The sequence below is a fragment of the Tetrao urogallus genome (genome assembly GCF_951394365.1).
Source record: "Tetrao urogallus genome assembly, chromosome: 3".
NCBI lineage: Eukaryota > Metazoa > Chordata > Aves > Galliformes > Phasianidae > Tetrao > Tetrao urogallus.
Window position 1 is genome coordinate 17,113,937 of NC_136815.1, and position 72,089 is coordinate 17,186,025.

Genomic DNA, 72,089 nt, shown 5'->3' on the forward strand with positions numbered 1-72,089 from the left:
GCTGCTGGGACTTGAAAATTATATGCAGGCAGGTTTGGAAGGGGTCCAATGTAGACCACACCGGACTCGGTAACATCTGGTGCATAGGGCTTCCATTTTTTAAAAGTGTGTCTTGACAGCTGTAAAATAGCAACGACATACATCTCTGAGTGAGGGCTGTATGTAAAGCTGGCAGCAAGCTGATTGCATGATATTTGGGAAGGCACCGCTCTGGTCTCAGAGCTGGGCACAGTCATCCTGGAATATATGCAAAGACATTCCAGTCGTGCTGTAAAGAATTTATTTTACATTGAGTGAATGAGAAATACTTGTAAAACCTTCATCTTTGACTAGTGTTCCTCCTGCCTCTCTTTCATGTTTAACAAATTGGGAAAAATGCCCTACAAAAAAACAGAATAGTTCTAAGACTCCAGGCCAGCACTGGGAAGTTACTGACAGACGATACAGCAATGACCTCAGAAACTGGCATGAGGGTATGAAGTGCTGATATGCATCAATCTAATCACTGCTGAATTTGAACACTTCTTTTTTTTTTTCCTGTAAGTTTTCAAATAAGATTTTTATAATGTGTATGCAGCTTCTGCTATAAATCGGCTCTGTACTTTTCTCCACAGCCGTGTTTAAACACAAAATTGCTTTCTTCTGTGGATCCATACCACCACCTTCCCATCTCTCCTCCGGAGCACAGAGCAAAGCAGGGTGCAGAGCAGTGCACGGAGGGTGGGTGGCAGCCTCCTGCTGTCCCCTCAGAAAGGTCAGCTGCCAAACATGGAAGGAAGGCAGCAAAAGGCTAAGTTTACCCTCATCCATTTCTGGACAGATCCAGTGCCACAATTACTCATTTACTTGTTTTCTCCCCTCACCAGATGTTAGTTACAGCTGCCTGTTGCAAGCTGCCTTAAATAGAAATGCCTTGTGACAGATATCACAACATACAGCCATGGAGATCCTTAAGGATGCAGTCCTCCGCTTCACTGTGATGGAATGATGGAGGCATCTCAGCTGGCAAAAGGAGCATCCCTGAGAAGGCTTCTGTATTTGGAACGAGGTTGGAAGAAAATGAAGAAGTGCTCAATGTATTTGAGCACTAGTCAGAACTGGACATACAGAAATTTTCAAATTTTCATTAAAATCAAGCAACAAAACAAAATCCCACAACAAATGATGTGTTTATGATTTAAAAAAAAAAAAAAAGCCAGTAAGAATAATTTTTAACTTCAAATTTCTGGTGAGGAAAAGATTTTGTGAGGAAAAAGATTTTGGCAAGAAAAGGTTATAAACAAAATAAACAAATAAAATTGAATCAATCATTAAAACCACAGCTTTGCCTTAAAAAGAAGCTATTCATTTGGACCATTTCAAGTTTATGCATGGTCAGTTTTACCATTCTTCAAGGACATCAGTCACTCTTGAGGACCACTACATTGTGGTATCGCAGTAGTATAGGATGGCCTCAGACTTCCACACTAACTTCCACTCAGCAGGAACTCACATGGAAACCTCAGAGCACAGTTGCTGTGTGGCAGGTTGTGGTTTTGCCACGATGAAATTCAACCCAAACTTTCCTTTTCTGTACCTGGCCATTCTGAAATCACTGAAAAACCATTAGAGGTCTCTAAGGGGGAGTTCTCACCTTGCTGAGCTTCAGTATTTCAGCCACTTCATGGCCATGATGCAGTGAGTGAGCAAAGCACAGGGAGGTGCAGGTATGGCACTTCACGATCAGTCATACCCTACAACTTATACAGATACCCCAGGACAAAGTACCTGCAAACAACACCTATTTCAGAAATACATATATCTACATATATATGTACTCAACAGTACGTGAAACCATTAAGATAGCACACAATAGTTTTCCTGAAAATAGAAAAAAAATAAGCTAAACCACTTTCCTTCTAAAGTTTGAAACAGTTCCTAGGTTGCGAACATCACTGATTTTTATCCCGCATTTACATTTTTGCTTTTAAATTTTAAAATTTTGGTTTTAAATCCAGACCTATCGCAAACCATGGCTCAGTTTTCACAGTGCGTCAACTCCACGTTAAAACTCAGTCACTGAGTGCAGTATGGCAGATTGGTTATACCAGCAGTGCTTTATATTAAGAAAGAGCTTAAGAAGGGTTAAGGAACTCTTTACAATAGAAATGCTCACTGAAAAAGTTGAGCAGGGAGAAAATTCACAGAATCACAGAACCATAGAATATCCCAAGTTGGAATGGACTCATAAAAATAATCAAATCCAACTCCAGGCTCCACACAGGACCACCCAAAAATCTGAGAAGACGTCTGAGATCATTGTCCAAACACCAACTGAAGACTAGCAGCTCAGTTCTATGTCCACTGCCCCAGGGAGACTGTTCCATGTCTGACCACTCTCTGATGAAGAACCATTTCCTGATATTCAATGGAATCACAGAATCGCTCAGGTTGGAAAAGACCTTAAAGATTATTGAGTCCAACCACAGACTTGGAAACCAGTCTGGCACTTTGTATCTCTTGTCTATCCAAGAGTTGGAAAAAGTGAAGAGACGGTGAGAGACTGAGAAGGTTAGGAGACCAAAGTTCTGAGTGCCACAGGGTTGCTTTGGGTTTTGTTTGAAAAACTCTGCCTTGCTTTCTTGACATAATTTGCTTTATGAAACCATTACAGCCATGGTAGGGTGGGGAGATACCAACGATTCAGCCACACAGCAGTGTGTAGTACACACTGAGTAGCACATTACTTAAAATGATGCTCCTGCATCGCTACCTTGCACTGCACGCTATCTCAGGATAATCTAGATTTGGTCTCAGATCAAAATCTTCTTCAAGCTCCGACAGCCATGCAGACTGCCTCTGAGTTACCACCTGCACAGCTCCATAGTGTCACTGCCTGCTGTGGTTTAACCCAGTAGGTAGCTCAGCACCACTCAGTTGTTTGCTCACTCCACGCTTTCCCAGTGGGATGGGGGAAAGAATTGGAAAAAAAACAAAGTAGAACACTGAGATAAAACTATTTTCAAAGAGAAAAGGAAAAGGATAACAGTTATGACTATATGTATGCGTATTACATATATACATATGTATGAGAATATAACAAGTAATGCACCAGCAATTGCTCACCACCCCATGACCGATGCCCAGTTAGCACTGGACAGTGGAAGAGAATGAGATGCACTCCTATTCCCTTCAAAACTCCTTCTACATGATGTCATACGATATGTAATATCCCTTTGGCCATTTTAAGTCAGCTGTCCTAATTCTGTTCCCTCCCAGCTCCTTGGGTGCTTCACTACAAATGGCCTTGGCTCTGTACAACACTGCTTAGAAGCAACTATAAATATTGGTGTGTTATCAACATTGTTTTTCTCCTAGAACCAAACCATAGCATTATACTGGACACTCTGAAGAGAACAACGCCATCCCAGCTGAAACTAAGACAGAGCCTTAAGTTGTTCCTCTCTAAGCCTTCTCTGTGATAGGATCCCACTAGAGGGGAAACATCCACCCCTCCCTCTGTGGCCCTCTGTGTACACCATCTTGTAGAAGGTCAGGCTTTAAAATACTAACAGCTTATTACTTTCACTTCTTTTTCACTTCTACATGAAAATACTGTTCCAAGCAAAGTATTCACAGCTTTTCTTTCCCATCTGAAAACATTCTTCCTGATTTGAGACACAGGGAGCATGGAAAAGATCCAACTACAGCCTGAAATACAGACCAGCTCCTAAGTAATACCACAGCCAGGGACATCTTTACACTAACCTGTAATTCCAGAAAAGATTGATCAATTTTCGTAACGCCTAAATATTTAGAAGGTCAAGAAAAAGGCAAACGTGCTTTCTATAATAAAATCTGAAAGGAATAAAAATGACATAAAACCACATCACCTATATAAGCATTCACTCAGCAGCTTACAAATGCACAACTACAGTAAGGAACTGAGCTAAAGGTAAGATACAGAGAAGACCCTCCTGGTCCTGAAGGCTACTGGAGAGCAAAATGCACAACCTGTTTCCATAGGACACTTCCAAGGCATGCCCAAATCCACTCACAAACCTGAACTTCATAGAATATCCTGTGTTGGAAGGGACCCATAAGAATCATCAAGCCCTACTTCTGGCTCCACAAAGGACCACCCAAAAATCAGACCATAAATCTGAGAGCCTTGTTCAGACACTTCTTGAACGCTGGCAGCTCAGTGTTGCGACCACTGCCCTGGGGAGCCTCTTCTAGTGCCTGATCATCCTCTGGTGAAGAACTATTTCCCTATGCCCTGAACCTTCCTTGACAACCATGCTGGATGAGCACAAGCAAGCCAATGCTCAGATACAAGGCGACTCATTTCTATGAATAAATGCTAGAGAGGAAACCTGAGCTCTTGGTGGTGTGGGTCAAAGTATCCATCAGCATATACCTGACACATATGATGCAGCATTACTGACTGGCAATCTTTCAGTGCATTTAGGATCCCCTCATGTTTTGTCCCTGTGTGTTTTAGATCATACCTCTAACCAGCCTGCATAGAGTAAATGTTTGCAAGTCTTGGTATCTCTTCTGGCTACGTTCCTGCCACTGCATCTTGTTTGTTTCCCTTCTGGCCAACAAACAATATTGCAGCCACAGTTGCCCATGCAGCGATTTCAAGTCAACTTAGACAGAATGGAAATTTACACAGTAGTTTACCCAGTATAATTACACTGGATTAGGTTTAATAACCCATTTAGCTCACTCTGGTGAGCTCAGTATTGCCACAGTGACCTCCACCCATGAATGAGTCTGTGTGATCTCCTCCTTGGAGGTCTTCAAACAAAGCGGTCTGGTTTTCCTTGGCAGAGTTGGAGTGGTTGACTTCCCTGGCTACTTTCCTGGGTTGACTACTACATGAACAATCTGACCAGATAACCAGGATAATGACTTTCCTTGCTTCACCTCTCTCAACATTCATATGTGCAGTTGCTAATAAAACTATGACTAAATAGAAGCCCTCCATATGGGTTGAAAAAAGCTTCTATTCTATGCAAGCCTGACTATGATGCTTTCTCACCAATTGCATGGAAAAAAAAGCCAGCAGGTAATAGACACAGTGAGAAACCAGCAATGTCTTTGAATAACTTTTGCAGAAAGATTCTCCTTAGCCCAAATCCTGTCATTCAATTCATGCCAAAGTAATGTTTATCCTCTCCTTCCCACAAAAAAAAAAAAAAAAAAAAAAAAAAAAAAAGAAGACAAAAACCGTAGGCTTGGAGGAAAAAGATAATACAGCATTAGACATAAGACACAGAAGTATATGGTTGCAGCCGTAACTGCTCAAGTTTGACAAGTAGGTGACAAGGCTCAGCTCATTCTTAGCCTAAGAGGAATAAAGCTCTCTGTCACATTTAGGTTGAACTCTTCCAGTTTCCAGCAAATCCTCTGAGATCCCATAAGCAGGAACAGAGACATCTCCAGCCCAACATGCAGTGTATGGGCTGTACACACTCCATGTGCTCCTCTGGGCACCTCTGGGACACGTCTCACTGGTTTCACTGCTGAAGGTGGAAAAAACCTGGCATTCAAAAGCTTCTTGGTCTCAGACCTTCACAAGTTCATGGGGAATTCATCCTCAAGGCAGAAAACTCCAAGCTCAGGTCCAGGGAAGGCTATCTCACACTGAATGAGCACGGAGAGTTCTGATATACTATACCTCATCAAGTAGATGGTTTATCAGGACTTAAACCTCACTATACTCCATAAACATGTCCTTTAAAAGAGCCACTCATAAACTGGAAACAACACATCCTGCGAGGGGAAAGTGTGGCCTACAGTTAACTTATTTATTCCTATCTAACATAATACAGACGCCCTGATTTTTACAGCATTACACGTTTTGAACCTTTTCACTAAAGTGGAGGTTTCTCATTTCAGCCTAACTGCTGTTAATCTGTTCCAAATGTTAGCATTGTGAGTAAGGTCTGGTTACCATCTCTGCCCCAAGTCGATAATAGGAACAGAGCTGATCAGCATCTGGTTTAGTTCAGGGTACAACTTGCTGCCTAATACTGCAGAACTTGGATTGGAAGATTGTTGTATTTCATGAACACCACAAAAAAAATTAAACTAACAACACTCACATACAGTCATGTGTCATTATTTATTGCTCTATAGGCTTGCTAAAGATGGAATATCGCATTACTAATTTTGGCAAATTCCAGCACACATAAACAGGCCAAAACCTCTTAACGTAAATTACACCATAATAATAATAATTAAGAAAAAAAAAAAATCAGTTGTGTATTTTCCAGATTTGAAATGGAAAAGATAGTTTAAAAATAAGAGAAAATTTTAAATCAGTTTTTTTATTGTCAGACACTTTGAAGATGTGAACTGTTACGTGTCTTATTCACTGCAAGCTATTTGACGATACAGCACTATGAACATTCAGAAAACTATGGTTATGATTGAAAATGGCCTGAAATGGGTTTATAAAATCCAAATTAGTATTTTAAAGGAATACAGTCAATGCCCTAAAGTCACAACACCAAGCTCACATTTAGATCAAAATAAAAACTCCTGCTGTGTTTAATCAGAGCAGAATCTGACTCCCAATATACAGAATAAACTATCTCAAGATTATCTGTAACGCCCTAATACTCAGGAACACTTCTTCCTTCTCCTCGCTTTACCATTTTGCAGTCAATCATTTAAAGAATTCTGCATTTCAACATTTCAATGACATTTCTTTTGTTGATCTAGATGGTAGACTATCCTTCATAAACTCAATTAAGACTACAGGGTCAAGAGCTCTTGATATGTACAGAAAATAAGCCACGAATAATTAATGAAAGTTTGAAGTTAGCAAGACATGCTAATTTACCATCTATTCATAATAAAGTTCAATTTGAGCAAAAACATTAATGACCACCTGAAATATTAAGCCTTTTTGTTTTTTTTAACAAATGCCTAGAATAAATGTTTAAAACACCTGGAGTCTGTATAAACTGTACATGAATTCTGCCGAATTTACCCTGCGCTTTCCTGTCACAGTAAGTACTGCCTGTTGTGACCTGCATGACATACAGTTCTTGTTACCTGTGAGAAGTGGCTGCACACAGAAATTACTTCATTCCCAGAAATGCAACTGGTTGGTCAGCCAACTACTAATGCAATATTTATGATGTTAAGCAGGATAAAACTGATAAGCGCTGTATTAATTTCAAGGTAACACCTACAAGCAATGACTTGCACAACAGACTCCATTGATCCTATTCTACAGCTGAGAAAACTGAAGCAGAAAAACCTAGTTACCAAACTGCTTTCAGTTGAAGAGCTAAGTCAACAACTTATCTCATAAAGCAGTGGGCTTCACAAACAGTACCACCTCCCATGTATTTGTGAGATTTCTCTCAACAGATTTACTGACTTCTCTGCCACTCTGCAAGGGGGAAAATGGTTCATCAAAGATCATTTCCAGCAACCTTACCCTTTTTCTGCACTTGGCTTTCATGAGAAAGATTTTAAACTATTTGAAGGCATGAGGTGTCATAACTTCACAAGTTGAATGACTCAGGAGGAAAGACGACTTTCTAAAACAGCATTTACAGGTTTCTTTTACAGAAAGATGGGCATAATAACGAAACGTATAATCTCAAACCAGTTGAAATCATATATATATAAAAAAACAAAACCTGCTGACCCTTAACAAGTTAAGAGAAACCAACTCCATCAGTGGATAAAAGCCACAATCCAAGCTCTGAAGAGACAGCAAGGAGATTTTTTCACCTAGTCCTGGTCCTGGTACCTCTCATATTTTCACTAAGAGCTGTTTCCTCCATCACTTGACCTTTAAGACTGAGAGGGAGAAGATGATGGCCAGGACAATTAGCTGGGTGCTGCACTTATAGTGAGCTAAAAAGGGAAAAGTGTAGGGACCAGATCTGCCCAAATCCACACACAAACCCTGATCCCTAGCTATTGGAGGAACAGAAAACTGCGCACAGGAGATGCATACAGGCTGTTCAGGATAAAACAGTCCACCTTTGCCTTTTCAGACACCAGCAGAGCTCCATAAACATTTCTATCCCTGGCGGCTCCAGCTCTCCCTGCTGTATGGAGCTGCCTCAAAGCCCAGCAGACCCATTTGCATCCATACCACACAAAGTGCACTACCAAGCAAAGAAAGGGTGCAAGCACAGACAACAGATATTCTCAGTTGTTTTTTTTTTCCTCTGTATAGTTTCAGATTTGTTAGCTGAAAAAAGATGTAAAGTACACAACTGTTTTTAATGCCACAGAGCCACTGTAAATTAAAGGCATGGTAAAGTCCATGCTCTGGTCGTGAAAGATCACAATTTAATACTGGTGTCATTAGAACTCATAAAAGCCAGACGCTTTTCACAAAAAAGCATTTGTTTCACTGAAGTTTTCTCAAAGTCAAAATTTATTTTTGAAATTTTAGTGAGAGAGAAACACAACTATCAAAAACCAATCTCTCCTATTGAGTTCTTCCATTTTTCCAACCACAGTGAGACAGAGACTGACTCAGCAACATGATGGTCACTTGCCGGGAACAAGAGAAATTCAAGTACAAAGATTCTCTTAACCAGGTAGACAACTAAGCGTAAATATCCATCCTCTACAGCCTAGGGAAATGACTCAGTCATTAGGTTACTGGTAATCCTGCGTCGATTTCAACCTTGTGGGTATGGCTCTTTTTGCAGTGAAAAGGCTTCTGGTTTTTTTGTTTTTTTTGTTTTTTTTTTTTTTTTTCTGATGTCAAATAAAAACAAAAGTAAAACCTCAATTTTGTTGTAAGACAAAATTTCTGCATTCTGGCCAGTCCTTAATAATATCATTTCCCATTTAAATAGTCTTCTTTATTCAGAGAGGTCAAAGTGAGAAGATCTGCTCCCCTCCATTCCAGCCCTGTGGTAGAACAGACGAGTCAGCTCCAATACCTCCTGCAGACCATTTGGGATCTGACAGCAGACAGGCATCCTCCCAGTGTCTTCTGTCCCTTTGTTTCATTTACTCGAAATGATCAGAAATAGGTGAAGATTGCCAACATCTGGTAGCCTTCTGATATTTTCTGTTCACTGCCAAAGAATACGCCCCAAGTCCTCACCCACCACTGAAATGGAAACAAAACAACAGGGAAAACAATCACCCTGAAGTAGCTAGATATCATCTCTCAGTTCTTGGGCATGTCGGGGATGTTCACAGCATAATAACAGAAATCCTGCCCCACAAAACCACAGCAAAAGATGTTACCAGTGGGAGATAACAGGAAAGAGGCTGCAGCAAGGGAAGGAGCATGAAGAAATGACCACGTGGCTCCAGAACCTGTCACAGCACAAACTTTGTTACTTCTGTATTTCAAGCAGAATTTTACCTCATTAAAATCTATCATTCCAGTCTTCACAGCTGTCCTTGCACTAATTTGGTCCAAATGTTGTTCTTATTGTATCACTTACCTACCACATCTGCTGCTTTCTTCCTGTGATTCAACATATAGATGTATATGTCCATATACAAAAAGGTATTTTTCAATAGTTTACAAATACACAGCCAGAGACTCTTAGAAAACTACCATTAGGCTTCCATTTAAAAGTTTGGCAAATGAAAGATTAGGAGAAAAAAGAAAAGCTGGTGCCTAAATTTAAGAATCAAATCCATGTCTAAGCACTTAAGCACTTAAATATGTGGTCCGATTCTCAAAAAATGGAATAAAAAATGTGCAAGCAAGGCCAAATGGAAGCTATGACTTTAAGAATTCAATCCGTTACTTTGTTGTCTAAATACTGAGAAATAGGGCGTCTAAGCTCACAAAAAAAAAAAAAAAAAAAGAAAAAAAAAAAAAGAGTTTGTACATACATTGGCTAGAGCTGATGTGAATAAATCAGATTATCTATCCCTTCTGAACCAGCAAATCATTAGATTTATTTATTTATTTTACAGTACTATTCATGTTATAAAGGCATTCAGAATGTTGTACAGCATGAGGAGGCACTGGAAGGACATGTAAAAGGTTGCCCATGTCCTAAAGGCAGATGTTAGAGCTGAGTGGCAAGCCCCACCACCCAGCTACAGATGGCCCAAGTGCTTTGCTTGGAACCCAAACAGGACCCTGATCCTGCACTAATATCAGCTGCTCATCAGTCTGTTGGACTGGCACTTGTCAAAATTCACTTTCTGTTAAATAGTTAAACAGCTGAAATGCAGCCAATCTAAACGAGCCTTCTCTGCAGAGGGCTTTTTCTCCAGCATACTTTACAAAAAGGGGCCTGAGGACAAACACATAAATCTCTCGATAGAGTTCTTCATCCAATTCCCTCACAAAATGATGGCATCATCCATCGATTTCCTCTCTTAAATTTGTTCCCAAATGACCACATCTACATCTCTGCTTTACTAAGAAGACAGTCTGCATTTGGAAAACCCTTGTTGTTCCGTGAAACTATGCTGATAATAGGTGTACTCACTTCTTTCATATGACTAATCAGGCTCAATGTTACTTGAATATGGGAGCTTCCCAAGAAGAATAAAATATCCATATTAGCAAAAGCTTCTTCCTTAGGCTGGGTGAGGCCTACACTTAACTAAATCAAAGTTTACTTAAGCGCTTATTAGAGTTTTTGGCTCCATGCAGACATCACATTTCTGGGAAGTTTTGATCAAAAAGCTTGGCCTGGCTACAATTAGAACATTGTTACAATTCACTAAATGTTCTTAAGATGTCCAAAACAGAAATTCTGTGTTCATTTTACAAATAATTCATCTCAATTTCAGTCAGCAATTCCAAGGTTTTACATTATTTTCAGATTTTTCATTCTCCCTCTGAATCTTTCAAATATATTGCCAGCTCACAATAAAGCATGCCAATAAATAATGCCCAAACAACCCATTAAATATTCAATGAAGAAAATGTAAATGAGTAAAAAGGACACAGCATATTACTGACTTCTAATAGACAGTAAAATAGATTTTTTTCATGTTTTTCATTCTTGATTCTAAGAAACAAAACATATTGCAACAGCTGTCCAGAAGAAGTGTTCTGGTTATGCTGCTGCCCACACGGCGATCTATTCACATCTACTGATTTCCAAAGTCTAAACTGAAACAATCTGTCTCAGATGGCCAATGACAGCTTTGAGTGTCATATCTGTATTTAACGGAATAAAAAACACAAACCAACTTGTCAGACACACCACTGTGTCAAGCTCAATTACCTAAATAAACACAAGTAATGGTTAATTTTACTTGCTGCTCACTTTCCTGAAATTGCTTCAGTGCTGATTTTTGCAGCCTCTTCCCTGGAGGACTACATCTGCCTGGTTTAAAGTTTCACTTCCAAACACCATGTCCAAAAGCTAAAATCTTGCTACAGAATACAACCATTTACATTTGAGGAAAAGATCCCTGGTTCTTTAGGGAAAACTGGCCTTAATCCTAAGAGGAATCTTATTTAAGCAAGTACTGACAATGGGGCAAGTAGTGCTTCTATTGCCAATGCAAATAGGTCATGACCTGCAATGATGGAAGCCCATCAATAACTTTTCCCAAGAGAACAGTCACTCTAAATGTGTCTCTCTGCACTGGCAGCCCTGAGGCGGATGCCTATGTGCTAACCAAATGGCATGACAAATCCTAACATCAACAAGGTCACACTGAAAACAGCTAAAGTAAGAGGAGTACATCAATTTTTTTTCAGGATTTCTTTTTTTTTTAAATACAGTTTTATATCTTCCACTATTTATGCCACACAAAAATGAAGCATCCTTTGTGATCTTTTACAGGAAAGAGAACTACTGGACCTACGCTGACTCATGCAAACTGAAAAGGCGCTCCTTCATCCATCTCTCTGACCTTGAACAAAGGGCTTCCCATCTGGAAATGTTTTCACCAAGTTTTCACTCCATGCTCTCTCACACACAGAAGACAGTCCAGTGACGGCAAGAACTAAACTACAGACACCACAAACAACAGATCTTGCTACACATTTGCACATGGTTCAGCACGATAAAATCCACTGACATTCTTTATCAAGCATCCATAACAAGCTAAGCAGACTGGCCTTGTTGCTTGATGTCCTTTCAGTACAAGGTAAATGGTTCTGTTCCAACCCTTAGGTGTGCACTAATAACTCAACCGAAGTTAAGAAAGTGTAAAAGCTTTTAAAATCCAGAATCTATTCAGCAAAACAATTCACCTATACCCTCACACCTCAGCACCTTCCAGTGAAACTGGTAAGGCTGCACTTCAGCATAAATCATCTGCAAGAATCCTACCAGGCAGAGGCCAAGGGGGGTAGAAGTAAAATGCTGATGAAAGTCTCTAGAAGGGCAGAATTCCTGCCGGCAGATTGATGCTGATGTGCAACCTGCCGATGGCTGGGTGAAGATTTGGGAGCTAGGGCTCTGACCACCCACCTGCAGACGATAGGCTGTACTGGTCTGGTCTTATTCAGCTCTTTTCAGCTGACAGATGCCTGCACATCAGGAATACTCACTTGTGGGACCCTAAACACAGATGAACGACATTTTCTTTCAAACTTGTCATAGAGTCCTAGTGTGGCACACTGGCTGAGCAAGTCCTTGTACTGCACTCTAGCCCTTCTGCATTCTAGGCAAGCGTTCGAAGGTTGGCATTACTTCATATTGAAGGGAGGGTTTTCTAATCACAGAACAAATTAAATTAAAATAACCTACTAAATTTATGGATAAAGGTCTTCCATTTCATATTCAGCATCTGGAAAACAACTCTTTACCAAACGTGGGTGCTTTTTTGGTGTGCTTCTGAGTTTTTTGTTTGCTTGTTCATGAAGAGGCAGGTCCATTTCTGAAAACCAGCTTCTGGATTAAATCTAACTTCCAGCTGGTGCCTATCAGGAAGATGCAGGCCTCTCTGGGTCCACAGTCATTCCAGATAAGATTAATATCAAGTACTTAATTCTCCACAAAGACCCAAGCATCTGTGATTAAATAATAGTTAGTCCTAACGTTCTGTTCAAGCAGTCAGCAATGCGAGTAATGTTATGTCTCGAAACACTGCTTAGAGTAGCATTAGTTTCCTAGAGAAAAAAAGTCCCAACATTAAACAATTGTTCTGATGCTCCCCTACTCCAACACTAACATGAGTGAGGCTGGGGGACAGTTGCTCTGCTCTGTCCACCAGCTCCAGCATAAGTGCACATTGCACAGCACTGTTTAACTGAAATTGGTATATTTTAGATTTTAATGGCGCACCGGTTTTACAGCTGAAAATATGGAAGCTCTTGAGTTACAAGCAGGATTATTACTGCAAACCTGATTACAGCTACAGTTGGTGTTCTTGGAAGATGAGGCTGCAAGTAACAAGAAGCTAACAATTTCATGCCAGTAAGTCAAGTTTAATTTGCTTTCCTTTCCCACTCCCTTCTGAAGCTGGCTGAAACACAAGTTCCACTGTAAATGCAGTGACTAGCAAACATGGATGCCATCACAAATACAAAGCTGCCAAGAGGAAGTCCTCCGTTGACCAATAACAGAGTTTCCAATAGCAACTGCAAGATACTCTGGGCTCCAAATTTCAGAGATTTAGGGATATATTCTAAATGAGTACTTTTTCAACAAGAGAATATAAACTATAACATTTAGGCAAAAAGACCAGAAAAAGTCACCAGAAGTTTGTATTACAAATGCTACACCAAAGCTTTAGCTAGCTCTTCAATGACCCTTACTTCAACAGATAAGACTTCGCCCCCCACATCAAGGCTACTATTAAAGGCACAATAAAAAGACTCAAATCGTTGCTACACACTGATAATTGCAAAGGCCTCAAGTTTTTTTCTGTTAACTGAAACAATGCACAGCCTTTTATTTTGGAGACTGCATACTTGATAACATTTTTATGCAGCATTTGTTGCTGTCAGAGCACGAAAAGGGACAATCAAGTTCATTTGTTAACTAAGTAACCCATTCTTTGAACACATTCTTTAACGCAAGACAGCGTCAGCAACAAATGACAGAATCACTGAGCTGGACTGGAAACTGAATTCTATAAAGATCACATTCTATCAGTTTCAGTTGTGTACCTTTGCTTGCCGAAAGTGCAGGGCATTTCACACCATTCTTTTCTCTGCAGACAAAGAAAGTCAGTTTTTTTCTCATTTAAATATAGAAACAAAACTGTGTTTCCATTGCTGCAACTCAACAGTTGCATGAAAGACTGCCCATGCATTTTTTCATAGGAGTAATTTATTTTTGAAGTAAATATAAATATACCATAAATACTTGCTAGTCCAATTTGTAAACTCTACTGTGGAAGAGTTATGCCAAAACATGAGCACAAATCAGAGTGCATGAGAAAGATCCTAAGCAGCAATCTAAATTAGAAGTTTTGAAGTTGTCTACTATACAGAATTTACCAACAAACCTCTGAAACATCTTTACAGAATATCTAAGTCCTGTACTTAAATTCCTTGTTATAAATTGCCTCTGAATAAAGCATTAGATACAACACCTTGTATCTTTCCAGCACCTTAGTTGCCTCCTGCGCAATAATTTGGTGCTGCCATTTTTTTTTTCAGTAGCTTGGAGTTAAAATCTCATAAACCTCAGCTGCATAATTCAAATTCCTTTTGTAAGTGACAAATATATGTGAGCTGTTCATCATTACAAATTCCACGCTGTAAAATGCTTCAATAGCATTAATCACTTCATACAAATCAGTTTGATAACTCTCAAAGTGAAGCTTTACAACATGTATCTTCTACTGCACTTCAAACTCAAAAGATCAACTTCAGTTTCTTTTTGCTACAGTGTCTACTGTAACACTTCCACACAGGTTTTTATTGAATATTCCCTTTATTTTGTAAATGTATATTTACATTTAGGAAGGGAATATAATAGGAGGCTAAATACCAACTGTACTGAATAAACTCCGGTTACTGAACTGTTCCTTAGTCTAAGTGATTCCTACAGTACAGCTTCCCATCATTTTTCACTTTAGAATGCAACCAAATTATTGGAGATGCAGGTAAAATAAAAACAAGACTACTGAGGATTTAAAACTCTAGATGGCACACTCATACAGTAAAAGAGAACAAATCTGAATGGAAATGCACACAGCTTTACGTATGAGATTGGTTTTCCACCTGAAATATACATAATTTATCTGCAAACATTAATTTACTAACCGACCCGAAAATAACCTTATAAAATTTCTACACGTTAAAACTGGGTAATTTAATAATAATACTGCACAGTAATAGCAGTTTTGTAATTCCTAAGCACTGAAACAAGTTAATGTAGGATTCTAGACACAATTTACTCTCAGGGCATAGCACTCATCCTGTCACACTATAATATTCACTCCTTATAATGTATTTCATAGATACTAAGAATGAGATCTTATGTTTCCTAAAGGCATGAATTCATGCAACCACCATTTTCAAGTTTTGAACCCACAGGGGAAGTTTTTGTTGACACTTTGTTTTTAAGCACGAGCTCAGCTTTATTACTCCAATCCCAAGGCTATAGAATGGACATTTCAGTGCACAGACTTTAACCTATATAGAGGAAGCAGTGTAAACTCAGAGATCTGATCAGTTTGGGTGCTAGGAACAATCAGGAAAATGACACTGCAATTACTTTTATTTGAATCTGTCAGGCTTACATTGCCGTTATGTAACATGACTGAAGCTGTCATAAATGATAGCTGTGCCACAGAAGGAGCACAAGACAAAATTACCAGAACTGCAAAATGCGTGGATTAAGGTGCTTGGCTAGTTATCTGAGTAAACAAACAAGCTCCTAAAAGACAAACATGACACACGTTTACAGTGCACTAGATCTTCCATGCTTATGGATGTAAAAATACTTGCATTCTCCAGTAAGAATAAGGCAGTAGAACAACCTTACAGTGCAGGAACACCTGGTTACCGGGGAGCTCATACGCCATAGCTTGCAGCAGTACTGTAGGTACTGTAAAATTAGAACAGACCAGCAGGCAGTCCCTGTATTCAGATGGTTTTTAAATTCATGATGTGGAACATGTGTACAACAAAGGACACACAGAAGGAGTTAAAAAAAAAAAAAAAGAAATAAAAGAAGCACATGTATTTACTGATTGGAGAACTAAGTGGACATGGAAACATTTGCCCAGAAAGCCACAGAGACAAATGGCCATAAGCCAGTACAGGACACCCTCTGAAGAAATGTATACAAAAAAGTTCTCTCCATTTCTACAGTAGCAGATATCAAATAATTCATAAAATCATTAATGTTTTCCCCTAATAAAGTGTATTCATGCAAAATAATCTCTTCTCGTATGGTAAATAGTTAACAAATTATACATCTGTAGCATGCTTTAACTCTTAAATATTCAAGTAAGATAACATTTTCTAACATATGTTATTAATCTCCATATATAAATTTGTAGCTTCCATTGACAAGTTCAATACATCACTGTAATTCCTTTTAGTCATTTAACAAGTTTATTTCTACAAATTATGGCTTAAAAGCAGGTACTGTACATACAAAATCTAAAGAGACTGTTGTGCAACTCATTACATTTCTTTATGTCATCTACTTTGATAAGTTACTCATTTCAGTGGGTATTCATCACATTTCAAATAGCAGCAATAAATAGGCATTTTACTTCTCAGGATTATTTTATATAGCCACATTAATCAATACAAAATTAATTTTTAACAGTACTGGAGTAACATAACCCAGAAGTTATTAAAGTTTGATCAAAGAATCTGAAAATTTAATATTGGACCGCTCTGTGCCAACTTAAGACTGAGTGATTTGCAGGGTCTCCAACATGTCTTCCACTGCCTTCAGGGAGTATTTAGTTTCTTTCTTATTACGACCTGCAAACTAAAAAAATAAAGAAATAAACATATTTTCTTCATATATAAGAAAATATTCTGTGCAAGTAAAGGTTCTAAGCATCAAGTATGACAAAAAAGCCCTAAAAATTATTAACTGTATTTACTACAAAGTCAAAAGAACATCCTCTTTAATGTTACACTAAGACCTTATCACTTTTACTAGAACGAAAGTTATTATCATCCTTCCTCTAGTAAGTAATGAAAAAATAACAGAAATCTTAATTTCAATCATTCAATCAGAATTTACGTACTGAGTACTAACAAATATTCCACTTTGAAAATTAACATTTCTCTAATGACAGAGATCTTCCTGTTGTTTTACTTGCTCTGTGAGCCTTAACATAAATTTTATTTGACTTAATTTTTGATGTCACTGAAAATAGATTAGCTTAAGTATCAGGTCTTGCTACTGTTTAAATTACAAATATGATTTATTTTCTATTTTAGTTACACCGAGACAGAGAAGGCTCTACTTATCAAAATCTACCACAGAACAATGCAATCATCCTATAATTACATTTTATGGTTCAAAGTAACTGAAGTAATGACCTCATGTTTGATTGTAACCTACTGTTACAACAGCAATTTCAGAGAGCATCTGAAATTCTGCTTTGATCTGAAGCTCTGCCTTGATAGCAAGGAAAAATACAGCTTTATAAATACTATTTTCTAGTGTTATGGCTTTAGATTCTCTAAGATATGTGCAGCCAGTTTGGGAAAGGAAGGCTAAGAAGGGAAGGAGCTGCCGATTACCCCATGCTGACTTCAAAAGGAGTATTGTAACTGTAGTGATGGCTCCCATCACTCATCAGTCACACTGAGCACAGTGGATTTATTGACTGTGTTGGTCTTCAGTCAAACAAAACTCTCAATCATTTCTAACACACCTTCATTTAAAAAGTTTTGCATTTGAGGCTGGGGTGGTAATGAAACTATAGAAGCAGTAACTGTAACTTGCAGTTAGTAAAATAATCTATTATTTGCCTAATTGTTAACATTTAAAATTGAAAATTTATTGAGTGTTTATGTTTTTTATTTCAAATTCCACTGCTGTCTTGCATAGTTTGCCCTTGATTTATAATGTGCCCCATCTCTCCTGTAATTAACTTAATTTAGCAAACTCTTCATGACCTGTTAAGAAAGATTAAGTCATCAGACCCAGGTAAAATCACACCAGCAACAAGCTGCAGGACCTGTCAACCCGCTTTTGACCCCTAGCCTACAATTTAACACTAGGACTCTGCATCAGTACTGATCTTGAAGAAACAGCTTCAGTACAGTAAATGAAAAGATATTTCACATGAAATAGGAAAATGAAGTTCAGTTATTGTGACAATAGTTCACAGTTAGGAGACAAACTAAAAACTCCATATTTGCACATTTCGTATTTTCAGAAGATGAACCGACATTCCCTGCTTTTTTCTAGCAAAATGTACCATGTTCCAGGTTGCAAAGTTTTCATAATGACCTGCAATAGTCAACTTTAAAGGAAAATCAAAGCTTTCTTTAGATGAGATAAGAAATTGAATTTAATGAATTCTCTCTTTTTCTTCAACCTAAACAAGAGCAGTCCTAAGCTGATACTTGGGGAGGTCCAAGCCTTTCATCAAAACAAGCTAATGTAAAACCAGAACACAAAATCTTCCACAGGAGAATTGCTTCTTATTCAAAGCACTTCCAAAACAAAATAAAGAAGCAGAGGAGTCTGAATATACTACGGTCTAACATCACGTTTGGTAGGACATACAGAAAGCAGGCAGAGGAAAGCTTGAAAATAAGAATTGTATTTATTTTACTTCTCTTTAGAGATGCTGAAAACAAAACTGACACAAGATATTAGCTTAAAAACACTACTTGTTTGTTTCAGGAGCGGCTGCCTTCATGATATTGACATGTACTTTAAATGGAACAAGTAAAATCAAACTCTGCATCATAACAAACGCAAGTATACTTGGACATCTAATCACTTCAAATTTACCCTGACGAACAATTATTTTGTCTATTCTGCCATTACACAGCAATTTGACTGATTGAGCCGGAATCCATTGCTTAAAATCAAGATTTAATTTTCTGTTTCCCAAATGGTTTGTAACAAAATCACCTCTCCAACCATAAATTCCATGTGGATTGCTAACATAGAAAAATTCAGCAATGTACCAAAGCAGTCTATATCTGAAAAACTACTACAAATAGGATCACATTTAAGATTTTTGTGAGCATTAATCAACCTTCCCGGCCTCTGCTGAAATGCTTTTACCAGAAGACATGTTAAACTAATTACTTAATTGAAGAGCACCAGAGGTAGCCACAGTTTGTTCCAATGTTAAAACAACAGTGGGACTCATGTTCTCAGTCACAAAATGACAGGCTTCTTCACAGGATCAGCACAAACTGAATAATCCAGAGTTTTGCAGTGATAAAGCAATGCAAAACTAAGCTCGAACTTACAACAGTTCTTCAAATAATCAGTATCTATTTTTTTTTTTCTTCTCACTCACTCAAAATTAAGCCTAGAGAATGACAGTGTTAGCAGCCAGCATTTCCAGATGCAAGTAGCAGCCCTAGCTACAAAACCTGACTACTTCACCTCCTAAGTTAGGCATAGATGAGAAGCAGTAGTCAGCATGCATGGTTACACATATAACATCAAAATACTAACCACATAAAGCACAGCTATTTGATGCTCTTCAGAAACCAGAAAGCAAACAACACAACCCCAAACCAAACAAAATTACCCCTAACTATTTTTATCACATTTTTCTGTAGAAACACTGTTTTACAGTCTGGCAAAGGTAAAAATATGGTTTTCTTTTTACACACAAATATTGATTTTAAAAATGACAATAAACTAAAGCATTCCTCGGATTTCAAACAAGAATGCACAGGGAAAGCAAAAATCAAGTGCCAAAGGAAACTACCTGTCACAAAACAAACTAAAATGAAGGGAGCAGTAAAAATATTTCAAGTAAATGGTATGAAAAACAACAACAAAAAAACCGATGGTACTACAGCCAGTGCTGAATTGAAAAAAAATAAAGCAGGTTTTCAGAATTACTATTTGTATTGCTGGTGCTTCAAGTACAAAATCCAGACTCAAAATGGGAAAAAATCTTATTGCAAGACAACTGCTTGAAAGCAATTTTAAAGTCACAAATGCATATAATTTGACTTGGCACCCATGTCAGGATTCTAAATGCATCTCATCCTCTAGACTATGACTCAAGGAAAAACTGCATTCAACAGCGTAAGAAGGTCCAACTAATAAAAGAAGTTGATGCCAAGCTCAACAGACTCTTAAGGGTCTCATTTCACTTTGCAGAGAGCTTTGGATAACGCAAGGAAAAGTGAGGAGAATTTACAGAGACAATATAAGTAACTAGCTTATAACCTGGCTAGACGATCCTCCACTACTGGAGGGAGCCTGTGAGGGCTTTCACTGGCAAATGCCACAGACGATTCATCCTGATGTCTGAAAGCTGACAACTTCCAACCATTCAACAAACTAGGGGAGCAACACATCAGAGTACTGACTCGTAGAGGAAAGTGCCACCCACCTACTACATCACCAGACACTGTTTGCTGTAGCAGTTGGTGTAAGTCCCTGCCATGAAAACTGGAGTGGCCAAGCCCTCCGAAATCATGTCAGAGCAACAAGCTCAGTAGGGCAGGGCTGAGGTAATCCTGTCCAGCTTTGGTCACTAGAGCTTCTCATGGTACTCTGAAGATGAAGGGTGTGTCCACAACAGTTACTCACCAAATTCTAGGCTGACATAGATATGATTTTCTGCATGGCTAAACTCCCTCTATAATTCCAGCTGGATATGGTGCTTGTCACTTTATGTTCCAAACAGCTAAAATGAGCAGCTAAACTATGCAATGCATCACAAAAGTATGAAGTCAAAGAACTTACGACACGTGTTTTAATGTCCTAGTTGTCTTAATGTGACCCGTGCTGCTAAGCATCAATCAAATATTCGTCACATAAATTCCAAAATAACTTCACAGAAACACTGAAAGTATGCTTTCCAGTAAAAAATTAAAAGAACAATGCAAGTATTCATATTTCCTTAGAGACTGTGATGCTAACAGAAAGCCATGTGGGGGAATAAAAAAAGATTATTTCCCTCCAAGTCAAGTAACTACAAACTATCATTTACACTTTTGTTATAATGAGGATATGGAGATGCATTTCTAGGTTTCAGTCTTGGTATGCCAGCAACCCACAGCCAACACTGACTTTATGCTCTCATTCTGATGTACCCTGAAGGAGGCCATTTCCCAGAAGAGCTAAGGGATGTCTACCCGCACTTTCAACCATAAAACTTCGTCATAACACTCCCTTAAAACATATGTTTACAACTCCCCTAATCTAAGCAGGTTGTTTTATTAAGACGTAAAGCATGGAATAATAGTTTTCACTTAAAATTCAGACATCTTTTAAAACTTGTTTTATTCGTCAATGGCAAATTTAGCGTGTATTCTACTCTTCAATTTTTTATTTGGTTTTCCCTCACAAATCCTGCAATACTTATGTTTTCCATCAATAATGTTCTTACTAGAACATCAGACATACTGAAGTCAAAAGAAGTCATTCTTATTTATGGGAAATGAGATGAAGGTTGTAATTTGTACACACCTTCTTGTCATGAACAGGTACGTGGTTGATTAATCAAGCATAAAAACTCATTTAAACAGTAAAACAGAGAAAGAAAGCTTATGCATTCAAGTAGAAAAAGCTTAATTATGTCCTCAGACACAACATATTTCCCACAAAACTGCTTCTAAAGAGATATTCCTCACAGTAAAGTACAGTCAGAAGCCATAGGCTTAATCAGGGGAAGTGAAAACTACTTTAAAATTGTAATACGTCAGGAACATGTCAGTCACAAAAGTTGCACTTTTGGCAGTGGATTGACACAACAATACTAGGAAAACTGCACTGGTCATAAAGGAAAATCCTAATTTAATTTAGTAATAGATGAAGCTTGTCAAAAAGCCACTTGGCAGCATTAACTTTGAACAGCAGCAGTAAAATAACTATTGGATTCTGAAATATTACAGACAGAAATGAACAATTACATGCAAGTAAAGTCTCCTCATTTAAACCCAACATTTTTGCTCAGAAAAAGAGTTCTGTGAAGAACTGAACCGTTTGTTATAGATGCTAAAGCTCATAAACATAAGCTTTGATTGCTAGATCATTGAGAATATCTGTAAGGAGTTAAATAGACATAATATGTTTGGGACGGAAGGACAGAAGAACCTACTAGTTAAAATGTGTTTTCATTCACAATTGGAGAGGGAAAAAAGTAAACAAAAGTAAATCTAAATGTTTATACATGACTTCTCAAATACCTGAAAAAACTCCTGATGACTTTAGTATGCTTTGAATGTGGCCTAAAAAGTCTACATTTTCACAGTTTTACAGATAAACTGTCCCTAAGGTAATTATTAGAAACATAGAATCATAGAATCACCAAGGTTGGAAAAGACCTACAAGACTATCCAGTTCAGCTGTCCACCTACCACCACTGTTCTCAATAAACCACAGAAGCACCAAGGTTGGAAAAAACCTCTAAGATCATCCAGTCAACCATTTGCCTATCACCAATATTTCCCATCATGTCCTTCAGTACAACAACTAAAATTTCTTGAACACCTGCAGGGACGGTGACTCCATCACCTCCCTGGGCAGCCTGCTGCAGCACCTGACCACCCTTTGGGAAAAGTAACATTTCCTATTGTCCAACCTGAATCAAGAGGCATTTAGCAATGCCCTCACGAATGTGCTTTAACTTTTGACTAGGCTGGATGACCTTTGAGAGCCCATTTCAATTAAACTATTCTATTCTATTTAAAGTATGATTTTAATAATAATATTCCTTAAGATTAAATTGAAAGAAACCAAAATTCTAAAATTTTAATTTGATTTCTAGTGAAGAAGTAGATAACCAAGTAATTTTTAGAATTAAGACATACTAAATTTTACTAAAATACTAACTCTAGAACTGAGTCTTGGAAGTCAGCATTACAGTATCCATTTAATTAAAAAAAGAAATGTATAAAACTTGTAAGTAATATAAATTAATAACTGTAAAGTATCAACCTTTTATTAAGTAGGGCTTCCAGGAAAACAAACAAGTAGAATGCAAGAAACTCCAACAAATTAAATCAATTTACACCTATCATATGTAACCCACTGAACAGCAGTTGATAAAAGTGCAGGAAAGAACTACAGAAAATATTAAGAGCATCAGAAAATAATTAGATACTAACCTGGTAGGCTCTATTTATTTGATTTGCTGCCCAGCTGGCGTATTTCATATTATCTTTTTTCATTTTTGCACTTGCTTTTGGATTGGAGGCAATATGGCTTGCAGACTAGCAAAAAAAAAAGTAGAAAAACAGTACAATTACGAAAAGTATGTGCATGAAAATAAATAAATAAGTAAAAACTACTAGCTGGTAGATAGCATCCAATTAAGAATTATCTAAACTATTTAAAATACTTTTTGTTCTAATTCACTAAGCCAGACTTAAGTCCGGTTATGTACCGAGTTAAGAACAGAATCTGGACATAATCAGTTAATTTCCTAAACTAAACGTTACAAACTATTTTTTCCCATTTGATGTATCAGAGAAGATATAAAATGCTCTGTTCCTGCATCCAATAGCCATTTTTCTCTGCAACATTTGGAAAAAAGAAAGTAGTTATAGTGTGCTGGTACTCTTCAGAGGTTCACCATCCTGCGGAAAAGTGCATGATTTTAAATCCCTTTCAAGAAGTTACCTTCGTGTGTTAATAATTTTGTGGAAAAATGGGCAAGAATTATAGCTTAAGAGTACTTCAGTGAAGAAAACAGACAATAAATGCATAGATCAGCTTCTTCAAGTTGCAGAAAATATCTACTCTCAGTGCATTTCTAAATTAATGCAATGCTCCAGTGATTGGTCTAAGAGTTACTCAATGTAAAACAAGCACAGAAATCAGAAAGGTCAACCCCTGTGGAGGCTACTAAGGAGGAAAGGGGTAAGAACACACACACAGATCTCATAACAAAAAAACAACAAATGTACAGATGTGTATTTATCTCCAGCAAGAGCACAGAAAATAATGCAAATTTTATTGGCTGATACTATGTGAGCAGACTTGCTGTGGAAATTTTGCTGCAATCTGGTTATCCTGTCCAGTAAGTACAAAAGAACTAGCATATGCTCTGCTTGTCAGAAAGGCATTACACTACATAGATAACAAAAGAGAGTTGGTATCTGGCGATGAAATTACACTGGGGCACAAGTGAATTCATAAACACAGGGATTTACAGACATTTAAAGAGGATGAAGATGGATTAGCCTAAGTCACCTACTAGTATTGTGCAAGTGAAGCCTCTGGGAATACTGAAGCCCAAAAGGGCTTGACATAAATGAAAATTCTTACAAATAATAAAAATGACTGATAAAATATTTAAAGAATGAGCTGATCTTTGATGAAATTGACTTGAAGGATGATTTGATAGCTTAAGATAGTTAAACTTGGAAGACGGCTATATCAATCAGTGATCAAATTATGTGAACAAAGACAAGAAGAACAAGAAGTAAAAAAAAAAAATTTGAATTTATATAGGGAAAGCATAGGAAGCCAAGACTTTGCTTCCACAGGAAAACATTTTCAAAAGCAACTGAAAATTACAGTTCAAGCTTCTTAAAAAATGCTTTGAAAATTGATTTAATGAAGTATCATTACCCCACCTGGGATTGGGAGTCAAGATACATATACTGGAATACAGAAACTAGCTTTAATATCTTTTTATCACTTTTGATCACTGGCATAATGCTGTTCATACCCTACAGTTTACACGATTAACACTGTTATTAAATACTATGTTAAACCAAAAAGAAGAAAATACAGCAAATGCCAAAGGATGACACACATGCAGTAAAGATTACAAAACGTTAACATGAGGAAAAAAATAATCAAACTCACCATGTAAAGCCCAAACAAAGCTCTCATATTTCTGTTGTTAAGTTTCAGTGCTTGTGCAAAATATTTTCTTGATAGCTCTAGGTTTTCAAGCCCCCCTTGAGTATATTTAACCTGTAAAAACAATAGGCTCCTGAAAGTTGCACATCATCCATATTTTCAGGCATCCACTCTTGATTCAAAGATACTGTGAAACTTCTTGTCAGGTTTGTTTGACATGATATTCCAGGTGAGTTCTACCAAAGGCCAAACACTGGCTTGGGAAAAAACTTGAACTCTTTTCAGTGAATTAATGTAAAAATATTTAACTGTAGGGAAAACCAACATTAATTTAAATCAGCTGCTATACAAATAGATAGTGATTATTTTGCACTTTCAATACTTACAATCTTGGGATAGTCTCTTATGAAATTACAATGGACTTTCAATCTAAATCTAAGTTCTGACAATTATGAATCTAAATCTAACTCTAAATTCCTTCAGCACAGCATTACAACAGTAGGCAACACATTGTCCTTCATTAGCTATTTACTGAAAAATAGTACACAAAGTTTAAAGATCACTCCATTATTTTTTCTATTAATTTTGACTGCTATTAGAGTCAAAACAAAAGGAGAGAACTATTAGAAGTCATGCTTCATAGTTTTTCTATGACAAGGCTATGCCAACTTTCAAGTTTTGATGCTAACTCAATTTTATCCATGCTAACAAAACAAATCAAATCCATTCCAAGTAATTAAAGCATAATTTAGGAAGAAAAAATCACACATCTGAAAAATGGTTATGACTGTCTAAAATTCTAGAGGTACGACTTCAGAGGATCCTCTCTTCACACAGTGAGTGCTCTTTCAGGCAAAATTTCCTATGTGAAGGATTCCAAAATCTAGCTCCACAGTACTAGATAATATATTATAGCTTCATAGTTATGATACATAGTCTTCCAATACTGTGGAAAATTTTAAATTCTAATGCAGTTAATTTGAAAAGTGAATAAACACTTCAACGAGAATAGCCTATTTAAAAGGAATTTTTATCTTCAGTAATTCCTGCCTCGACTCTTATTTATAGTTCAGTCACAATGAGTAACAAAACAGCTTTCTTAGTGTGGAAGCTCTTTGAGAAGTTACCATTCACTGCGCGCAGTCTTAAATCTCCTAGGGAAAAATTAAATACATTTTTATTCCATTTTCACTGCTTCAGTAACAAAAAAAACCCCAGAATATGTATTCAAACATAACTGATTTTTCAGAAATACTCACTTCAGCATACTGCTGACAATATAAGTGGTTGTGTGGATTAGTCATCATAAGCTCCTCTAAGCAGAAGGCTGCTTTTGCATAGCTGAAGAATATAATAACAGCAACATAAAAATGAAACAGTGCACAGCTTACTTCAGTTTCTTTACAGTACAATAAAAGGAGCCCTACTTGTTTTGTAACTCCCCATGACTCACAATGTAAAGAAATGTTTTAAGTGATGTTTGAAACCACAATTTTTTTACATTAAAAACAGTTTTAATACATATGGAAAGCAGAAATATTTAGCCTTTTTTACTAATAAGTGTCATTTCTTATTAACAAAAGTAGTAAGTAGAAACAGCGATTATGTAACAGAAAACACAACACAAAGTAGTTCTTATTTTTTTCCTGCAAGATTTTTCAGCTACATGGTGATTCATACACCACACTGTACATCAGAACTTGGTTACTGTCATCAGTCAGCTACCTACTCAGACTCAACCACAGAAGTGTGGTCAAAAACCCTTCAGAACAGTAGTAAAAGTCAGGCGGTCTAAATATATGTATATGAAAACAGCACTACCCCAGTCCAAATAACAGCATGTTATCATTGTAAAAGAAATTCTAGTATTCATTCTTTAAATGAAAGCCCTCCAAAATAAATTACAAAGATGATCTTATATGTTTGTTTGGGTTAACAAAAATCGTAGCTTCACAATCTTTCAGCTAACAGGGTTTCCTTAAGAATTTGCAGGATATTACAGATATGATAGAATTGATGCTCATAGCTTAAATGATGTGATGCTAAAATTCAGAGAGACCAAGTTTATAACTCCTGTGTTGGTAGATACAACAAGAAGAATATTAAAACACAGTCAAATCTTATTTCCTAGAACAAGCAAACCGTGGGGTTTTCATTGTAACAGTCAGGTATATATCTCAAAAGTTAATTTGGAAATAAAAGGATAATAATCTGACTCTGCAAAAGCAGAAGCCACACTCCTTACATCAAAACAAAACATGGAAGTAAGGATTACATACATCTTGTTAATTTAGGCATGTTTATAAACAAAAGTAACACCGTGGTGAATTCACCAGTAAGGCAGAATTTCTGATACTGCTGAACAACTGATAATCCAGTTGTTTTTTCTCAATTAGCAATTAGTTGCTTTTTTAGACAAGATTCATTTTCTTTTATCTACATCAAAATAATTATAATAATAAATGATGCTTATAAAGGAAACAGCACAGTCAATTTTTTCAATGAACTGGAGAAAGTTCAGCTTTTTTACTTTTGAATTACAGCCCAAGGCAAATACAAGCAAAACCAATTTCTTTCTCAAGTTTTATTACACAATTTTGTAATAAAGACTATAGCAAAAAAAAAAAAAAAAAGGAAAAAAAGGGAAAAAAAAAAGAAAAAACTGTAATGGGATACGTATGTTTGCCCCATTGCATCATGCACAAAGAGATTTCACTGCTTGAATGTATTTCTAAACATATACATATATTCAATATTTAATTATTCCATAAGTCAGCATTTGAAAGAGTTTAGCAGATGCTTTCTTTACGAATGGGGTAAATAGTGGACAATTTTTTCATCATAGTGAGAAAGGCTATTTCTTTCTGGAGAATGTGGTTCACTACTAGAAAGGAAGGAAGGAAACAATGTGGTATAATTCAGCTGGGCTGAAGAACTAAAGAAGTGAGGGAAAAAGATACGCCTTTGGGTGGAGGTTAGAATTAATACTGTGATATTAGAAAACTTGCACTAAGGCTTTGAGCTAATCCTCTCACACTGGGATTTCCTCCTGTCACTGCAGCAATAAAAAAAGCTAACAAAAACATTAAACATCCAATAAGCAAGTTACAACAACATCCAGCATTCTTCATTGCACTGGGTTTTGTACCCAGGCGACCAAATTCCTCCAACTTTGGATCCATGCTTTATTCATTTATTTTTTAAAGGTTACTAAAAGTTCCTGCAGAGGTAGGCTAATTGAAAATAAGAGTATTACACATAGTTTGCTGTGATCAATTGTTTTTAGAGGCAAAGAATTTAAAATCTATACCCAGTAAAAAACATCACTTGAAAGAAAAATTAGAGAAAATGTGTGCTGTGTGCTGTTTCTTGCTACACTTAAAACATTAAAAAAAAAAAAGATTTAATAAATGCCTGAAACATACAAGTAATTAATGAAATTTCTTCTGTTTTAAAATCAAATATCTTATTAATGACCTAGCAGTCTGACAAGTCTGTTAATTATTTCCTGAGAAAGTCTGTTATATTGGAAATGAGACTCCATACTTTCTACCATCAGTTCTTCAAAACAATCACTGAGGTCTCTCACTTGCACAGAGCATATTTCAATTTAACGTTTTTTATGAAGACTTTGCAAACAACTTACTCATGTTCATTGATGTAAAGTTCTGCAAGTTCATGCCAAGCTTCCTGGTCTCCAACAAATCTGTACAGAAAAGACAAGAGAGGAAAAAAGGCAGAAAGAAAAAATGTGTAGAGGGATTCTGTAAATGACCAACATGGAAGGAAAAGCGCAAATCAAATGCAAATTCCATTTTAATTAAAAAGATTTATGAGAATAGGCAAAACACAATCTGTATTCTTGTGAGACACTCACTGTTCCAGATACTCATTCAGCTCTCGGATGGCCTCAAGATTTTTCCCCTGGGCTTTTCGAATGGCAATCTTACGCTTCCTTGCTGCCTATGGGTTGACATTAATAAAGGATTAGGGTCTCATAATTCCCTGGGTTTTTGTAAAGAAAGCAATTTGACTGTGCAAATTATTATCTCAATACCAGTGGAATTCCACTGCAGAACAACTGCTAGGTTGGAGTTTATAAACATACCCTATGACATCCCACTGAGGGACTGAAAACCTTTTCTTACAATCACATTATGTATGCTGTTCTTTGGAGGCACAAACTGTATGCATTATTTCATTCAAAGAAATGACTGTCCAGATTCTGATAATTAGAAAACAGCAGGAGATGCTAATCTGCAGCCATTCCAAAGGCCCCCACCTTGTCATTCACAAGGTCCAAGACTATAGAGGAGATGTGGTGACCGAGTTTCAGAGACTCCCATAGATACATTTTGGTTGCCACTGTATAAATATGGCTTTCAGCCATTTTGAAAGATTCTCATCAAAGTGCTAAACGCCATCTTTAATTGCTATTGAATATACACCAAGTGCATGAACAAGCTTCTCATCACTTTTGGAGCACAAAGTAGGCCTTTCAATGTAATCAGAATATGAAAAAGCTGTTTTGATGGCAAACACAAACAGTACTTCAATATGTGGGCAGAATATGTACTTCATCAGAAACAATGTAAAAACGAACAATAATTATACTGTACTGAAATTTTGAACTCCATTAGACTTCTTACGAACCACCAGGAGAAAAATATATACAGCATTTTAATAGCTAATTACTATATTCCAGCCTCCAAAATACATTGGTTACACAGTCTCCTGACCTCTAGCAGTTTTAAATCAAGGTGCACTTAAGGTGTAATTCAAACCAACAGACATCTTTCCAGTAGTCTAACAGAGTCTGGAGCAAACAGCAATATACCTCCACCAGTCTGAAAGTCATCAGATCTGGAATCTGACAGAATAAGAGTTCCAAATTCCAGCTTAACCTGCCTCAAAGAGCACCATGGGCCAAATGCCGTGCTTGTAAGCCCTGCTCCCTGGGTGATCACAACTGCTGTCAGACACGAGAAGACAGATGGTCTGTTTTGCATGATGTATCTGCACGTACACACACACTTAGATGCCTTTTGTCCATGAGATAATTATATTCATGAAAAACTTGTACATTGTTCCTGTAATAGTCCCACTGTTTATTCCCCCCATAACTCTCAGCCCACTTCATTCCTTACAGAGAGGTTATTCAGTTGGGTATAGTCTTACAGAAGCCTTGACTGCACAGAAACAGATAGTTCTCACATTAGTTTCTTCATGATGAACCTTCCTAAGATTACACTCACATATACCCTGAAAGAGTTTGTGTATTTTTACAGTGTTTTAAATATGTCTGTTCTTTTAAGTAATTTCTTATTCTTAAATGGCATTTGACAGAATGTCATTTCTCTTGGAAGAACACTGCAGTGCATGCATCATTTATGTAAACTACTTGAAGTAACATAAGAAATCAGCATAACCAGAGATGTTTTTAATGCTAACTGTGAATTTATTCTTTCCTTTGAGTTTGTTCACTTCCCCAAGAGCATATACTCATTGCAAATCCAGTGAAAACAATTCAAGGAAAAAATATTTCACTCTTCAGTTTAAACACACAGCAGAGGTAGAGAAAGAATCCCTAAAAACAAGAAGAATAATTAGGATACAGGCAGCATGGTGGGTTTACCCACAGTCGCTTTGTTATCCATTGCGCCTCTGTCAAACTGCCACATGTGAAATGACATTCATCTTTCTACTTTTACTGGGAGACATTTGGCTAAAATCCAAAACTGACTCTGGAAGTTTTAACTGCTGACCACATTTATCGCCGCAGCAATAGTGTGCGCTGTTTATTTTATTAGAGAGCTTTTAAAAGAAAGATAACAGCATAATTAAACTTTCTTAAAGTTTTTTTTGTTAAGTGTAACAAGAAACAGATAACATGTTTATCAGCTGCTACTATTACTAAACCAAAAAAAAAAAAACCCACCTCAAATCCCAAAACACCAACTCGGTGACTATCCCATTTTATGAAGAGAGTTGCATGAAGCAGATCGTTACCCTCGTTACCACTGCCATGGGGGAAGTGCTGCAGCAGCATTAAAACTGCCCGCCCAGGGCTGGGATTACCCACAGCAGGAAACCCCAAAGAAGAGGGAGTGGGATAACCGCATAGAAGGCAAAGGAGCACAGCCTGAAATAATGGCTTACAAAGACAGAAGGTTTTTTCCAGGTGACAGACTAGCTACTTTAAGATGTAACTTTTGGACTGAAAATTCAGTTGCTATTTTCAAAATTTTAGGGGAAAAAGGAGCCATCAAAAGACAGATAAAAAAATAAACTGAGAACTGAAATAATAATCTGTTTAATATATAAAATCAAACGACGCATCTGACAGCTTCATTTGCAATGACAAATAGGAACACTCTACAAATGAGCCATCTTCCTATTTCATTTCTAACGTAAATCCTTCAATTGCACGGAAAGGAAGTCCTTCAAATGTGCCTGCAAACAGATTCTCTCCATGGCTGTTTTATTTCTTAACCACAGTACTCCCAAATAACATAAATCACTGTAACAACAAGATGTAATTAAGGACAAGCTACAACTATTCCTCATCAAAGATTTCAGCTGATGTTTACCTATAACAAAAATGTCATGTAATATAATCAAGCATCAAGGGTAAAGGGGTTAGACATAATGACCAAGTTCTGATGGTAACATTTCAGAATAAGACAAATTATACATACTTCTAATGGAGATTATTTGCTTCTAAACTGCACATAAAATTTCTTCAAAATAACACATTTTGTTTCATATTTGAAAAAAGTAGTGCTTACAACTTGCAATTTCAATCCCTTTATCAAAATTAAAACAGCTTCTGGGCTTGAAATCTGCAGTCTCCTCACTCTCATGCACACCTTCAGAACAGCTGGGGTAATTCAGTTTATTTACAAAGAACTCTTCTTTGAGGAAGACACACATTCAAACAGGTGCTAACATTCAAAGGAGAATCTGGGAACTGGAAGCACAGAGTGTTTTGAACTGGCTCAGAATTTTTATAAGTATTAAAAATAGCTGGGAATTAAAACACAAGGTTGTTCTTTTTTTTTTTTTTTCTTTTTTTTTTTTTTGTAATTTTTTTTTTAAGGAAATTCATATCACTTTTTAATCACAAATAAAAATGTAACAAAAACGTTCTGAACACGCAGCCAAGAGACATACATGTAAGGCAGGTGGTTCAGTAGAAGAGATCCAGATTGTTCAGATCTGTGATCCCAAGGAGTCTTAGGACTGATTGAAAGATAAAGACCTAGAAGCAAAACAGCATTGCTTCAGCTGTATTTACAGACTACTCTCCCATCATGCTTTCTAGCTCTTCTTTAAATACCATAAAACTATCAGATTTTTTTTTTAATAATATAAATAAAGAATGAAATTCAGTATGACTTCAGGAGTGCCTGCTTTAAGAAAATCAAGCATGAGAAGGCCTGCACTAAAATCAGATGTGGGCGATTTTGTATGCTGTAAACTTCTAATTCTTCTTCTGATTTATGCTCTAAGTCCCTGTGTGCCACAGTTTCCCCCTCAGTGAGCAGGGCCTCACGTCCAGGCAGCTCCCTGAGCATCTTGAGGAGAGTGGGGTAAGTAAAGGCACACAGCGTGTCATCTTCTCTACTTCCATCAATTTAAACAAGCTGCTTTACTGTGCCGAACCACCACCAATGCCAACAGTCACTTTGCCAGACAAAAACTGGTTACTTTTCAGAGAAAAAGTAGATTCTCACCCATACTATAGATTTACCTGGCAGATTTTATACATGCAATTCATTACCTGTTTTAACATCAGTAGAACTATTTTCAACAACCTGATTTGAGATTGTTTTGAAATTTACAGAGCATAGTGAGATGTAACAATTCTGTTAAAAAAGATAGAAAAATGACATTCACATCTTACTTCCCAGCTCTTTAAAAAAGTAAGATTTTTAAGAACCAGTCTGACGCAAAAACAAACTGAATCCATTTCCACCTTACCTAAAAAAAATAACAAAAAAAAAGACAAAATGTTCTGTGTTGCAACAAGATACGCAGTGACTGCATAGAACATACAATATGGTATTCGCCCGATCCATTTTCCAGGGTTTAAAACAAAATATTGGAATGGTTATTGACTGATTCTGTAAATCCAGCATTCTTAATGGAAAGACATATGACATCTTAAAGAAACACTTATACCGTAATCAGTATCATCTGGACTGAGGTACTTTACTACGTCACATTTATTAAACCACAAACCCTTCCAAGCTATTTCTTTTAAAGACAAATAACCCCCAATCTGGCAGAAGTACTAATCTCCCATTTGTCATGATTCCTTTTAATTGGCATTAAGTAGACTCAAAGTGCAGTGAAGATTTGAACATTTATCAACTTCTGCATTTGATTAGTAAACCATGCCATAAGTTGTCTTTTTTAATGATTTAACAACTTAGAAAAGGTGCATTAGTCTAAGAGTCTGACATTAAAATACTTTCCTTCAAATTGCAAAATGCAAATCAAAACAAAGGTGTAAACAATTACAATGGAGTTAAAGGAATTACACAGACATCAAAAAATACCATGTAATCTGAATACAACCACAATAACAGATATGCTGTTACCAGACTTTTTTTTTTTTTTTTTTTTTTTTTTTTTTTTTTTTTTTTTTTTTTTAAGTGAACCATGGAAGAGAGTTGCAAGTTCCATGCAGGAAAGCGATTCTGACTTGAAGCAACTATGTTATGGATAGTGTCAAAGCATAAATAGCAATACTGAACACAGTTTTTTTACAGAGTTCGAGAGGCAAATCTAAGAAACAGTAGCCCATCATGTCTGCAACCAGCACACAGCAAATTGGTGGAAGCCATAAAGGCCAAAAAGCTCAGGCCTAGAATTGGAAAACAGGAAAAATGTTATTTATTAAAGGAGAGTAAGAACAAAGTAAAGCTTCCCAGATCTACTGGAGCTCTTCAAAGTGGTCACTAATGGCTTGGATCAATAGAGATCCATTTAAAAGTGAGCTTTGATTTCAAAAAGAATTTCAACGGGATCCCTCACACAGTTGTAGAGGAAACTGCCCTGGACTAGTAAGGAAAGTTCTTTGTGTGGTACATAAGTAGCTAAAAGATATCAAAAACAGTAAAGTCAGTTCTCCTCACAGAGAATCCCAGGGTCGTATGTTCAGCATAATTTTAAGTGATCTAGCACAGACTGGCTCAAGTTGATTGATGATAATGAGTTACTCAAGTCTAAAGAATAAAAGTCAATTGCAAAGAATAACATTCACAAGAACAACTGCTAGCAGGAATAAACAGACCTTGAAATTTAATCCAAATGAAGGGATGCATGCATAAAGGGTGAAACAATACTAATTTAATGAACTCAGCAAAGCTTTCTGAATTTGGCCAGTGAGGAACAATGCTGGAGTTGCAATAAGCAGTTCTATAAAATGACAGTCCAGTGTTCTGAAGATGTCTTAAAACAAAACAGAAAATCTTCCCTTAAAAACCAAACCCTGATAACGCTGGAATTATCAGAAAAGAATACAGTGCATCACTTTTCTGTTGTAGAGTTCCACAACGCTCTTGCTTTTTAATACTAATTGCAGATGTGTGCTCTCCTTTCTCGTCTAAACAATAAATATAAGTAAAAAGGACACTTGGAGAGAAACAGGATTTCAGGATACAAAATGGTAAAAAGAACTGCTAGACAGAGTAGGACTTCTCAGTTTAGAGTAATGAAAACGGCAAAAGATCCACAAAATCATGAATAAGAATGAATCAAGTCAACAGAAAACAACTGATCACAGCAGACAAAGGTAAGAAGAAAAAAAAGAAATTTGCTCCATCAGTGAATAAATGATGAAGTTTCACTGCTAAATGATACTGTAGACACATGCACAGCAAACTTACTACAAATTTAAACAAGTTCAAAAGGCAGGTAAAAAAAATATCAATGCAAAAACTTCATGAAGAGCTATAAAATATTTAGTTAACACTTCTGGCACAGGAAAACCATAACATGAAGATTAATAGAAACTGGCAGAGCAGACTAGAGCATAATGTATGACTGCCCAGTTCCTATACACTTCTTCCAGTATCTGCTATTGGTCACTGTCAAAACAAGACAAGCTAAATGCACATTTGGCATAAATTCAGGATAGCTGTTCTTATGTCTTCAAATACTTTATTTCAAGGAACAAAATCTCCACAAAGGTTTAAAAAAAGTGCTAACACCCACAAAAGGAAAACATGGGAAAAATGCTGGAATGTACTCCCCTATCTCAGTGCACTATGATTAAACAAGAAGGAAAACAAGTTTTACAAAGGCAGATGACGCTCCAACTGTCAGAAGATGAAAACTTTTCTTCAGGATCCCTGTTCTGCACCCCCAGTTTAATCACCAGACCTCCTTGGGGAACTATCCAAAGCAGCAGCTGCAGCTCTTCATATCTCTCACTAACTCCATCCTGAGTCAGGCACAGTGCCAAACTTTCTTCTTCAACTCCCCTTAAACCTACCACCATACAAACCTAAACCTGGGACTAGTTGCATCTTTCCCAGCAGGACCATCAACGTCTGTAATGAAGCATACGCGTCACTTCACAAAATTCCCTCTATTAGCAGGTATTTCATTTGGTAAGCAATTTTCCCTTTTGAAACTTAAAAGCCTCCAGTAGACAAACAAGAACTGCAAGAACTTCAATGGAGGCCTCTTCAAAATAAATGCACTGTTACTGCAGGAACTGTAAAGAATAATCACTGATCACACTATAAATAAGTATCGATGTTCAGACAGAGCTCATTATTCTTACCTTGATCAATAAAGATAAGGAATTGGAAGAAAATAAGTTACCTGTATAGTCAAGGTGGTAGTAATACACAATGATTAAAAAAAAAAAATGCTAGGAAGCTATTTATGATATCTAATTCCTGCCTTTTTACATGATACACAAAGCTAAGATTTTACTCTCATTTTTTTTCTAGTATCTGGACTCCAATATGTTTTCAGCCATCTCAAGATAGCTTGTCTAGTAAAAGAATCTCAAAATACTACAGTGTATTAACTCATGTTATCCTATAAATATACTTGTTGATCATTCCTGGAAACAGCTGTTAGCACTCTGGGTGAAGTCATGGTGTTTCCAAGTTCTTAAGTAATTTACTGTCTTGTTCTTTAAACTCCATTTTTAATTCCTCATTCAGTGAATGTTATTTTACTAGACCATGAAGGTAACAAGATTATCCACATACCCTAAGCTAAGCAAGCATATACAGTGTCTTCTTGCATTAAAAGCTTAGTTGAAAAAGTGGCAAGAATCACTCCAATGAAGACATCAGATTTTCTGGGGATTAGAATTAAGGCAGAACTGTGTGTTTTATCTCACTTTCCCCTTTTCTTGACTAAGTGCTCTGCAATCTTATTGATGGTTGAGCTGAAGTATCAAGACAAACTACAGCTGTACTAAGATGACAGTGGAGTGGTTTAGATACCAGCACAAAACTTGGACATGTGATCTCAGTTTCATTTTCACAATTAGTCTTCTTTGCACTTCTGGACAGGTCATCTAAAGAAGGGCTCAATTCATAAAAATACTTACCTATTTTATCAAAATAGATGGATGCTCATATGCAAATACTTTCCAAAAGCAGAAACCTTTGCCAGGGTACACTAATGCAAAAATGCATTCAACGTAATTTGATACAGACATGAACACACAGTTTAAAAATTATATTATCATTTAAATTCCATTACAAAATTGAAATCAATGGCAAAATTGGAAAGTCATCTACTTTGAAACTGAGTCCTAAACAATTTTGCAGAGCTGTTTTCATCTGCTCCACGCATGTTAAATGGTAGTACTGTTTCCTTTCACGTGGATGCTGCAGACAGGCAAGAAATAGAAAACCACTCCAGATACTATTTTAATTTGTAAAATTCTTATGCAAAAAAACTCATCTCAAGACATTAGGTCTTGAATATCATGTAGAAAAATATAGATATGTCAATTTTTTGAGCAGATTTCCCATTACATTTTACAAAAACTATCAAAAATTTAATTGCTACTGTAGTGTCAGGACCAGTAATGAAAGATGCTGAAAATACTGTGAAGACCACTGTACAGATTAAAAATAGCTAGGGATTAAATGTGCCATTAAATTTCATATTACAAAGTTATATGAAATTTTATCCTTCATTATCTTAATCAATACAGCTCAATAGTACCTACTAACTGAAAATACTACTGGTCATTTTAAGAATTTGCATTTTCTGGCATTTTTAAAGTAGCATACCTGAGCCTTCAGGTATATCCTCAGGAGATACGAAGTAAAGCTGTGTTCTCTTTAGTGAAATAACAGAACTACAGAACTGTTTCCTTGGTATATGCCTTCATTATTACAGCCTAAACAGTTACTGACACAATTAGTACATAACAGGTACTACAGGCAATGAGACAACTTCCACCAGTAGGTCTCAAAGCTGTTTATTGACAGAAGAAAACAAGTGCTTCAAAGTAAAGTGTTATTTTTATTAAAAAAGAAAAAGAACGAAAAAGGAATAAAAAAAAAAAGAAAAAAAAAAGAAGGAAAAATCCCAAAGACTTAAGTGTTAATACAAATTGCTCTTTTCTGATCTCCCATTTACCCTTCAAACCACCTGTTGCACTACATCTGACATCTGTTAACTAACCACCTAACTTTCTTGTACCTGTCCCTCTCTCTTTGGCGCACAGGATTTCTGCTTTCTTCCCTTTTCACTCTTCCTTTGGGATGTTCTTTCTTTTCCCATACTCACCACCTGGGTGCAACTCAGAAAAGAAACGAACCTCCCTCCTTTCTGAGCCTTTCCCACAACACTACAGCAATGAGGAACAATAGCTAGAAGTTGCTTTTTCTCTCCGTAGCCTGGGATAGATCATGCTCAATACATGTAGAAAATGTATTTAATAAAAAATTTCATCAGTTTCTACTGATATTACAAAATGAACACATTCAAATACCTGTAATTTAGACAAATGTTGGTGTTTTTCCTCATAGAATACTAAAAGTTGCATTCTACTAAGAGTTGTTTTCCTGTTAGTATCCAAGGCTTTACTCCAAAGTACAGCAGGATGAGGTCTCCCCAATAAAATAAATTAATGGCAAAAACAAACAACCAAGTCTTTTCTCCCAATCCTTATGAAAAACAACATCCTCCTTATTTTGTTCTGAGAAACAGCGTAAGTATGCTGGTCTATAAATAACTTGGCCACTGTTTGGCATCAGTATAAAGACTTTCAATTGGATACTAAATTAAATTTTAATTAATAAAAAAAGACCTGTGATGGAAAATATTACGCAGCCTTAATGGCAGAATAATCTGCCAACTACAGCTCTAATATGCTTGTATTTCATCTGAAACGGGCAAGAAAGGAAAAGGTTGCACGGCTGATTGCATTAAAATGCACACAAGTTGTGCTTTTCACAGAAGTCACATTTCATTCAAGGATACTAACCTCCTTAGAGAAGAGAGTGACTCCTACGCCTACAAGCTTTGGAAAATGAAACATGATTTCCGAAATGACAAAACTAACTTTGCTCCATTGTTACACAAATAACCTTTTTTAATACAGAGTGAAGTTTGATGGTTGAGAGGTATTGAGAATTGAGATGGTTGAGAAATACTGAGAGATTATCATATTTTAAGAATACTACTTTGAATTGTATTTTGAGAAATGAAATCTAACAATTAGTGTTAACTTCAATTTCAAAATTTGCAACAAAACCTCATCCAAAAGCACAAGTGCCCATTACATAATTTGATTTCAAGGCTCACTTATAATGGAGAAGCCTGTCAGGAATTTAAAATAAAGGATTTTTTCTTGAAAATGCTTCTCCCATTCTTCTCACCAGTTGAAACTGTCAGTTGATGCAATGTATGATTTTTGCATGATTTGTGTGAACAAATGTCTATGTTTCACTCACAGCACTTGCCAAACTGTTTAATATATATAACCAACTCCATGTGTCCACACATCAGAAGAAATTGTATAAAGTAAGGTGACTGCCAACACAAACTGAGCAACAGCTTCTTTTTAAAAATCTCGATTATTTTCCTACAGCAGTCACATGTGTGCATGGAAATAATTAACAGATAAAAGACACAAAGAAACTTACATATGTCAATTTTTCCAAACTTCATATTTAATTTTCACTTTTCAAAGGCAAGACTGAGCCAACCTATCCAACAGTTATACAGCAAGAAACTTCTGCTCTGTATTTTAAACTGCTTGCTTCTAGTCTCAGATTTTCAGAAATCCAATAAGTGATGGAAGTATTACAAAATTTACATCTTATGTTTCTAAGTATTAATGTTTTATGGATCTTAATGATTTTCTCACACAAAAAATCTAAATTAGGCATATTACTTAAACATATTACGTTCTTCTAGAAAACCATCCCAGAAACACCCTACTCAGATGACATTAGCTATGTTGAGACAGCTGAAAAGCGAAACTGACAAAAATGCACTCTTCAAAGACCTGTGGTCTAGAGATGTCACTGTAATATGGTGCTCCATTTTTCAAAGGCTTTAGCAGAAAGCCATAAAATGTGCACCTAAGTGACCTACTCTTGTGGCTTCACTGTAGATGGTTTCCTTCTCATTTTAACATTTGTGACTTTGAAGACTGAGTGTATTTTTGGGTTGCGCATTACTAAAATCTGTGAAAATACATGGCAATAATCTACTTATCTTATGTTCAAGCTTTTTGTCATAAACATCACAGACTTATTAAGATCACCTACATTTCTCTTGCAAACAAAGTTCAAGACAAACTAGTTTAGGGAAAGTGAAAACTAGGAGTGAAGAACTGAAATAGCTCTTTTTACCTACACACCAAAAAACTGTTCAGAATCAATGCTAAATGTCAGACTTTAGTCTATCAATGTTGTCTGAGAGATCAACCTGGTATTATTTCAAGATACATTGCCCTAAAAATAATTTGTCACCATCCCTTTTTTGTTAATGGTTTACTTCATGTAAGTGCTTGCACTTTATATATACCAATTAGGCTTGCTAACCCCGTAATCCATTTCAACTCCTGAATAACAGACCACATCAAATAAGACAAGTGCAGAAAGGCAGAGGTTTAAAACGTACCACTGAGAGTTTACAAGAGACTGTCAAATGTCTACAACAGCCAAAGTATTTTACCTGCACAGAAGTCTAACCAATACTGAGATCCAGTTCCTCAAAATCAAGTAACATAGACAAACATATCCTTCAAACAAGCAATTGATAACAATCATTGTTAACTGACATCAATCTAAGTCTCATTAAGGATTACTGGAAAGGTTAACAGCTATAATCCTATGTCCTCTAAACTCAGTGTTTAAGCAAGTATTAAACCACATCATCTCTTCATCAAGAGAATCTTATTTGTTACAAAGGCAACAAGGTAACACACAGTTATAATACTAGGAAGCTAAAGGAAACAAATACAGTAATACATGACATGACAATACATGACAAATATTTTTCACAGTGAAAACCACAAAATGTCAGTTTCAAATAAACCACTGCAGTTTAGAAAAGCTTTTTAAACTTACTGTATTGGTTGCATCCTCTTGTAAAATTCTATCATATAATTGGATGGCATCATCGTACCTGTTTGAAGAAATCATTCACATTTGTTTTTGCTAAAACAGAATTCTGACTATATGACTGTTCTTGCAATAGTTAATAATAACACTCCTGTACTTTTTATACTGAATACAATTGTGCAAACAAAATTGTGCAGACAAAGTTAAATAAAATAAATGGCAATTCATTCATGGAATACTATTTCAGCAACTAATACATTTTACACAAACTTGTCATACTCCCTCTTTCTGTTCTTTTCTTCTGTACCCCATAGATCCAATCACCACAACCCAAATCTCTCTTCTTTCCCAAGAAGCAGAAATCCCAGAATTTGATAGGCCATTCAAAATGACTTTTCACTTAATTACTGCAATTTAAAACTTCTCATATATCTGTTTTGTTATGATTTTATAAATTTAAGCTGCAAACAGTAAACTACAAGGACTAGTAACACTAGAGCAACCCCTAGACTTTACCATAAGTCATGAAAGAAAACTGTTTCCCACCACCACTACATAGGTTTTATTAATTAATTCTGCTATTTCAAGTTTGCTCAAAATAAATTACTCCAGTTACTATAAACACTGTATGTCTTCTGGGAAACAGGTTTATGGTTTAGCCAGCCATGTGCAGAACCCAAACTGGACAAATTAAACGATTCAACTCAAAGTACATTGGACTACACAGCTACCAGGCTATCAGCACACAACCAAGGCATGCTTTGTCTCTTCACACATATTTTGACAAGCAGTTTTTCTGAGGTACTGCTGATTATGTTGCTGCACATCCCCTTCTCACCTCAGACACCCATTACATACTCACACTGCTTTCTGAGCACTGCCACAACATTCACAGCCCAGCTTTCCAATCCAGTTACCACAAAGTAAAGCACAAATGTGAAAAGAAGCACATAAGCAGTAACGAGTAGAAGGTGACTGCTACTGGCAAGTTGAGCAGAAATGCCATTAAACACCGTATTTACGTTTCCCATTAGCTGCTACTTTATCCTATGTATTTCACAAGGCTGAACTTAAAGCCATAACCCCCAGTTAACTAAGTCAAGTTCCAGAAGAGTATTCTCTTGATCAGCAAGTGTCTATGAGGATGTTCCTCATTATTTCCCCTTTCTGGTGAGGAATGCAGGATTTTAACAACTCTCGAAGGCACTTGGAATTTAATGAGAAGTGCACTTCTACAGAGCATGTGATCACCCCCAGACAAAGTCTCCTTAGGCTTCATTTATAGGCAGTGGAAAGAGGCAGGCCTTCCTAGGGCACAGTTCAGAACAATCACAGGTGGGCTCCTATACACAACGACCCACATCTGAAGCCCATTCTTCTCCTCCAGCTTCTAAAGAAAAGCTGTTGACAAGTAATCTTGGTTTCTGTTATACTGCACACCTCATAGTCATGTCTCAAGGATTTAAACTGACCACAATACCACAACAATTTAAAAAAACACTATTGAAAAGCTGAAGCTCAGTCCCACTGCTGAAACAACATAGTGTTTGGGGGGTCATTAACTCCTATAGAGATCTGCCTCCATGCAGTAGCACCTTCAGCGTAGACAAAAATATCTGAACAGAATTATGATATTTTGCACTTTTGGACAGGTTTTGAGAAAAGGGGGGAAAACATGCTACTAAGCTGCTAAGCTCTCAGTGTACTTCTACCCTACACCAAAAGGAGACTGCTAAGTTTAATGAAAATTTTTCAGGAATGTGTAGAGCATGAAATCTGGAACTTCTAGTTGCACTAAGACTGCTCCTGTGCTAATGAAATCCAGTTATCCTCCCTTTTTTTTTCAAGCAAAGGACTTTCACTCATGGATCATATCAAACTACATTTTCAGATTTAATTTTGCAAGGAAATGGATAAAGAACATCTGCTAAATATATTTTTAAAAAGTATTTAGGTATCCACTTCGAAATTCCAATTCCTTCATTAAAGATGGGCCAAAGGCTCGAAATCCCATTAACTCTGTATGGCATGAAATGAAGGTCACTCCTTTCGGAAAAGTTCTCAACTGTTCATTATTTTAATAATTCATATTAAATTTGGTATGTTATAAACATTTTATAGGATATTTTACAGTGTTTCCTCTTTTACTTTCTGCCATTTCTGAACTGCTTCTATGAAGAACTCCATAGTGATTCATATTAAGTTCTACTGGACTTATAAAGACTTGGAAAACAAAGAAAAAGAGCTCCATTTTGAAGCGATCAGAAGCACAGAAGTACAGTGAAGCAAAAAAAGTCTGTCAGTCATTTTCATATTCTGCTCAAGATCTGCAAGATGAAATGTATACCTCACAGACCTTGCCAAAAAAGTGCCTCATGCTTTACTGTATGATAACTTAGACTGTCAAGTAATAGATCTTTCCAATCTATGAAGTCTGACAGAACATTGCAAAAATGTAACATTGTATAGTACAAGCAAAAACACAATAAAAAATGTCTAAACATAACATGATCATGTACACCATTATTTTCTTTGTAGAAACTGGATAGCATTGCTTTGCCACGCTTTTATTATGCCCAAATTCCTTTTTAAGAAATAGTATGCATCTTTCCACATAGAAAATACTTTTTTTTTTTTTTTTTAAATCAAGGTTTTACCTTTCCATAGCTTCAAATCTCATTCCAGTTAATCGCTTAACTCTATGGCTCCCAGGAAACTGCCTCCTTAGTTCTTGAAGACAAAACTGTACAAATAAAATAAAAAATACTACAGTGAATACCAAAGTGGAGAAAAAAGAAGTCCTTGGCTGATGAATTCAACAGCCTGAAACATGACCTTTGATTAAAAGTAAACACCTATTTTTGAAATAAGCAATAAAATGTACTGATAAAGAGAAGTTCAGAAACTGAAACTTTGTCTGTCAGAAGACTAATTTTAAGAAATATTTTCCATATAGTTTTTTAGATCATTGAGGCTTCCTGGAAATAGTTATTTGCACTGAAAAGTAAACTCATTTACTATAAGTAAACTCATTTACTGAAGTCTACTTAGTTTCCTCATAATAACACAAGACAGTTAAGAAAAATAAAGACAGTAAGAACTTACGTGATACTTCCTTAATAAATGGATATCTTATAATGGAACAAATGATGTTAATTCTGTGCTCTGTGTTTATTTTTTAAATAAAACTTTGAAATCCAAAGAAAATGTTTGTCACTGGCTTGAACAGAGCCTGTTGGCAGAGGAGGTATAACTTCTAACTCCTGAAATCAATGAGACATCTAGGCTGGATAAAAGGAATTCAACATAGACAGATTTCTCCAGATGAGCAAAAAAAAAAAAAAAAGGCATGTTTGACAGAGGGACTGAGTCACAACTTCCCCAGAGCAAACTGACAAATCATATCATAGCTGTGGCTACACAGCAGTGCAAGGTTTGTAGCTGAATCATTTGATGAGAAGCAGAATAGAGGTGAATCTCTTCAGAAGACAAACAGTTGAAGCTTTGTTAAAAGCTTCACATACAATGTTCCTTTTCAAAGCATTTATTTATACAAGTGAGCTTAAAAATCTGTTCTTCAAATCTAAGTTTCTGGCTAAGGTCAATCCACATAATCTGTTCCATTTCATCACATCCACTGGTCAAAGTAAGAAATACAAACAGATAAGTAAATCAGTAAAAATTAGCAAAATTAGCACAAGCGCTGTGTCGCTAGATGAAGAGCTGCTGGTGAAGTAGAAAAACCTTCACTGCTTTTCTCCCGCACTTGTTCAAAAACTGACAAAACTTGTTTGCGGTAATACTGGATCCCACAAGCCACAGATGGACTTTCACCCAGAAAAAAAAAACAATTAACAACACAAGAAATGCTGATGAAGAATGCAGAAGTACTGTGAGACTAGAACTACTCAACACAGACCCAACTAGGTCACCATCCTGTTGAATTCAGGAGCTATGAGACCAAAATAAATTCCTTTTTTTTTGTGAGACTGCTCTGAACAACCTGCTGTAGCACTTTTCAAAACAAACCAAAAGAAGTCCCCTGCATGATAAGCTAGACTATGTATATCTTACGTATTGCTCTCATCTCAGCAGTACAGAGAGTCATTCTTATCAAATTTAACCTGTACTCCCTGTAATCATGTATTATATTTCAAATATATTTCAATCAAAGCCTTTGACACTGTCTCCCACAGTTTTCTCCTGCAGAATGGCTTTGACTAATGGCTATTCTCCTGTCCATGGCTTGGACAGGTATGCTCTTGGCTGGATAAAGAACTGGCTGGAAGGCCTGGGCCCAGAGAGTGGTGGTGAAAGGGCCAAATCCAGCTGGTGACCCGCCACAAGTGGTGTTCCCCAGGAGTTGGTGCTGGGGCCTGTCCTCTTCAATATCTTCATTGATGACATGGATGAGGGCATTGAGTGCACCCTCAGTAAGTTTGCAGATGACACCAAGTTGCCTGGAAGTGTGGATCTGCCTGGAGGTAGCGAGGACCCACAGAGGGATCTGGACAGGCTGGAGAGCTGGGCTGAAGCCAATGGGATGAGGTTCAACAAGGACAAATGCCGGGTCCTGCACTTTGGCCACAACAACCCCAGGCAACAACACAGGCTTGGGACAGAGTGGTTGGAAGACTGCGTAGAGGAAATGGACGTGGGGGTACTGACTGATGCTCGGCTGAACATGAGCCAGCACTGTGCCCAGGTGGCCAAGAAGGCCAATGGCATCCTGGCTTGCATCAGGAATGGTGTTGCCAGTAGGAGCAGGGCAGTGATTGTCCCCCTGTACTCAGCTCTGGTGAGGCACAACCTCAAGTACTGTGTCCAGTTTTGGGCCCCTCACTGCAAGAAAGACATTGAGGCCTTGGAGCGGGTTCAAAGAAGGGCAACAAAGCTGGTGAGGGGTCTGGAGCACAGGGCTTATGAGGAGCAGCTGAAGGAGCTGGGAATGTTCAGTCCAGAGAAGAGGAGGCTCAGGGGAGACCTCATTGCTCTCTATAACTTCCTGAAGGGAGGTTGTAGTGAGCTGGGGGTTGGCCTTTTCTCTCGTGTAACTGGTGATAGGACCAGAGGGAATGGCTTCAAGCTGCACCAAGGGCGATCCAGGCTGGACATTAGGAAATACTACTTCACTGAAAGAGTGGTCAGGCACTGGAATGGGCTGCCCAGGGAGGTGGTGGAGTCACCGACCCTGGAGGTGTTCAAGGAACGTTTGGATTTTGTGTTGAGGGACATGGCTTAGTGAGAGCTGTTGGTAATGGGTGGATGGTTGGACTGGGTGATCTTGTAGGTCTTTTCCAACCTTGGTGATTCTGTGATTCTGAAATGCTGCATTTGTTAACAAGAGACTCTATAAGTTCACACAGAGAGAACCGGTTCTACACAACATCAATAATCTACTTTTCAGTTTCTCCCAGAAACTCAGCAATTGCTATCGCAAATCTCATTTATTTGTGAAACTTCAATTTGCAGTTAATCTGCTTTCTGATTTTTTCAGCAACATTGGCTTTTAATTTTAAAGGTATGACAAAAGGTAAAGAAATATACACCTGAACTTAAGCATTTAAACACTGGTAATGCAGGTGCTTACAGTAACAGGCACTTTCACCAAAGGAAAAAACAAACAACAAAAACACAAATCAAAAGCCAGATAAATCACAGAACGGCCTGGGTTGAAAAGGACCACAATGATCATCCAGTTTGGCTCTAACCCTTTAACCTCCTTTATGAGCTGCATATAAAACGTGCACTGCCTCACCCCGAGCAATATCTCTTAGAGGGCACAGAAACAAATTCAAAATCTTTGCCATGGTCAGTAAAAACAAATAGCGTTTCACAGCTGATCTTTCAGCACTGGCTGCCTCAACAATTCCATTAAAGTCTTCCTGAAAATAAAGACCAAAATTGATTTAGATATAAATCAGAACACAGAAAGGCATTTATTTTTTTGTTTGAACAGAGAACTATACTATAGTGGTGTCTTCTTTTGAGTCACAAATAAAAGGGAAGTTCGCCAGGTTCATACACAGTTTAGTGTGTTGTTCTCTATTTTCCAGTACTCCATCGTACCATATACATACGAATCTCAAGAAAAACTTGTCTGGTTTTGCCTACTTTCAAACTGCCCTTCTCTCATATACAGCCCCTAGTCTGATCCCTTGCATATCGCAGACCGTTAGGTTTCACCCAAATGACACCACCTGAAGCTCAAAGATGTTACATGGTGTCTTTCTGACTGCCAGAGAACAAGGCACTGGGAAAGTAATTCCTGTGAATTACCTGAACCTTGGAAAGTGTTGTTTTTCAACTAGTGAGCAGCTGTTAGGAGTTCAAAACAGGCTCACTTAGTCTGAATTATTTTTATAATTCAAATAAATCTGCACACAAAGTTACTAAAACCAAATGACCATTAACAATATTTATATTAAGAATTATTGAATAATTTGGATCAGAAGGGGCCACCTGCATCAAATCCTCACTCATAACAAAGCCAGTTTCCAACTCAATGAGGGTGATTCAGGACCACACGGCAACATGTTTCTCAGAATCTCCAAGGAATACCACTTCTTTTCTGTACTGTGTGTCCCAAAGTGTTCACCACTGTTGCTATTAAAGACTTTTTTTCCTAATACTGGACAATGGAATTTTCTTTGCTGCCACTTATACCTATCACACTTGTTGCATCAACAAAAGTCTGTCTACACTTACTTTGTAACTTTATAACACTCTACAAATCAGTATTTACAGATTTGAAGATAACAAAGATCTCTTCTTTGCCTCCTCAAGACTTAACAAACCTATATCTCTGAGTCTTTTAGTACACATTATGTAGCCCAGCTCCTTACTCACCTTGGTGGACATCAACTGGACTTGCTCCAATGCGTCAAACACTGCCAGCAAAGACAGCATGATATACTGTATAGATATACACGACAGGGCATTTTTACCTCAAAACATTAAAAAACCTATATATTTTGGGAATTTTTTAATAAGCAAACACTTACTGCACAATATGGCAACATCAGTATTTGTGAAATTTAGCCCATAGCAAAGTAGCTGTAAATATTTTAATGGCTCTTGGAAGAGACATGATCTACTTAAACACATTACTGAAGGTGGGTGGAGGCAGTTTCTTCACGGCAGTCTATTTCTTGATATCCTACAAGACCAAGTTATGGAGTTCAGAATATCCTACAAATGTCCAAGGAACTATCCAGAAGAGTTTCTCGGGAAGAAAACTTAAGGTTTGAGAGAAAAATCAGCTTAAAAACTTACCAGTGCCAAATCATCTCGACTGCAGTCCAGGGCAGCAATCATCACCTGTTCGTATATTATCCAAACTGAACACAAAAGAGACATAAATTGAGGTAACTGATATCATTATTTTTATTTATTTATTTTTTTAACATAAAGGGAAACACCTACAATGAAAATAAGATCAATGAACTACATCCAGATATTTTTCCCCTGGTTCTTCTATGGATCATTACAGAACAACGGACATTTCAAGAAACTGATGGAATCAATTAAAAATGCATTTAAGTAGTTTTATTGCTGTCAGTACTATAAAGTACTTTCTGACATTCTGAAAGGCAAAAAGCTCAAATCCTCTTGTATTCCTAACATTATAGCTGCAAACTTTTAAACAGATCCCCATTAGGACATGCCCTCTGATGAGACCTGGAGAACAGCCGTGGGTTAGAATGAAAACAAATTTCCCTTAACTGTTTCCTGCCAGGAATTTACTATATTGTTTTCTTCCTGGAATGGAACAATTTTTCTAAATCAGTGACAGATTATAGTAGTTCTGTTCTAGGCCCATTAAGTTCTTGAATTTAAAGAACTTTACAGAGCAACTATACAAGCTATAGAAAAATCATATAATGGCAGAAGAAAATATCAATACATGTATTGCAAGTACTCTAAACTTACCAGGTACACCTGATTTGATTTACATACGTTACAGAACAGAAACCGAAGCTAATGTCTTCCAAAATAGTATTCCAAAATAAAAAATGGTAAGATCTGAGGAACAAGCTCCTCAAGAACTCCTTACTAAAATGTAATTCTCATAAATTACCAACAACATTGTAACTTGAGAGTAAAATCAAGGTTAGTTTTCAAATGCCTTTTTTCTAAATAAGAGGGAAACACTGACAATTCTTTTGTAGGTAGCTGTACGAAGCCCATTTTTCAACCCAGGCCATTCTATGATCCTACGATTACCTTTTTCAATTTTTCAATGCTGCGGAAGAACAGAAAATCAGTCAAATGAAAACTAAATGAAATATATATATATGCTGTTTTCACATCATTGTCTACCTAATAATTAACTAATAACAAACTAACTCACTAAACTAAATATTTAGTGAATAATTTTCACATCTGTCTTCACTGGGAAAGAAATAGAGCCTGGGAATTTTGGCAATCTATTAAGACTTTAAAAAGTCCTATTTTCCCAATCAGATGCACGAAGGCAACAGAGAAATAGAAAAAGTCAGAGAAGTCAAAAAGTGAAAACCAAAATCAGATAAATGAAATAAAATCTAAAAGCAATGGATACTCTGACAAACACTTCCTTACTGTCATCTCCAAGCTTAGATGCATATTCATTAATTAACTCTTCTCCAACATCCACTATCTGTTCACTGTTTCGGTAGTTTTCTTCCCTCCATTTTCTCATTTTATCACGCATATCTGAAGGGAAAAGAGAAAAGAATTGAAGAGAAAATATTCAGATTCCCAGATAGGAATGGAATTTGAACTTTATTTCTTAAAATATGCATATGAAGCAAGGTTTAGAAAGCAATAGATCTGAAAAAGTGATTTCCATTAATAGATGTGTGTATGTATGAGACCTCTGGAGCCTGAATCACTCAAGCCTTGCTCATGCTGTAATATAAATAATTCAACTCCTAGCTTTGCAGGGTGCTGGTTACTCAGTAAACAATAAAATTTAATGGATGTTGCCCAATTTTAAGAAAAACAGGCTTCAAGAGTTTTCTTTCAAGTAGTTTTACATTTGTATTTAAAAAACATCAAAACTATTTCTGCTCCACGTGAATACATTTTCAAGTAAAGAAAGCATTAGAATAACTATGAGAACTCAACAGCAGTTCACTTTCACTAGTGTAAGAAATGGCATAAAATTCCATTCCAAAAAGGATCTGCATGCTCCTAGCAAAACAAACTACAAGACAGTCATGGAAGCAAAAGCTTTCCACCTACACCACAGAAGTGCTCAGAGGTAAAAGCAACCGTTGCTTATTTAGGTAAATCAGGATGGAAAAGGTGATTTTTTTTAACATTAGGATTTGTGTTTGCTTCCAATTTCAAGAGTATGTTTACTACAAATGTCCAAGAGTGCAGGCAGACACAAAGTCATCTAGAGAGCACTACTCAGCACTACCTAGCTGAGGTTTTCCTCATTCTTTGGAACGGAAAACTGCTAAGAATGACTTTGTGTACATATTTACATCTGGACACATGTATGTGTCCCGTACACAAGAACACATTTTGAGGAACTAAAGGAAAATAGTTTTCACTATTAGATAGTGGTTTTACTGAAAATGAACATACCATGAAAATTGTTGCCAGTTTCTTTTTTTTTTTTTCTTACTTTACAGCAACTGGGAAAGCAAATGCAATGGTAGATCTAATCACTGGCAGCTTCTTTTGCACTTCCAAACACAGTTAACATGACTGACAGCTAAAAACTAAGCACTGAACTTTGTTCTATCTACCTGAAGTGATCTTGGATCACCCACAAGACTGCTTTTGTGCTACATTTTCTTTTTGAATTTCAACCAAAACCATCACACGGTTATGTTTCATGTGCACAAGTAAAGTTAAATGGTTCTAGACACATGATGCTCCCTAGAAATTCAAAGTTAGACAGCAAGAATGTGAGAGAACACAAACACTCACAGAAACTGACAAGGTAAATGCATACAAATAAATAAGCCAACTGACTCCCAACTATGCATTTACTTGGAAATTCTCAATGTCTTCATTCCAGCACACTTCCAAACAGAACAGCATTTAAATTACTTGCCACAGTGTTTGTTGTTCCCTAAAGACACGCAGCAGTCTACAGGAAGCCAAAGGAAATAGTGCCTATTTTGTTTTTGTTCTTGTTAAGGTGTCAGGTAATACGGGCTGAGCAACCAGATACTATGCAACCCTTTTATAATGACTCATATGTATTCAGCTGAACCACAGGTTTCAAGTCTTCAGTATCTAAAAGCACCTCATGAAATGAAGGTAGTTAGCCCTGTTAGCAGAGACATACGAAGAGAAACATACAAGACATATAAGGGAAAATGTGACACCGACACACAAAAAACAGTGCCCTAGTCAATCCCTAGCTGTTACATTCCTGGAGCTCATTTTTATATCGCCCTTCTGTTAGAGATACCAGATCTCCCACCACACCTCAGCTCAACCCTCTCCTCTTAAAATACCAAGCAAACAAACCCCCTCAGCCACATCGCCGCTGGCAGAATGGGCTCACCTCCACCCGCATGGTCTGTACGGCCCTGGCTCCTGCTCCAGGCAGGTCTCCAGCCCCAGTCCTTGCTCCAGCCTGACAGGCACTCTGCACTTGCAGGAAGAGGCAAAGGAAATTCAACTGGCAGTACTGATGCTGCCTTTGGCTGCAACAACTTCGCTTTCAAAGTGGCCTCAAATCTCAGGATCTCACCTTTGCCTGCTTTAATCACATCAATTCGTACATAAAATCCAGAGTAAACTGGTCTGTCCTTTAGTATTGGCAGAAGATAGGAATACAAAGAAGCAAACACAGAATGGAACACAACAAAAATATTTCATCACCATTTAATTGCAAACAGATGATGATGGAGAGAAAATGTGAGATTGTTTTCTATTTTTGAGTCTTCCCATACATAGTAAATGTGAATTCAGCATCTAAGTCAGAGGAAGGAAGCAATTTTGTCATCTAAAGTGGATGTTTTTAATGAGTAGAGATGCTGAAGTCAGTGTTCAGCTTTACAATCCATTTGGGATTTTCTCTTTGTTGTATATAATGTTCACCAACACACATACTTGCAAAGAAAAAAAAAAAAAAAAAAAAGAGGCTTCACATGCACAGCCTGTTATATAAGACTTGTTGGTAATTTCAGTAATTATAAAGAATTCCTTGAAAAACTTCTCACATGAAAACATCAAACTCCTTAGTGCACGACCATGTAAGCCAAGCAGCTTAAACAACAGACAACACAAGAGCTCACTGGGCAGCCTGTTCCAAAACCTCATCACACTTCCGGAGAAGAAATGTTTCTTAATATCCAACCTGAACCTCTCCTGGGGCAACTTATGGCTGTCACTTATCATTACATTATTGTTACCTGGGAGAAAAGGCTGACCTCCACTTTCCCGCAGCCTTCTTTCAGGGAGTTGCAGAGAGCAACAAGGTCTGCCCTAAGCCTTCTCTTCTCTAGACTGGACAATCCCAGTTCCTTCAACTGCTCCTCATGAGATTTGTGTTTCAGATTACTCGCATTTCTTTGCTCTGCCCTGGATACACTCCCAGACCTCAATGTCTTTTTTGTAGTGATAGGCCCAAAACTGAACACAGCACTCAAGGCGAGAACAGTGCTGAGCTCAGAGGAACTGCTCCTGCTCACTGCACTATTTTTGATACGAGCCAGGATGTCACTGGCCTTTTCAGCTGCCTGTCAATTAACGCTCTTTTCCTCTCTGCAACTTTCCAGCCACACCTTTACAACTGTTACAGTAACTTCCCACAACATACATAAAAAGAACTTGTAAAAATAACACAACTTTACTGAACTGCCCTTACCAAATAGATAACGGCATGAGAAACAGTATAAAGCATGACAGGGAAAGATGCTTTTTCTAGCGTTTACCCAAATTTTGAATGAAAACAGCATGGAGAAGCCCACTCTAGAAGATGGCAGAAGGAGGCAGCTGGGCACAGATATCTCCAGACTGCTGTGCCTTCAGCAAGAACCCGTCAAACTACCAACAGCCTGACATCCAAGCTGTGATCTTTAGGGACTCTGGGAGAAGGACAGAGCCACGATGTGCTGCAGGCCCCGCTGAGGAGTTCTTTCCTTTACGGTTGGACTTGATAACCTTGAAGGTCTTTTCTAACGTGAGCAGTTCTGTGATTCCGTGATTCCCGGCAGGACACAGGGATGCCATATACCCACTGAATGCCACGATACTTGGCTCAGCTCATTCCGCGGGGAAACCCACCCCACGCCAGGCCGGCAGCGCGGCGGGCACGGCACGCGGCTCGCCCCCTCCCTCCGTGTTTCTGCTCTGCGGGCAGGCGGGGCCCAGCCGCGTACCGACTGGCTGCGGCAGGCCGCCGAGACGGGCCCTCCGGCGGCACAGCCCGGGCATCCGGCAAGAGCCGCCGTCACCTCGCCTCACCGCCCGGCCTGAGCACACCGGCTCCGGCCCGCTCGGGCCCGGAGCGCAGCGGAACTCCGAGCCGACCGCTTGGGCCGCACCGAGGCGCGAGGCCCTCCCGGTCCGTCCCTAGCCGGGCCGGCGGCTGTTCGCGGCGTTACCTTCCCAGGTCACGTCGTACATCTCCGAAACCTTCGCCATCTTGGCGGCCGCCCGCGTGACGCGGCGCCGTGACGGCACCGGCCGTCATTGGCCTCCGGCCGCGGGGCACCGCCTACAGTCCGCACCGCTCCGCTCCGCCCTGGCGTGGGGCTGTCGCCGGACGGCCCGAACGCGCGGGTCGCCTACAAATGTCAGCCGTACTGGTGTGCTGAACACTCGGGACGCGAGGCAGCTGCGTTGTGTAGACTGAAGGCCCGTCCAGCCCAAATCTTGTTTCCTGCAATGTCCACAGCTGGCACTAAGGAAAAATACGAGACAGGGCAAACATTCACATCCTTGTCTCTAAATTGGAGAGATACAAGTGCAAAAGGTAGACTGTACAGTGGATGAGGAGTTAGTTGGAAGGTTGCAACCGAAGGGTTGTGGTAAATGGCTCTGCATCCAGGTGAAGATCGGACACCAAAAGTGTAGCCCAGGAGTCTGACTTGGGAGTGCTGCCCTGTAACATCTTCACCAGTGACACAGGTGGTGGAATTGAGTGCACCCTCAGCAAGCGTGCAGACAACGCCGAGCGGTGCAGTTGGTAGCACAGAAGGAAGGGAAGCCATCCAAGGAGACCTGGACGGGCTTGAAAAGTGGGCCAGTGTGAACCATGTGAGGTTCAACAAGGCCAAATGCAGATGCTATAACTGGGTTAGGGAAATTGCAAATATATTTAAAGACTAGGAGAAGAACTCCTTGAGAGTAGCTCTGCAGAGAAGGACTTCAGTGTCCTGGTGGATGAAAGACTTAACATGAACCAGCAGCGTGCACTTGCAGCTCAGAAGACCAACAGTATCCTGAGCTGCATCACAAGAGGACAAGGAAGGAATTGTCCCCCTCTGCTCTGCCCAAGTAAGGCCTAATCTGGAATGCTCCACCCAGGTCTGGGGCCCCCAGCACAAGTGAGATGTGGAGCTGTTGAAGAGAGTACAGAGGAGGGCCACAAAGATGATCGGAGGGCTGGAGCACCTGTACTGTGAAGACAGACTGAGGCAACTGGGCTTGTTCAGTCTGGAGAGGCGAAGGCTCCAGGGAGCCTGATTGTGGCCTTCTGGTACTTAAAGGGATCTTATAAAAAGGAGGGAAATCAACTTTTCACACAGGTGGATAGTGATAGGACAAAGGAGAAGAGTTTTAAACTAAAGGAGGGAAGATATAGATTATATGTCAGGGAGATGTTTCACAGAGTCTTGTGAGGCACTGTAGCAGGTTGCATAGGTAGGCTGTTGATGCTCCATCCATAGAGCTATTCAAGGCCAGGTTGGATGGGGCAACCTGATCTACTGTCAGATTTAGTGGTTTGCAACCCTGCCCATGGCAGAGTGTTTCGAACTAGATGATCTTTGAAGTGTGGCACAAAGGTGCCTGCTTTTATATGTTCGAAGCTTACTAACCACTCTTTTGTTCTTCCAGGGCTTGTTTTGGAAAAGATGAGGAGTGGTTGATTTCTGTTAGTTTTCTCAAACCAATGGTTGTTTAATAAACTGTGAAGATGACAAATTTTGGGCACTGAGTCAAGGAGCCCTGAGTTAGGCTGAAGCGAGAGCTCTGTGGGTGACCACAGAGTCAGGCCACTTTTGTCTCCTCTGGGTCTCCTAACACCATGACTTGTTCTTGCCACAGCCATGTAGGTGGAGGGATTCATAGTAAAGAAAGCTCTCCATTTCAGTGTAAGAAATAATTGTAGCTTTCCTTACAGGGTAATGTGAACTTTAAAGGTGCTCAGAAGAATGGTTACATGTTTTCAACCTCAGATACATTAAAAGAACAATTTTTTAGAAAATATCACTAGGAACTTATCTCACATTCACCTTCAGTTCTGAGAAGAGCTGTTCTGGACAGGTATCAGACTCCTTAATCAAAGCCCATTCCCACCTCCATTGATAAATGTCCACTATATTAAATAATAATGTTTCTATATTTGTGTTGTTTACTCTGAATTAGAAAAAAAATAATAATTCTTAATAAAATCTATAGTGTAATTAAGTTTAATGCCTTTGACAGCTGAAAGATTTAAACTGGAATTCAAATGGTGGTCTAGAAAGACTGCACTTACCTTATTTCTCTTTTCTCAAATATCATTTTTAATATTCTTCTAAGTCACTTGTTTGGAAGAACTACCATTTAGTCTTTGTGCAGCAACACTCAACTTCCAGCTAATTCTCCAATGCTAGCATCTGTATTACCTGAACATTTCAGAAAACCTTTATGTATTTTTTCTCATAGTATTCCTATGGAGTAGGTAAATCTTGCTTCTGCTTTATAGATAAAGGAATGAATGCAAAATGGTTAATGGTCCATAAAGGATTTAGTGCACACCTGCTCCACACATTACAGTATAACACACGTATAAATGAGGTAAAATGAGAAATTTGCTTGCAGAGTGCAACGCTGCTGGATTGCTGAGCTAGCAGAGACAGACAAAACTTTATAGCACAGAAACCCAAAATTTGGATCCTTCGAAAAGCCTTGTCAGCTGTCACCTGATGCTGAATATATGGAAATTTGAGAAATGTTTGAAGTGTTTGGGAGGGGTACTGACTTTCAGTTCCCTGGATGCTGAGCTTTGTGCTTCTGTACCTGCCCAAAACTTTCTGTCTCAGCAGGACTTAGGAAATCATGCCTCACAAGCATGTGGTCCAGTTACTGTTCTCAGAGATAATTCTGATCTCTCTGTTAGTTAGATTTAGGCAGCTCTCCAGTTACTTTTGATTGCTTCCTAAGACATGCAGCACTCCACCTGCGCTATAAGAGTCTGGATCCTGAAGTGACGCGCTGTAAGTGTTGCCTACTGCCTTTTTGGATCTAGTTGTGAGCGACTTGCCTAAAATCACATATGTTGCATTCTGCTGAGCTCAAAACTGACCCTTCCATTGCATTCCTCTCTTTGTACTGTGGAAGAAAAAACCTTCCACACTCACTAAGCGCAGGGAATTATTGTTACAAATCCATTTATGCCAGATAACTGTTATAGTTGGACACAGAAATGTTTTTGGTATTAAGCTTTTTCTTCTTGGAAATGAAAGCAGTGGTTTTGAAAACTGTTTTGTAGTGCCAATGAGCTCCATCATTTAATTCAAAGTTGGAAGTGTTTTGCTAATAAAACTTATAAGGCTCTAAAAAGGCAATAGTCATGTGAAATCTGTTTTCTGAATCTGTCATGTTTTGCTCTTGTGCCGCTTCTGCGGGAACCAACAGGAAAGGTAGCGATCCAGATTCTACTTAATAGTGTCAACTGCAAAGTTTTTTTGAGGGGAATGTTTAAAAAATGTAGAAAAATCACTCTAAGCCTTTTGTAGATGTCATGGCTGATTTTACATATGAAAATAAAAAAAAAAAATACATTTTTTTGCTCAGTTTCTAATGAAAAAAGAACTTTCTGTTTTATTATGAAACCTATCACCCAATTCAATGATAATTCAGTCAGAATTACAGTTCAGAGAAGTGATACAGATTGAGGAGAAAGAAGATGGTAATTTAATATACAGCTTATAAATAGAATAAAAAGCATGGAAATCTTTGTCCAGTGTATATATCCAGAGATACAAGGCATACAGAGATACTTGGGCTCATCATCTAATACAGTCTAGAAGCTATTTTAGTTTAGTAATGTTGAGGGTACTTAGTAATGTAAGAAGGGTGGCATCCCTGAGGCAGATGCCAGGCAAGCAAAATCAACTCTGAGATATCTGTGTTGCAAGAATGAATGTAACATGTGTAGGATCCATGGAAGCTGGGAATTAATACAATACATATTCTACTTTCTCTTTTGTGTCAACCAAATTATTCATGTGCTTGTTCAGATGCATTTCTTGAAAAGTAATTTGAGATTATCGACACATTTCTCAAACAGAGAATTTATAGACATTATTAACTTGTGTAGTGATGATAAATATGAGTCCCAGAAGATAAATTAGTGAATGAAAAATACAAGAAATTCAAGATACTTGAATTATATGAATTAAGGACTCAGTATTTTAATGTAGCTGCCTTTGAACTCAACCCTACCAGACACTCATGTATTAAATTTGAAACTTTACAAACTGCCATACATCTGGTTATGAATGTTCTAACACAAAAGGAAAATAAGTAAGAAAATAAATTAGTAAACTTCACAGAATCACAGAATCACAGAATGGCCAGGGTTGGAAGGGACCTCAAGGATCATGAATCTCCAACCCCCCTGCCACATGCAGGGCCACCAACCTCCACGTTAAATGCTAAACCAGGCTGCCCAGGGCCCCATCCAACCTGGCCTTGAACACCTCCAAGGACAGGGCATCCACAACCTCTCTGGGCAGCCTGTTCCAGCACCTCACCACTCTCTGGGTAAAGAATTTCCCCCTGATGTCCAACCTAAATCTCCCTCAACTCAAAACCATTTCCCCTCGTCCTACACATATCAACCCTTTCAAAGAGTTGATTCCCCTCCCCTCTGTAGGCTCCCTTTAGGTATTGCAAGGCTGCAATGAGGTCACCCTGCAGTCTTCTTTTCTCCAGGCTGAACAAGCCCAGCTCCCTCAGCCTGTCCTCATAGGGGAGGTGCTCCAGTCCCCTGATGATTCTAGTGGCCCTCCTCTGTACCCTCTCCAACAGCTCCCTGTCTTTTTTGTACTGCGGGCTCCACACTTGGACACAGTACTCCAGATGGGGCCTCACAAGAGCAGAGTAGAGGGGGACAATCACCTCCCTGTCCCTGCTGGCCACCCCTCTTCTGATGGACCCCAGGATACCATTTGCTACCACTTGCAGCAAGTTTACTAGGGCAATGTAGAGAGAAGAGCATTTTAACTTGCTTTTGTGTTTTACCACAGCATCACCACAAATGAGAAGTTTGAGTAAAATTTATGTAAGTCATCTTGGAAAATTTTGCATCCTTTTCTTGTTTTGACCAGCATAAACAATTCTATATTTGGAAAACAGCAAAACTGTAACATTTTGACTTTCTAATTCAGCACTTGTATTTATAGTCAATTTGAAATTAGTTCTTTCTAACTCCTAAGATAAAAGACAGGAGGAGGTAATAGCCACAGGAGGTTTTATACAGAAGGGATAAATCTTCCGAGCTATTGACACTCACAAATAGAGAACACTCCCAGAATTACATCATTCAGCATGCCAGGAAAAAAGGCAAAGAGGAGGCAGCTTAGGAACACTAGGGAAAACAAGAAATATATATCAACTTGATGAATTGACAGCACTAACATTTCTAAGCATGCCAAACAGCATTTCCTCCACAATGTGATACTCTAAAAGATATTCTGAAAGCCTCCTGAGACCAATTTTAAAATGGCAGTGGATGTTATAGATCCAAGTTTCTGTGTTGAGATGATAAGGCAGTACATGTTTAAATCTTAGCATTTGCTAGCTCAATGTACACAAGCTTAAATAGTTGTCCCAAAGACTGCTCTCTCCATGCTTAATTAAAAATTTTTGTACAGTCTTAACTAGATCCTGTGGGCATTAATTAAGTATAGGAATCCATTAATAATAATAAGTTGAGGAAGTTTAAATTAGATTGGGCAGTGTTGGGAGCTGTGATTTCCTCTAACTAGAATTAACAAAGTTTTGCAGTAATGAATGGCTGCTGGAGGGGAGCTCTCTGGAAGGCAGGCCTGGTGCCCACACCCCATGGGGCAGCTGCCCTAGTTTTGGTCCTAACAAACACATGGAATGGGGCCAGCCCAACTGGGAGATGGCAGAGCCACCCTGAGCTTCCCTATGAAAGGTGCTGGGAGGAGTGGTGCGCAGCAGTTACAAGAGGATATAATGCCATCGTAGTGGCAAAAGACACGTTAGACTTTCCTTATCTGCTTCAGGAGAGTGCTCCTCCTGGGACAGGGAATATTTCAGCTCTCCAGGGCTGCTGGCTGTGGTTGAAGCAGGTGGGGAAGAACCCAGAGGTGCTTGTTTTGGGGATCTGCAGCTGCGTGGGTCCCAGGGACATTGTCCAGCCCGGTGGGGCCTTCAGCAGCTGTATGCCTGTAGGCCTGTGGCTGCAGAGAGTCATTTGGTCCCTCCTGCATTCGTCTCTCCAGCTCCCAGCCCAGTTACTCATCTCCTCATAGCTGCAATAGTGTGTCATGTACATTTGGAGTCTTCTGTGTCTGACTTGAAATAAATTGTACTGAAGTTAAGGGAATTACAGCGCTCTCCCCATGCTGAAGTATGCTTCAGAATGTTTTTTTAACACCCTCCTGACATCCTGACCGTTTAAAACATCTTCTCATTTCTGAACCTTGTGTCTGTCTAACAAGGAATTCTCCTGTGCTTTCCCCTAGTCCTTAGTTATTAATTCTATTCCTTCTTCCAAGTTTTCTCCTTGTGTTCAGCTATGTCTCATTATTTCTGCAATGTTTCTGAGACACTGTTGTCAGGACAATCATTGGCCTTGGAGGGGAAATGATCTCTTTGTAGGGCAGCATGTTTTATTCATGGATACACTGGTTTCTATTTCTACCCTTAAAAAGAGAAGTAACAGAGAGTGGAAAGAAGGTCTGGCTATCATGTGCCTAGACAAATGATGGTGAGAACTAATCTAGTCTGACTTCAGCAGAAGGAGAAATGACACCCATGCCATGCCATAAGAAAGGTACCTCCTCACACTGAGAAATTATATTTCTCTGTGCGTTTCAGAACACCCCAGAAAGGTGTGTTACGTACAGAGATGAGAAAATCAAAACACAGGGAATTGCTGTCATTTGCCTAAAATCATAAAGTGTAATGAAGAACACACCTCTCGTTCATGCACAAACCATCTAACTGTCCCATTTGGGAACTCTAATTTCTGTTTCTAGCCACACCACTATAAAGGCTGTTCAGTATTCAGACACATTTGTGTTAAGTTCAGCTCAGTGTCAGGTGCTGCTGCAAGTAGTGTAGGTTTGTGAGGTGAAAAATGTCAATGTTATTTTTTCTAGATGCTCCAACCTTTCTCCTCCCTTTACTTCTTAGAAGTTTAGTGGTACCATGTATCGTTATCCATCCTTTAACTTCTCATTTTCCTAACAAACCGTTCTGGCCTGCTTGGCCCAATTTATGAATTTCTATACCACCACTGCTTTACCAGCACATCTACTTGCTGTCACACTGAGTCGGTAGTTAGAAGTATGGGGTACCTGAAGCACAGGGAGTGCTGGAGGAGTATATTGACCACCAGTGTTGCAGTCAAAACAGCAGTAACACACTTTAGTATTTGCAGCAGCCTCCCCTGCTGCGTTTTTATTGTACCAAGCTGAAGAGCCATGACTGCACCAAACACATGAAACAACTCCACAGGAAATTAAAGGGAATTCATTCGAGGGCCAAGAACGCCTTGACTACATACTCTGCTACAAAGAGCTGCGTTAGATACTTGCCAGTCCTCTGAATGCTAACCTGCTGATTGCTTCATCCAGTCCTTCTTCAGCTTAAGGCTTCTTTTTGGAGATGGAAACAGAGTGTTGAAGAACAATATTAGAACATGGAGACTGCACTGGCAGAACACCGTGGCTCTCATGTGCACGGAGTGCCTGCTCTGAAACAGCTGCATTAGTTGGTTCTGTACAAATCCTTCCAGCACTGCAGCCTCAGCTGATCCTTGGCTACAGAGCCAGCTCATTTTCTGCCCTCTTTGATTTTGGAAGAAAAATATCTGGAAGTTTTCTCATGAACTGATAATGAAAAAAAAAAAAAAAAAGTTAAGGAGGATTCTGGTTTTCATGGGGTGTCACTAGCTTTGATTTGGGATAGAAACTTCCATAAATGATTTACACATCTTTCCCACTGCCCTAACGTCTCCCCCGCTTTGCCACATCCTTGGCAGTATGGCTGCCAAATGAGAGAAATAGCAGTTTAAAAGCACAAGCCAGGCAGAAAATGTCTCGTAATAACAAAAACTGTGATTCTCATTACCATGACATTGTTACACACTGGAGCTGTTATATAAGATTTTAAAAAGAATATACAATACCTCATTACAATCTGCATGAGTGAGTGTTAATAGACTGCAGCTTCAGAAACAAAAAAATCAAAACAGGGCTGTAATTTTGCCTGCAAATTAAGTGCGTTCTTTTATGGAAAAAATTCACATTAAAAGTCAGCAGCAGTAGAATTCATCTCACTTCACTTTATATACATACAATGTAGGTGTCTATATATAAGCTATTTATCTTAGGGTCCACCTAACCACTAGCGGAGCAAATTACGCATTTGTGGGGAGCATCTCATCCTAAAGTACGTATGCAAAGCCTAAGCTAAATCAGCCTAAAATAAACTTTCTTTCCATTAACTATAAAGGGAATAGAGAGGCCTAGCGAAATGCAGATGTCTTCATTGTAAATGCCTATCCTTGGTTAGATGAATTCTCTCTAGAGGAGTATCTCTTTTCCTTGCTTGAGCCTTGCTACAGCCATTGAAAATGAGAAAGACAAAACAATGCTATTAGCATCTCTCTCTCTCAGGGAATGAGTCATTAAAGTTCTTAACACAAAGTTCCTGTGAGTTTTCTCTCTTCTCCATTGGTGATGGTCTTCCTTTCTTTCACCACTGTTAAGAGGTGACATTTGCAAGCTTTTATATAATAAAATATATCTAATTCGTGAGTTACAGCAATAATTATAGAATCAGAGTATGAATTGGATTGGAAGGGATTATCTAATATCAACCCTCCTGCCACGGGCATGGACTCCTCCCACTAGGCCAGGTTGCTCAGAGCCCCTACAATTCTTCCAGGGTTGGGAAATCTGCAATTTCTCTGGGCAGAACAATCCGACCATTCCCCATTCTTCATGTATATATTTTGCAGTCACTGGAATTGCAAAAGGATGTCTTTGAAGGAAGTTCTTCACTGGCATAAAGTGGCACTGTGCTTTTTCAGACAGAATGTCCATGAAATATTTACATTCCTAGCAAGGGAATCAGCTTGAAAGGGAGCAATGAAGCTCTGTCTACTCAAACAGACCTTTTATGTCAAACATTACCATGTCCCATTTACAGAAAAACTACTTTCCACCAAGATGGGACACTGAGTTACTGGTAGTGATAATTAAGTGCAGCAAAAGACTGCTTGGGAGGACTGTTGAGTGTGCCACTGGAGAGGATGAAGAACAGACAAAATAGGAATGATTACTTTAGGAGGTGGATTTCATTTCTGAGAGTTTGGATTCTGTCTATATGAAAAACAAGAATCTGATCTAATTGCAGTTGCTTTGCCTTCTAGTGTTCATCCCTGAAATCATCTGTCACAGATATGTGTAGACATGATAAAACTATAAAACGCAAGCAGTGGATTTGTAATGTTAAAGATGGGATGTAAGAGAAAAGGAGGAGAAATATATGCAATAATTATAAAAATAAAATCAAAACATGGGATGGGGTATTTTTCTTTTCCACAGAAGCATCTGGTGTTTTGTGGAGTGAGCCACCTGCTGATCAACATGAATATGCCATTGCTGCTGCAGATGACCAGAGGATTAATCTTGGTGCTCATTGCTTGGGACTTGAATCTCAGCAGCTATAAGACTAAAGCTGTCTTTTCTTCTTCTGCAATTGTTTGCTGCAGAAATTTTGGGAAGGGAAAGTAGAAAGCAAAGGGGAACTACAGTACAGGGCATCACTTCAAGGGGAGCATATTCATTCCATGTGCAAGACTAGGCTGCAAAGGCTGATGTAGGTAGTTGCCTGTCTACATCCAGATCTGTTGACTCATCCCTGAGAACACAGCCTCACTTCAGTTATGCTGGTGCAACTGTCTGCTGGTTCTCAAGCAGTTACTGCAGTCAGATGAAAAATAACCCAACAAGTGCTTTAAAAGAGAAGCATCTTTTGGTCTGGTTCAGGACAAAGTGTTCTGATCTATCTGTTATATCAAACACATTGAAAGAGCAATGCACTGTGGACAAAGATAGGAAAAAATGACTAAGGATCTCCTTAATCGTGAAATGATGAATCCATTCTGTTTTGGAAATATAGCCTGATGGTGTGACCATTCTCCCCTTGAGCTTTAATTTTATACACACTTTAGTTTTGGAATTATTCTGCGTTTTAGCTGTGCTGAATCTCATTTGCACATTATTTTAGCATTTAAAAGCAAACACTTGTTTGCTTTTGGCACAGCTGACTATGGGCTTGTTCAGCTTTCTTTATCATGCGTATTTGCCAGTTTAATAAAATTCAGTGTTTGTTGAACTATTTATTGCTGCAAATGCATTTGCAATGAAACAGAAAGCCTCAAGACATTACTGAAATATTACAAACCACCAAGCAATACGTACAAGCCTCAGAAATCATGTTTCGTGATCTCAAAATTGCAGGCAGAAAGCTGCAATTAAATGAATATTCAATTCGGCAGAAGAATCAATGTTTTATGTACTTAGAGACTAGAACTTCTCTGAGATAACATCTGCCCTGCAGATCAGTATCTTTTTCAGTACAGCACTGCCATGGTAGGAGTACTTAGAATCTGTGGAATAGCACTGAAGTTACCAGGTGACTTCTTGAAAGCATAACTATGTGTGGCATGAATGTGAACACATACATACTCAGAATGCCATATGGGCTATATTTATTTGGTGTATATATGCAGAAGAGAAAGAACTGCATGTGTTACATTTCATGTAATAAAGCAGGTGTTGCTTTTTGTACAACACTTTTTGTCCTTCTCATGCTTTTCTGTGAAGGCAGAAAAAGTAAGCAGAAAAAAAAAAAAAAAGAAAAAAAAAGTAAAGAATTTCAATAACAAACGTGCTATAAAAATGCTATTGGCCATGAAGTGATCCTGAAAAGTTTGTAATCATTATACACTAATAAATTTCTAGCGTGACTTTCCTAATTTCCCTAGTCTGCTGAACTTGGACCTGCATTACTTTGGGGAGCCCTTTCCAGATTTTCAGATCAGCTAATGAGTTCATCAGTATCCAGGTATTATTCCAGTAAAAAATTACCTCCACTTTCCCATATGTTGCAACAGATAAAGCAAGTCACCACTGTATAGAGTGTTTGTAAAACTGGCATCCAAATGACTTCGGAGACTATGCCTTCTTGCCTCCAGACTTCCCCATAAATAATCCACCACCATCCAGCAGCTGTTATGGGCTGCAATGCTATGCAGTGGGTAGATGCACTTCGTGTATATTTGGATTCTTAAGTCCTGGCAGGGGAAACTTGATGAAAATCCTCAAAATAACAGGAGGCACCTGTACCCTACTGTGAATGTTATTAGGGGGAAAGAAAAAAGATCTCAGTTTGCCCAAAGGTCTGTGTGTCTTATCTTTAAACACATATGTGTATCTTGCCAGTGCTCATAAGCTTGATCCATGATCCTCAGGGCTCTTAGGGAACCTCTTACATTCACTTATTCACTGCTTACTTTGTTCAGCTTCTCTGACCATCTGCCTGCCTCGCAGACATTTGGTCCACACTCTGGGAGTTTCTCCTGGTGGATCTGTGGATGTTTGCTTCATACCACATGATGTTTTTTTTCTTTTGATTTACAGCACTTCTGTGAACTTTTTATTTAAGGTGATAAGAGTCATTTAACATCTATTCTAGCAGGAACTGTGCCATGGCACTTAACCACAAGTGAAGAATGGATTTCGGACTCCTTCTGGTCCCATGGAAATACTATTGCTTGCTGACCTATTTTTTCCAGGCTTGAAATTAACACTATGTTTACATGTTAATCATACTCCTCTGTTCTTTTCCATTGCACATATCATAATCTACAACAAACAAGGGCTACTCTGTAAAACAGTCCTGCTTTTCCTCAATGTGGGTCTGAAGTTGCATTTTTTCTATTCTCCCAGCTTTCTGATATCATACTACCTTTTGTTCTTTTGGTGATCTCCTAAATATCATCATCATTCCCCATTAAGCTGTTGCCATTGACTATCTATCTCCACCATAGTTATTCTCTTTTTCTTAAGCCAGATTCTCCTTTCTGTTTCATTTTTTGTTTCACCTTTTCAAACTATCATAAGGCAAACATGCTAATAATTCTTTTCTTCTCTGTTGTTCCCATGGCTATATGATGCATAACTGTTCCCATTCAGATACCAGTTTTTCGTTTCTTCTTATCACTATGTGTCTGCAAGTCTTATTTTTTTCTTCTCCTCTTTTCTGTTACTTCCCTCCCTGAACTTCACAGTAGACTGCAGACATTTCTGGACCCTCTCTTCCCTGGGGCCTAGCGCATGACCCAAGGCAGCACAGACTCCTGGTGAATATTCAAGGATAACATTCAACCCACAACTGCTGCATGCAGATGTTATTATTATCTGCCATCTTTCAGATTCCCTCCATGTTTTTAGCAGTTGTTGTCTTCTTTTCCCTGTCTTACTTTTCCCAGAAAAACAATAGCAAAAACAGAGCCCTTCACCTTTCCTTCTTTCTGCTATCTAACTGTTGTTCTCCCAGTCGAAGGATTCTCACCAAATTTAAGTTTCCTGTGAAACTTTCAAAAGAAATGCGTTATTTTGGAAATTAAACGTTTGACATTTAGCAGCTCTAAAGTCTCAGAACTTTTATTCCCAGGAGAACACAGACAGTGGTAATCATACCATTGATTATGAAAATGGATCGCAAAATCTGAATTCCCTGCCTCTTCTACAAGGAGGCCCTGCCATTACAATGAAGCAATTTCCTGTCATTTCCAATGAAGCATTTTCTAATTTCTACCAAGGTCCATTCAAGTATCCAATAGAGTTTCCCTGCATTAATCCCAAGCCCAGCTGATGAATTACCTATGTGCTTATGGAGGAGATCATATATGCTTCCCATATGTGGAGTGATTAATCTCTGCACAGCTTACCTTGTGTGCACAGCCAGAAACTAGGGGGGCATCTGCCCTTTGCACCTTTCTCACTAGGCTGTAAGTGGCCCCAGCTTTGTAACAGCTTACTTGCAAATATTAGCAAATTGTGTGGGCTGCTGATACAGTGCACTTTAGTATATGCTTCTTTGGAATCCACTGTACAAATGGATGTACGCCTCTTTCATTTTCCATTTAGAAACTGATAAGAATGAGGAAGTATTTCCCAAGTTCCCTAATAAGCTACTTTTTATTTTGAAATGTATCTGAAGAGGCTTCTTGTGTTCTCTGTCTCTTGCTAGCTTCCTGGCAAAGGCCAGTAGCACAAAGTTAAAGGGAATTTTGTGCCACTCAAAAACTGTGTACACTTGCAATCAAGTTTCTAAGAAATTCAAGGGCATATATTTTCACACCCCCTTTTTTTTTGTTTGTTTGTTTTTTTAATCCTAAATTTAAAAAAATTAGGTTAATACTACTGGGAGGAGATCATGCAAGTACACAATCAAAACATCCTTCTGCTTTAATGACATAGTGCTGTAAGTATAAATTAAAAATGCATTTATTTTCCTTTAAGTTCGTTGATAAATTCTGTTGTCTTTTTTTAATTAAATAGTTCCTCTTTACTTATTTTTTATCACTCATTTGCTGTTCCTTGAAACTGCAAGTTTTGGAAAAGGCAACAGTGAATGTAAAAATGCATGGTGTGTCCTTAGAGGTGGATAATAAATACAACTATCGTGTAAGATCTGTAAAAATTAACATATTTGAGGGACGCAAATATGAATTGCATATGGTCACTTTTTTAGTTTCTCATTTTCTCATATTCAGATCTTGAAGCTTAAAATCTCCAGATGATTGTCAGTGGCTACCAGCTTAATAGAGAATCCAAACACTTCTACAGCCACATAAATGATCAACTGTCTTTTTTTCTAACTACAGCTTTTCTCAAAGGACCACAGTATAAGGGAAGTTATAATCTCAAGCTGCACACCAGACCTGCCTCAGACACAGCTTTGACGTCAACAGCCCTTCCTTGCAACACAACTGCTTGTCTTCCAGCTCCTGAAAGTAAGTTGCAGATGGAAACTTTGACCAGAGAGGAACACGGATTACGTGCTGAAATTGCTTACTGTGGAAACTGAAGGAAACTGTGCATATGTCTTTAGCATAGTTTTGCAGGCAAGAAAAAAATCACTGAATATATGCATTCTAACAGTCCCTGTCAAGTGGAAGAAACTACTCTGTATTGACATTTCCTGTGTTTCTCACAGAATCCTTCTTGACAAAATGTCCAGCAATAGCTAGACAAAAACATAACAACATGAGTGAAAAATTGGCCAGTAGTTGGACTCACAGGGTTATAGCAAATGGGGTTACATCAAACTGGCAGCCACTCACTAGCAGAGTTCCATTTTAGGGCCAGTTCTCATCAGTGTTTTCATCAATGACTCAGACACAGAACTTGAAGGTATACTAAGTTTGTGGGCAACACTGAATTGGGAGATGTTACTTCTCTTGAGGATAGAGAGGCCTTGCAGAGAGATCTTGACAAATCACCAAGTGATGTGTTAGTGTTCAACAAGACTTCATAAAGTTGAACAAGAACAAGAGCTGAATTCTGCCCCGGAATGGGACAAACTTGGATAAATGCACAGGCAGGGGGATGAGAGGCTGGGAGTAGCCTTGCGGAAAGGAATTGGTTGACAGCAAGTTAAACATGAGTCAAAAGCGTCTGACAAAAGAGCCAGCCGAAGTCTGGGGAGCATCAGGCCTAGCACTGCCACTGGGTGAGGGAGGGGATTGTCCCACCCTGCTCTGTGCTGGTATGGCCTCACCTTGAGTATTGTGCAAAGTTTTGGATACCACAATATAGAAAGGACATAAAACTATTAGAGAGCATTCAAAGGAGGGCTACAAAGAAGGGGAAAGGTCTAGAGGGCAAGATGCATGAGGAGCAGCTGAAGTCATTTGGTTTGTTTGTGAAAGTCGGAGCGGAGGGACAGCACTGAACTCTGCTCTCTGGTGACAGCAACACGATCCAATGGAGCGGCATGGAATTGCATCAAGGTAGGTTTGGGTTTGGTGTTCGGAAGATTTTCTTCAACAGGGGGTTGTCAGGCACTGGAACTGGCTCCCCAGGGCAGTGGTTGCAGCACCAAGCCTGACAGAGTTCAAGAAGCATTTGAATAGTGCTCTCAGAAATACTGAGTGTTGGGTGGTCCTGTGTGTAGAGCTGGACTGAATGATCCTCGTTAGTTCCTTCTACGTCAAGATATTCTGTGATTCTATTATTTACGATCTGAATACCTTTTAAAGAAATCACAGTGACTGAAGTGAGAGGTAATGTCTGCATAACCCCCAGATATAATACCAACCATCAGGACACTGGGAGAGAAAAATCTTCATTATACTTCTGGAGTGGAGTTTCCGCTAGTGAATGAATATTGGGTAACTCAAACACATTTGCCATGGCGTGAAAGCTGCTTGGTTGAAGACTCCTTGTAGTGAGAACTTAGAGGGTTATATGTACATCCTTGGTAATGTAAAACAAGCTCATGCATGTGGGTACTGCCATTCAGATGCTCACTTTCTTAGAATAGATTTTTACTCTGTGACAATCCTACGTATTATTGCCAGAGTGATTACATGTATACTCAATGGGTAGGAAAGTACTCATTTCTAGAAAAACAGAAAAACTTGGCCTTCAGTGTTTGGGGATGAATTGGCTATGCTTGTAGTCTCAGTTGAAGAGGTATCAAGGAGAGCTTTGATTGCAAAAGACAAGCAGAATCTGGATCAGTACATGTGCAACAAATTATTTAGTCATCAGCACTTTCCTTTGCAAATAGATGACTGCTGAAATAATAGTTGTTACTGTCTTTCCCTCAATTGCACAGTAGTTCTACAATGAGTACCAGAGATGGATTAGTAAAGCAATTGCAAATTTCAACCACAACATTCCTCTCAAAGGTATCACTGGTAAAAACCCAAGGGTCATTATGTGGAAAAGAACAAAAGCTTATTCCACTATTTCTGAAATAAAGATGTGCAAAAGTTGTCAAAAAAAGTAGCTACTGAGAACCTCACCATATACAAAGCATCGTAACTGGATCACTTCTTTTCTGAGTAGTTCATATTTTACTAATATTTTACTTCTGAAAATCAGAATGAAGGAAAAAGTTTCTACTGAAGAACAGAATTTATCATTAGCTTCAGTATCATCTTTCATTTTAGTCAGCTTAGTGTTTATTTTGGTTTATACTTACTGACAGCTCAGTTAAAATATTTTGCTATCAAATGACAAACAAGAAAGTATGACCTCATGAAATAGTTGATATTCACTGCTGTAGAGAAGAAATCACAACTTCCTGCTAGTAGGCAAGAAACTTTTCAGAACTTTAAAATGAAGGAATCTTTAAATTCCTTAAAAATTTACAGCTTAGGCTGCTTGAGGTGGTAAATGAAACATATGTTGCTCTTGTTTTGCAATGCCTGTGGATTTCCTGCTTGTGTTTTCATGTATGGTTAATGGTAGCAACTCTTAGCAACTTAACTGAAACTTAACATTTTGTACTAAAAGTTTAGTAACCTAGATTGTATGCGTCATATCCCATTAATATCTTCTTACTCTTCTCATTTTTCATCTTTTTTCAGTAGTATGAATGCCTTTTGTTTCTGAACGAGAGGAATCTGGGATGCCAAAAGAAGTTATATACCTAAATTCCTGCGGTAATTCTAGGCAAAGATCTTAGGATCTATGCTGTACTCAAATATGAATGTTATCTTCATCTTACATTCTTCAGACTATCAAAACTTCTTGAGTTTTTTTCCTTCTCATGTGGCAACGTAGCTTTTGCATTTTCTGAAGGCAAAAAAAAAAAAATTGTGTTGGAGTAATTCTAAGTAGAGAAAAAGAGCTGTTATGTCCCTTCATGCAGTTCTAACTGAACTTGTTTAGTCACAGCTATGGGGAAACTTGGCTGAAGTTTGAAAACTGAGATGCCACTGCTAAATTGACTAGACAGCTGTAACGGCTACATTTGACTGAAAAATCCCTTCTGAAAATACTTGCTGGACATCTGTCAAAAAGCACCTCCTCACTCATCATCTCACATAGGAAACGGGAAGGGCATACATTATTTATCTGCTGAGATGGATAAAGCTGAAACTGAAAAAGCAATTGTATCAAAAGTAACGCGAAAGTCTTATTACAATGCTCAAAACAAGTTGATCTGAAAAATTGGCTACTTTTTCTTATGGGAGAGGGTCTAAGTGCACACAGGGAGCGTTTTGAGAGGTGGTTGTGTGCAGCCAAGGCACAGCATGGTTACAGCATCACTCTATCCTCTTCATTCTGCACGTGCATTCCAGGAGAGCAACACGTTCAAAATCTATGACGCTGCAGGGGAAGTGTGTGGCAGGTGGTTTAATGTTGTTTTTCACATGTACAATGCACTTCTGCAATATTTCACTTTTAGGGAAGTAATGGGAAACTCATGATTTTTCATTGTGTGACATTTCTCTGTGACAGCCGTTTTGGTTGGGTTTTGCCTTTACTTCACTGCTTATACATCTTTGAACTCTATGAGCCAGTAATTCATTACAGAAATTAATCATTGCAATTACTCTATACATTTAGGAATCCTTGTTTCCAAAATTAACTTGTCAGCAATACAACCATTAAGTCCCAGTCAAAGAAGCCACTGTCACAGTTACAATCCAACTAGGTGCTGTAAGCTTTAGATTCCTAGGTTTGAAAATCTCTACCAATCTGTTTTATAAAGATGGGGTTTGTAAAACCACGTGGTCCAAAAGCTAAAGTTGCAGGCACATCTTGTTTTCAGTGGGAATTGTTCTGAACTTGTGATTGCAATGTATGTGCTGTGCGTGTACTTGGCTGAACACTGTGTGCTACCAAAGGAAAGAAATCACTTGTAGCCACCGATAGCTTTCACCATCATCTAGAAATAGGCTAAGCTCTGTTGTAGGAAAACCTTAAGGGTAATCCTCCCTGCCTTCCATAGCTGCTGTTCTGAAGGAAATGAGTGCATCTTGTGGGTACTACGAATTATAAAGATAAACTTGGACAACCACAAAAAATCATTAAAAATTAAATGCAGCCTGACTCCTGTTTCATTTTCCTCTTGGAGGTGCACAGCTCATTGTCTGTGTTGGTGTTACCTAACCACAAGCAGCTTTCTCATCTTCTGCGAGCTCCATTTCTGTCAAATGATAGTGATGACCCAGACCCTCTGTCTAAAGATGTCAGGAGAGGAGGAAAACCAGACTGCTGTAAGTGACACAGTGAATACTCCTTTCCTGTTACAAATTCCATATTAAATCTAAGTAATTACTTGGCTGCAGTGATACTCAGTCTACAGGACAATACGTTTACAGACATTTAGAAACAGCAGTTTACAATAATGCTTGCATATGGGTTTGATATCTCATGTTGTTAAAACAAATCAGCAAGTCTAGACTGTAATTTGCTGAAGCAATTTATGGTTATTTCATGCTTCTTTTCTCTAAGCAGAGGTGAATACATTTGACTGTCTTAAGAGGAAGGATGGCACATTCTTTTCATTTTAACTGGCAGGCTGATTTGAAGCAGAAGCATTAACATGCTCATTTTCATACCACAGGAAAACTGCCCCAGACTATTAGTGCTTTATTCCACTATGATGTTTGAATATTTTACCAACTGCTGCTTAATCCTGCAAACAGCAGTGCAAGGTGGTCAACACAGCTGCAGCCATTTCTTCATAAATTAATAAATTGAGAATGTCAGTACTCATTGACAATACTCAAACTCAGTAGCAGAGCAGGGGAAAAGGCCCAGCTGGGAACCTCAGCTGCCTTATATTTGTGCTGAAATCACAGAAGCAGAGCAGCCTGCAGGAGTTGAGGATTCTTCTTAGTCCCTCTCTTGTAGGCTCCTGTTTCAGTAGCAAGGTGAAACAAATGCTGTTGTATTTAGGGGAACGTTGTTTTCCAGCAAACTTGCTGATACTTTCCTTCTGGGTGAACATTTGCAGATAATTGTGTCACCTTATTTTTCCAATCCATCCCACACAGCATCAAGGTCTGCAAAACCCTGAAAGAGACCATTCTAATTCTGCTTATACATGATTGTATTTCTGAAGAATGTACACGATATACAACTATACAAAAACAGAGTCCCCAGAACTATGGAATACTTTCCCAGTGAGAGTTTCCTTCGCACCATTCAGCCAGGAAGATGCTCCCATTCCCATGGCTGGTACCCAGCACCCCAGTGCTGGGCCCTCACATGAGTGAAGCTACAGATGCAGA

At 38.3% G+C, this 72,089-nt stretch overlaps 1 protein-coding gene across 2 annotated transcripts; it reads right to left on the minus strand.

Moving 5' to 3' along the window:
* Window positions 1-16,736: 16,736 nt before the first annotated feature.
* Window positions 16,737-53,036, minus strand: EMC2 (ER membrane protein complex subunit 2; the record flags this gene model as incomplete). 2 transcript variants are annotated; one of them, XM_079533502.1, is made up of 11 exons in its annotated part: window positions 16,737-16,823; window positions 23,114-23,218; window positions 24,822-24,932; window positions 26,078-26,159; window positions 28,465-28,524; window positions 28,696-28,781; window positions 40,394-40,451; window positions 43,045-43,130; window positions 47,663-47,727; window positions 48,971-49,084; window positions 52,948-53,036. In XM_079533502.1, the coding sequence occupies 11 exons, from the start codon at window positions 52,985-52,987 to the stop codon at window positions 16,737-16,739; spliced, it is 894 nt and encodes a 297-aa protein (XP_079389628.1). The 2 variants fall into 2 exon arrangements, with proteins under 2 accessions (XP_079389628.1, XP_079389629.1); XM_079533503.1 differs by having other exon boundaries at window positions 47,663-47,758; window positions 48,957-49,084; window positions 52,948-52,987.
* Between the last annotated feature and the right edge of the window lie 19,053 nt (window positions 53,037-72,089).